At 35.5% G+C, this 72089-nt stretch overlaps 2 protein-coding genes and 2 long non-coding RNA genes across 4 annotated transcripts in view; 3 read left to right on the forward strand and 1 right to left on the reverse strand.

The window, feature by feature from the left end:
• Nucleotides 1-3343: 3343 nt before the first annotated feature.
• Nucleotides 3344-12263, forward strand: LOC129260383 (low-density lipoprotein receptor-related protein 6-like). Its single transcript, XM_064099449.1, has 8 exons — nt 3344-3383; nt 4002-4139; nt 6164-6265; nt 6766-6858; nt 10093-10335; nt 11185-11362; nt 11544-11668; nt 12253-12263. The coding sequence occupies exons 1-8, from the start codon at nt 3344-3346 to the stop codon at nt 12261-12263; spliced, it is 930 nt and encodes a 309-aa protein (XP_063955519.1).
• Nucleotides 12264-16177: 3914 nt separating this feature from the next.
• On the reverse strand, nt 16178-20121 carry LOC135154264 (uncharacterized). The gene is made up of 4 exons (XR_010293699.1): nt 19796-20121; nt 18444-18540; nt 17537-17696; nt 16178-16467 (listed from the first exon to the last, which is right to left on the reverse strand). It is a non-coding gene; the product is annotated as an uncharacterized LOC135154264 (long non-coding RNA).
• A 23575-nt stretch (nt 20122-43696) lies between these two features.
• Nucleotides 43697-49433, forward strand: LOC129261646 (uncharacterized). The gene is made up of 3 exons (XR_010293547.1): nt 43697-43922; nt 48365-48542; nt 49311-49433. It is a non-coding gene; the product is annotated as an uncharacterized LOC129261646 (long non-coding RNA).
• An 18670-nt stretch (nt 49434-68103) lies between these two features.
• The window catches only part of LOC129261645 (fibroblast growth factor receptor 2-like), a 19990-nt gene continuing 16004 nt past the window's right edge, over nt 68104-72089 (forward strand). Inside the window, exons 1-5 of the mRNA XM_054899698.2 lie at nt 68104-68396; nt 69195-69311; nt 69960-70051; nt 70406-70462; nt 71128-71197. Coding sequence (XP_054755673.2) covers nt 68300-68396; nt 69195-69311; nt 69960-70051; nt 70406-70462; nt 71128-71197 — 433 coding nt within the window. The 5' untranslated portion in view covers nt 68104-68299. The remainder of the gene's footprint in view (nt 68397-69194; nt 69312-69959; nt 70052-70405; nt 70463-71127; nt 71198-72089) is intronic.

Consider the following 72089-nt stretch of genomic DNA (forward strand, 5'->3'; position numbering starts at 1 on the left):
TTTCATTATTTAACAAATAATCTTTATTTATAAATAATGGAAAACTCGAACATTAAATAATGATTATTTATAAATAATGAGAATAATGGTGCACTCGAAAAAATTATTTATAAATAATGAAGTAGACGTTTTCATTATTTAACAAATAATCATTATTTATAAATAATGGAAAACTCAACAAATTATTTATAAATAATGAAAAACAAATAATCATTATTTATAAATAATGAAAAACAAATAATCATTATTTGTAAATAATGAAAAACAAATAATCATTATTTATAAATAATGAAAAACAAATAATCATTATATATAAATAATGAAAAACAAAAAATCATTATTTGTAAATAATGAAAAACAAATAATCATTATTTATAAATAATGAAAAACAAATAATCATTATTTATAAATAATGAAAAACAAATAATCATTATTTGTAAATAATGAATAACAAATAATCATTATTTATAAATAATGGAATGTCGAACTATTATTATTTACAAATAATGAAGTATTACTTGGAATTATATATAAATAATTAGAAATGATATTTTATATAATAGTAGTTATTTACAAATAAAATGTAAATTATATATAAATAATAGTTATTATTTAATAAATAATGATTATATAACAAATAATTGTTCTATATAATATTGGTACATTCGGCGCCTCATACTTTCCTTGATGATCACTAATTTTTTTATATGCAGTATTGAAACTCCTTACTTTTTTAAGTTGTGAAAAAAAATCTGGAAAATAAGACAAATCATATGGTTTCATAAAATGCAGAAAGGTTTGAAAAAGTAGAATCGCATTTCTTTAGAAAAAAAATATTTTGTGGAATTTCAAGTGACAGTTGTGACATTTTATGTATATATACATTTTATGAAAAATCATAACATTTTTGCCCCATAATTTACACAGACAGTTTCATTCATTCATTGTTTAAATAGTGTATTGGAAATCATCAATTGATTCACTAAAATATAATTTCACACAAAACCTCAAGTTTTTCAGCTCGTAAAAATGCTGTGAACCATACGGTACATTTCCCATCATGAGAAAAATGATAATATATTGCGCCCGATTGTATATATTGAGGTTACTTAATTATATTGTCCTGAATGACTACTTATTAAAAGGCTTTTCATTAAAAAGGAAGAATTTAGGGGCAATGCTCCCCTTCTAACATGTCTAATCGATAAGAAGTTCATTGTTTTATTCAGGCTGTCCAGTACAACATGCAAGTGCCTGTTCAACACACAAGTGTCCCGTACGACACACAGGTGTCCCGTACGACACACAAGCTTCCCGTACGACACACAAGTGTCCCGTACGACACATTATTTTATTTATGATATATTGACAGAAATATTCAGCCAAAAGCGGTTTCTAACATAATGAATGTCTTTAGTTTGATAAGATTATCATTATCATCAGCCAAATAAAGTGATTGAAGAAGTCAAAGAGACATAAAGTAGGAAAATTTGGCTTCAATTTAGAGATGTCCCATACGACACATTTTGAGTGTCCCGTACGCCACAATGTTCTCGAAAATTGTAATTTGCTTTATTTATTCATGAATGTTTATTTTGCTTTCTTTCATACATGCGTTTGTTCTTGGGTAATTGAATATCAATTTAAGTTCGGTTTCTATGAAAATTATCTGTTCAACTCACAGACTTCAGAGTACAAACTTGAGGTTTCTAAAAAAGCCACTTTCTGCGTCCGAACGACACATTACTATTTTAAATCTGTACTATTCAGGATGTGAATTCAAGTCATGTTAAGTCTTTGTTTTCCTAACACTCTGGTAGTACTTGATGATCACATTTAGTTACTGGAATATTTTTTGTTTTTCTTGTCAAAAAACTGTCAAATGTTCTCTAAATGTCCCGTACGACACGTATGGAATCACCGTGTAGGGAATGAAAGAGAGAGAGGGGGGAGGGAGGGGGAACATTTCTTTCAGCTTTTGTCTGTCATATTTTGGGAATGTGATGGACACGAATTACGACTCCGTCTTTAATTTAACCAGTGTTTTTGCTCACCACCTACTGGTAATACACTAAATTTTCTTCGAAAAATTTGTCTGTTGTTTGTATTTATATCCATGTAAAAACACACATATTAAAATAAAAAAAATATATGGTGGCTAACCCATTCCAACAGCATTAACATAATGTCATTGTTATTCCATGGAGTCCCTGGACATGTAGCTTTTTTTCAATTTCTCATCTTCTACATCAGTCATTTCTTCATTTTGTTCCATTTAATCTACCCTGTCATGGTAAACCATGCACTACGCCCCTAATTAAAAAAAAAAGATAATTATCTGAACATGCCTACGATATGCCTACCTGAACAATATCATGAATACAAATCAGTCTACCCGTCAAATATCAATTTATTTAATGACAAGAAGGTGAAATTGAATATCATCAATTTGATTAGTTTTTTGTGTTATATTTGATGAAGCTACGCTGGCAGTGCGTGACGAGGTATACTTGGTGTCCTTCTTGCCAATATAGAATTAAAATACAGACACATTTTCAAATCTAAAATACAGGGACCAATTTTCCTGAATATTGGGCGTTACTCTTCGTCAGTCGAGTCCTGCAGAACAACAATAATTCAATGATGATAGACTTAGCAGCCTGTGGCTGGACAAATAGCTGGACAAATATAGTAAGTATTCAAAGAAGAAAGAAAATACTCAAATAATTTAACTTTTTTTTCTTTTACCCGTTCTGTTTCATGTGATATTATGCATGGGAGGAATTGAGGGAAGGTCAAGGGGTCCCAAATTTTCTATTATACGGGGGCGTTGTGGTCTAGTCAGGTCGCAACTCTCGTCTTTTAATCTTAGGGACGTGGGTTCGATTCCCAACCATGTCGTGTTGTCCTTCAGCAAGATATCTACCTAAATTGTGCTGCACTCAAACCAGGTGAGGTGAATGGGTACCCGATAGGAAGAAATTACTCGAATGCTTGAGCGCATATGGCGGCTCGGCTACAGCCGAGGTAATAATATTTTGATACCAAATGTAAAGGGCAGTAGAGTAGGCCTATATTGATATAGTAGCTACGCTATATAGATGGTCCATATTATTATTACTTTCGCTTTTTTGCCTCTTATCTATCATCTATCTTTTCTTCAAGGCAAATATTGATTTTGTAAGGAAAGTTCTTTCTAACATTATGACGGAGGAACCCAAAACATTAATGATTATGATTTAATGTAAATGATATATCATGAACCGATCATTCATCTTTTTTTTCAACAATCATATTTTGTCACGCATAATAGGGACGTAGCAGACCGATGGTCACCAAAATAATGTTCGGTGTCATAACCTGCCTAGCGCTGTCATGTAAAGGTAAGTTAACTTCATTAAGAGGGGATGTTAGAAGTCTAAGAGTGGAGGTTAGAAGTCTAAGAGTGGAGGTTATAGAAATTAAGAGGGGAGGTTAGAATTCAAGGTTACTAGCTTGTCTAGCTTGGCTCCTAGCTGACCAGGCTCCCTATGGGGATGACAACCCTAGCTTGCATCCATACAGGCTGTGAAGGGGGACACCCTGTTTCAGTCCCAGGAACAAGTGGCTTCGGCCCCTGGCTACAATGATTTGGTTTGGGTTAACTGCCCATTCTATCTAATTACTATTGTCACATTGTCAATTATGGTTCGTTATGTGGCAGTCATGGACCACTTTTTATCATTTTATGATGGCATCATCAGGCCCGAAGAACTATGTAGAAAAAAAATGTTTAATTTGAGAATGATTATAGAGATAAGATGATACATAAAACATTTCTCTATATGTCTGTATACCTCCGTTTGAGCACCAGTCGTTCACCTTGATTGATTCACGCTTCCATTTTAGGAAATTTCTATCAAAGAGAAAAGTTTCTGTGAATTGACTTTCAGTGGTGTAATGACAACTGCTAACATTTTTATAAATTTTGAGAATTAGAAGAAATATATTTTTGCATACAGATCGTATTCTTTCGTCGGCAGGTCAACCCGCTACATTTGACACAAGTGAAAGTGCAAAAACATCATGTACTAATGGGATACGTCTGAACTACACCTTGCCCATGTTCACCGAGTGTGGGACTAGACAACACCCAACTGGTATGATGATACAAACTATCCCAAAACTCATCACTCATTCACATTCTGATCAGAGTGAATGCCGTGGATCAAAGAGAACAGAAGGTACCTCTTCTGGATTTCGTGTCTGCAGATTTCCAGGTAATTACTCATATTTCTTAACCCCACCATATCATTAGAATGAAGGTCATGGGTGACAAATCAAAGGGTTCATCGTTGGGTGATAAAGATACATAATAAGTTATTCATGTATCTCCAACAATACCACATCAACTGTTGCGTGATACCTGCATAACGCAGCAGTTGAATCGAATCCCACCCGGTCTGCCTATAATTTTTGTCACAGGCAGACATCAAGCAGCAGTTGTTGTGTGACCTTTGTGGTATTGTTGGATATAAGTGAATAACTTATCATACAAGATCATGGGTGTGACCAGTGTCATAACTACCAGGGGGGGGGGCATTGGGGGCACGTGCCCCCCCCCAATCGGCTGGCCAAAAAAAAAACGGGAAAAGGGAGAAACAGAGGGAGAAAGGGAGAGAAACGTGGGAAAGACGAAATAATTGTTCATTGTAATGTTATATTCTATTACTTATATTACATTAAAAAAACATAACTTTATGAAACATAATTTGCTCAGGGCCTATGTCGTCATTGTTCCTGGTGCTCGCATTGTCTGTTTAATGAGATATATAATCCTGTTGTACTAAAACCTCCCGTTTTCAAGTAAATATACACCAAATATATTTCCTCGCACTTCGAATTATTATTGTTTTATGTAGTGACATATGCTTCTTTTTAATGACTACTTAAAGTAATTGCCCCATTTTACGGTCTTCATACAAAACATTTCCTGTCCGTGCTTACGTTCGCATTAGTGGATTGGTGAGATATGTCTGCTCTTCATGAATTCCTATAATCAGTCCTTAAAATGTCCCTATTTCTGATCTGAATATCAAACATTTTCAGCTTGCACTTCGCGCTCGCATCATTTGGTTGGTGAAATACGCATGGTCTTCGTGAATTCCTACAAACAAGCCTTAGAAATCGCCTCTTCAGGTCTGAATTTCCTAAATTTTCAGCTCGCGCTTCGTACTCGCAATATATGATTAGTGAGATGCGTATGATAATCATGATTAAAATGACTACAAAAAATGCTTCATGTGTTTAGATGTATATAATTCTAAAAAAATCAGCAAGCGCTTGGCACTCACATTAGATGACTACGCTGAGATATGTATACTCCTAGTGGATTCCTAAAATATAGTCCTTAAAATGTCCCTCTTTGGGGTCAATATATACACAATTTTCAGCTCGCGCTTCGCGCTCGCATTGTTTGTTTAGCGAGACAAGTACGTATCATGATTACAAAAATCTTGCTTATAATGTCCCTTTTTAGGTCTGAATACCAAACAAATTCACCTCACGCTTCGCATTATTGTTATCAGTGAAATACATATCCGTTTAATGGCACTGTCCTTAAAATGTCTTTATTAGGTCAGTATACCTGGCAACTGAGCGCGCTTTGCGCGCTCACTAGGCGACTCAAAATTGTTGCTGGTGCCCCTCCAGTGCCGTGACCCGCGGTACGCCACTGGGTGTGACGGAAAACGTCTTTTAAAGTTGAAGTGCCTCAACCAAAAAGGCACCTTGTGAGAAATTTGGGCACAATTTTAAAGCAAAAAATGTCACCGAGGGACAGTAACATATTATCATGTATATTATTATTCATACACCGCTATCATGGATATGTAATTTTCTACCGCCTTGGTTATACAGATTTGAAATGAATAGGATTGAGATGAATAATGAGGGCAAGAGAGGGAGGAAGGTAGAGAGTGTGTGAGAGGGAGAGTGGGAGAGAGAGAGAGAGGGGGGGGGGGGAGCTGTTCAATTTGTGCAATCTGTAAATTTACTGCTTATATCACTATTGTAAAGAATAAACAATAAGTAGTTTTACTAAGCAACCGTAGTATATAGTAGGCTCGCCGTTAATTATGATTATCAATCAAAGTTATATTTGATACCCCACAACACTGTCCAGATTGTGACAAACAACCTTGTGAAAACGGCTGGTGTGAAGAGACTAAGAAAGGGTACAGATGTCACTGCCCGACGGGATTTCAAGGAAGGCAGTGTAATGAAGGTGAGAAAAAAAATCAAAAAGATTTTGTACTACTTAATAGAAGTCACTTTTCAGGATATCAATTGCTCGTCCGTATTCGAGATTTCGTGTTGTGTCGTCATCACCGTCACAACCATCTCGTTATCTGTTGCTTTTGCAGCTACTTGTAAAGATATAGGACACTAATGTGATTTTCCAAAGAATACAAAATGTGTAATAAAGTGTGGTTTCCAAGAAATGCTGTCAGTTCAATTAATTTTAATTCAATATTTATTCAATTCCAATAATAACAATTTAAAATACAATATTACAGTTGTCATAATAGACAATATTGCAAGAATGTAATATAAAAGTTAAAACTGCATTTCTATGTGAATTACTTTTAACGGATATCCGTTTTCTGACATGAATGCTCTCATACCAGTTCATTGGTTTACTTCAAAATAAGATTTAATCTATATAAGTTGATGTAAATTGATATTTATTTCCACATAAATTGTGTATATTGTTGATTTAATCAGGATCTGTTCATGGTTCGAATAATACAAAGACATTTTCGATAACGACTCCAACTTCAACATCGGAATCAGTGACTGGTGGTAGGCCCAAGCAAGGTAAGTGCCATTGAAACCTGCACAGTTTAATAAGAACAAAAAATAATTATATTCAATGATTTCTTTTAATGAATTGATAAGAGGTTGGCATTGACCTTGTAAGTAATTAAGTGTGTATTCTTTTGGTCTAGTAGCAGATTATCTATTTCTCAGACCATCTAACAAAGATCTTAGAGGGTTTTACAGATGCGTCGAAAGTGGAAAGAGGCCTGCTGAGTGTTGTTTGAAGCCGGCATGAAGATTCAACTTTGCACCTTTAACCCTAAACTGGCCGGGGGCGGGGGGTTGAATCAACCCCCCTCCTCAACATTTTCTGCGATCATTCCGCCGCGCAAAATTTTTTGACCGTGCCACTCGCAGAGTTTATACTTTTAAGTCTTGCGCATCTTTTTAGACCAAATTTACGACGCCCGAGTACGCGGTCCTGAAATTACGCAACATTTCGTAAGTGCATGTCAGACCAAAAATTGTTCCAAAACGTGATTTTGTGTACAAAGTCAATGCAAAATGAGTTTTCTCATCTTATTCATAAAGATATTATTATTTTTACTTTAAACAGCTAAAATCAATTGATTTTAGCATAATTATGCTTCAAAAAGGTTGTGCAATAAATCTGGTGAAAAAAAAAGAAAAACAAAAGGTTGAAAAACAAAGAAATACATAAGAAATTCATAAAACAATACAATACATAAGAAATTGATTTCCAAACCGAAGTTTTTTTCAATTGCGATTGTTAAGAATGCTACAAAGAATATTTTTACCAAAAATTAGCATTCTAGGAGCTTTATTTAGTGAATTAGAGCAAAAAGTATGATTTATGCATAAATTAGCATAATTAATTCATATAAAATAAAATCTTATTATTTTGGAAAACTTTACCATACAGCCTTGTAGATTACATCGCACATTACCAGCGTGCACATTTTTGCGGCGCTCGCGCGGTCGGCGGCTGAGATCTCAGGGGGGGGGGGGGGTTGAATCAACCCCCCGGCCACAGAACAGCCAAAAAAGCCCGGCCTAGTTAGGGTTAAAGGTGCAGACCTGATGTTAGACTGGGCGCACCTTTAACAACTTCGTACCTTTTTGGAAATGTGCAACTTTGCACCTCTCTGAAAGATGCAAATTAGGGAAAGGGTTTCATATGTACCCAACCAAAAATAAAAGATTGTCGAGACTACCGATTTGTTCACTTCAGATTGTTGCTTACCTTGCTTGGGACTCAACCTCGCCTCGTTGTAACAGCAGTCAAGACCTCTTCCCGATATGCTAGCGAGAAGCGCTGACACCGGAAAGCATTTTTAAGCGATTTTGTGCCGATAGTTAGACTAATCTAGACTTATAGACCCTTTACTGACTAAATAAACCGATGTCTATGGACAATTACTCGCACTCGATCCTGCTCGAAATTTGACGGAATAAAGCCATATTTAGGTATGTATTTCCACTCCCCCATCATATTATGATCTATATTAGGGCTAGATATAATTATTTTGAACCTATTCCATATTTTCATTTTCAATTTTAGTGGGGGGGGGGGGGTTACATATGGAACTCTTCCCCAAATTAGCACCTATAAGGTGCAGAATGTCACCCCACAGGTGCTTATCTGCATCAAATAGGAAAGAAATGGTGGATCGTGTGTAATGGGGTAAAGCCTTAAAACACACACTTATTGCAATTAAAATGATTATCTTTGCCAAATGACCTGATTCCCCCCTCAAAGACCACTTTTCTTACATTCCCCCCAAAAAAAGCATGACAAGCGTAACATGTTCATAAGATATGCGAACTATGCAATTATTTTGTTAAGTCACAGACCCCTCATATCAACACGTATGATTTATACACTGTAAAAATGAAGTGCTAATTTAGCACTTACAGTGCTTGTATAGTGACTGCACTACGAGTGCTGATTTTCTAGTTCAAATTTAAACTAGAAAATCAGCACTCGTAGTGCAGTCATTATACAAGCACTGTAAGTGCTAGATTAGCACTTCATTTTTTACAGTGTATATAGTTTGCTCACACACCCTATAAACTCTATAAACCACATTATTTAGGAGCAGTTTCGCAAGTAAAATATATTTTTATTGTCATTACACTTATACAAGACGCACACTCTTACACACACAAACAAGACAAAAAAATTCATTGTCGAGCAGGTTGAACTTTGCGAGCATTTTGATAAGGATGAAATATGACAGGAACAACTTGCACCCCAACCACCTGCTGTGGGCCTGCGCAGGCGCGGTGGTTGAGTGAAAGGTGCAACTAGGCTCGAATACTCGCTCTGCACCTTTTCCCGCAAAGTTGCACTTTCTTGCACCCCTATTTCTTAGCGTGTGTAGTTATAGATACGGAACAAACCATGAAAAACAATAATAATATAACAATAAGTGACTCGTCAGTGTAACAGAGGTGTCAAGATCTTGAGGCTGCCTCAACATTCCAGCGTGAAGGCGCGGCTTCAAAACCAGCGTGGACCGGCTTCAAATCCGACGCATATGTAACAAGAGCCAAACAACTCACTTGTGCTAAATGTCATTGAGGCAGTGTCTTGATCGGCCTTAGTGTGGAGGAAAATTTCGTGACGTTTGCCTTTCCATTGCCTCGGATGTCTAGTTGTTGGCCCTGTACTTGGTATACGAAGTTTGAAATCCTCGTCATTGCGCCCCTTTCCTATTGCTCGGGGTAACTTCGGACGAGGCTAGCTATAGGACATATTCCAGAAATAAGAGGGTAGATACCAGTTCTAGCTATTTTTGGTTTAATGGGAATTCATTAATTTTGAATGTTGTGATCCTCGCACTCGGACTTGCCCTCGAGAACATAGCTTTGGCCTTTTTCTATAATGTCCTTTGTCATATGGTCTCCAAGGTATCATGTCCTCGGTCGCAGAATGTCTGGCCTCGGTAGTCGTTATCAACGACCAGTACTGACCGCACAGAAACGTTGTTAGTGCTAACAATGCGCTTACAGAGGTCCTGTTACAACCGGTATGTGGCAGCGATGCCTATATAGTGTTACAACAATGCATTACTTACACATTAAAATAAATGTTTTGACTCTACAATCCGATAATGTGACTGGACTTACTGTCAGCACTCTTTTAAGCTAACAACGTTTCTGTGTGGCCGGCACTGGTCTCAACGAAACTTGTACTTTCGACTGAATAAAGAATAAGATTTAGAAGAGAGGACTGACTATCGTTATTATCACATTCTAACAATTTAGAATCAGGAGGTATGGTCTTCGTGACAGACCCAAAAGCGGAGAAAATCTTTGTTGCAGAGCTACAGGATGAATTACTGTTCACTCCCATCGCATCTACATTGCGACCACGTGGAATAACGTACGATCCGGTATCAAAGAAGATCTACTGGACTGAAGGGCAAGTGAGACGTATTGTTCGAGCAGACATTAATGGTTCCAACATCGAGATTGTCACGAAGTTTTCTTCCAGTCAATACCGTCCAGGTATTTACATAATAATGTCTGCCCTAATTATTCTGGTAATATTAATGGTGAAAATGTTGAAAACGTGAGGTTAAAAACAAATGTTAAATGAATACAACGATGTTGACGTGGTTTCTTTTACTGATATGTATTGACGATGATATAAAGATCTAAAAAAACTTCTAGTGGGCCCATATTTTAAAATCAGATTATGCACATTAGACAGTGTTAAAGAGAATAATCTTGTGTTAATGAATGTCTTGCGCATGCACATAACAGCACGGAGTATCTACATAAAAACTGCATGTCCACCTAACAACAATTTGATATTTTTTTTCATATTATTTTAACTTTTCAGGGCCCTCAAGGACAGCAGTTTGTTAACTGATGAGGGCACCCTGATTAAATAAAACTGAAAATAAAATAAATAAATAAATAAACTTTCTTCATAAACTAATATTGTTAACCTCTGTTTGCAAGCGTTTTATCCCTTTCCCACTTGACTGTATATACATTTTATTAAAAGGCATATTCATTACTCTGCACGAATTTACAACAACAGTTAAAAGAGCTGGAAGAGTCAAGGATCATAGAGATAGAAGGTGAACAAGGAGAGAAAACAATTCATGGAATTTTTTAATCTTGATTTATAAGGAATTTACAACGTTTCTAAAATTTTAATTTGAAATTTCTGTAATATGTTTTGGTTTACAGTAAAGTAAAAAAAAACACTACACAAAATGAAACATAGAAAGAAGAAGAAGAAGAAAAAGAAGAAGAAATAGAAGAAGAAGAAGAAAAAGAAGAAGAAGACGAGAAGGAAGGAAAAGAATTAATAATACCATTAATGTGCTATTTTTCCATCAACAGGACTGGACGACATTGTCGTTGCAGTAAATTCCAGAACCCTCTACGTTGCTTGTCGACGGGTGAATAGAATATCATCAGTATTGATCGCAGAGGGCAGTCCTTTACCATGGAATCAAACAAATTTCTTAACGGAAGGAATCGTCTGGCCCAGGGCTTTGGTTGTGGACGAAGAGCAGGGGTAAGAAGTGTTTTCAGATTAAGTTTTTAGTAAAACAATTGACAGCAATATAATGATTAAGACATTTAATAATCTTTAAACAATAAAAGGCATCTGGTATACTGGAAGATCGTGTAGAAATCACTGTCAGCATTTGTCATAACCATTTTAAGGATCTAACTAATATCGATCCATATCCTAGGTACTTATACTGGTCGATGGAAAATACAATAGCACGGAAATTTCTGAATGGATCAGGACAGATTGAAGTGATCTATATGAATGACGAGCTGCAGAATTTCACTGGGCTAACCATTGACATCAGAAGTAAGAATCTGAGGGATAAGAAGGGGAGGGGTTGAGCCACAACAGTTAAGTGTGATTTGGAGGCCCTCTATACGTGTGGTATGCATATTCATGATAATGACACTAAGTCACAATTCACAGTGGCCCGAATTCACAAAGGTCGACTAAAGTTATACCGGGGTTAAATTTAGTCGGGGGTTAACTAATACCGGGGTATAAAGTTAGTCCACCGCGCTATTCACAAACAGTGGACTAACTAATCCATGGACTAACTTTAGCACCCGGTGCTAAAGTTAGTCCACTTCTGAGTTATACCCCGGTGATAACTTTAGTCCATGGATTAAATCATGGACTGAAGCTAGCATACTATTATAACACTGCACTGAGCATGCTCAGTGTAATAAAGCAGTACTGAGCATGCTCAGTGCCGTATTTGAGAGTTTCGTCTGCTAGGGCATATGAAATGTCGCCATTGCATCACATGAGTTAGGAAGCAGAACTCAACCCCAAAATCATGTATCAGCAGCATGAACTTGAATTTCTTAGCAATGAGGTGTTGGCAACGAACATTGTCATTACTTATTTGTTAATATTTACCAACTTAGGTTCGGACTAACGTTAGCGCTGCCTGCGTGCGAGCTAGCTCGACTGCGCCTGCTGCATCGTACCGTATCGAGAAGTTCAAACTCCGTCAATGTACGGTACCGTGCGGTATGTGCACTGCAACGTGAAGACAGCTGCAGCAGCCGGCTTTTTCGAGGGGGTTTTACACATTTTTTTTCAATTTCTTATTTCTCAATTGGTTAGTGGAGGCAACGGACTCCAGCGGAACAATGACAGAGACCAAAGTTTTTTTTTTTTTTGCCTTTTTGGTCTAAAATGAAGTCCAGATCGATCGCCATCGTATTACAGTGCAGTTAGACGTGGATCTAGGCCTATAATAGCGTGCCGTAACTGCGTTTTAGGCCTGAGGAAGTTACTTAGATCTACGGAAAAATAAATCTAACGTTACACGCCAATTACATCTAGATCAAGTGCACATTTGTTTGAATTAAATCATAACCAATCTGATTGTATAATCCTACCTACCTTATCGAAGTCCGGTGGAACTTTGCCCGGAGCTAGCTTTGATAGAAAATGGAAATATGGAATTGAATCTTTGTTTGGGTTATGTACTTGGTAAATGGTGGGGGCCAGCGTCGCGTGGGGTGAAGCGACATGACCTTGATCTGATCTCGCGTCCACAAGCGTGCCTCTTTTCCTTTCCCTCAGAATTGACTTTCCCATTCGAAGTATAGTAATATTTTCAATTCATTTATTTATTCTTTCTTTTTATATGGTGTATCTCGATAAATTGATTTAAAAAAAAAAATTAAGCGAGCAAAATTTTTTTTAAATTGACATTAAAATCCTAGTTTGTGTTAGATTTTCACATAATATCAAAAAATATTTTATTTCACCCTCATTTCTTTTATCTTTTTTTTTTTTTTTTTTTTTTGGGGGGGGGGCAAGAGCCCCAAGCCCCCCCTCCCTATTCTATACGCCAGTTCTACCAACATCTCTAAAAGGAGCTGAGATACTCATTAGTAGCTCCTCCACACTCACTGGTCACTCTTGCAATCGCATTATTCCCAACCTTAACCTATATACTCCAGTTTGCTTTGGAGGGGGGGGGGGGGGGGGGGGTCAAGCTATTCACCATGCTTGCAGTATTTTTTTCCTTAAAGGAAACACAATTTCCTTATCAGAAAAATAAAGACTTATCAATCCTGGATAAGTGTAAAGGGTATTCCACCCAATCATAATAATATATTTGAAATTGGGGAAATATCAGTGGGCTAAATATGGCATATCAGGTAAAATAAAAACTTGCGAGCAAGGAATAATATTCAAAATTTTAATATCAAATATCCAATTTTGTGATAGATTTGACATAATATTCAGAAAATAATGTGTTTCACCTTTCTTTCTTTTCTTGGTAATATATATATATTTTTTTTTGGGGGGGGGGACTTTTTTCCATGGTCAGTGGTCCATGGTCCGCCCTCTATACTTTCAAACTGAAGGGACTAAATTTCCTAAAATAAAATAACTTTTAAACAAAGATTTATGCTATAAATATAACACCACAGGCAATTCTCTCAGTGACACATGTAGCTACCTTTACTCCTTTCATTTCTCATTTGCTTCAATCACATGTACATTATTGTGCATCTTAACGTGCCAAATACTTTTCTCTCAATTAAGTTCTATTATAAATAATTTTGCATTATGCCTTACAACAAGTTTCTTGAAGTATATCCTCCTGCACAAGCAAGCAATCACTTGACTAGCCAACATACCATTACCACCACCCCTGTCTTACACATAACCTTAATCTCTCCTTAGCACAATTTTTATCTGAAAGTAAATAAAATAAGACTTTCTTATATAAATTTATTTTTTGCCTCCTGCAAGAACGATGAACCATGCAGCATATGGACAGAATTGATAAAAGAATTTCATTTTTGTTTTCTCCTGACACAATTACTTGTAAACGATATAAAAGGACAAGTCCACCCCCACAAAGTTGATTTGAATAAAAAGAGAAAAACACAACGAGCGTAACACTGAAAATTTCATCAAAATCTGATGTAAAGATATTAAGTTATGACATTTTTAAAGTTTTGCTTGACTACAAACTTATATGTACATCCCAGTCGGCATGCAAACTATTTCTTTTAATTCTACGAGATGAAATATTCAAATTTTCCCTTCATTGTCAAGTGAAACCAAGATTAGTCCCCCCCCCCCGAACATGTGGACATCATTGACTGTCTCATTTGCATGTCACTGATCTGTGCATATAACTGTGTTGTGAAAAATAAGCCAAACTTGAAAATTTCATAACGTTCCTATTTTACAAACGACGCGGATTTTGATGAAATTCTCAGCATTATGCTCGGTTGATTTTTTTTCTATTAATTCAAATCGAATTTTTTTCTGGGGAGGACTTGACCTTTAAATTCAAAACTTATATGTACATGTGTAGGAGACAGAGCAGTTTATTTAGTGCATTACTTTTAAAGGTAGATTGAAATTCTTTACATAATGATACAAATGATATGTTTACGTTTTCAGAAACTCTGAATGAAAATAGATAAACAACAGATTAAATAAAGTTTAATGAATATTTTAAACTCTACAGCTAAAGCATGGATATCACAAGTAATTTGTCAAATATCTTTCTGAAAGAAATTAAAAGATGATTCTATAAAATAGTAATATCAAACAAATGATAATAGCTTGCAATGTATTTATAGTGCTTACTACAGAAATGTATCTTAGGGCCTATGAAAATAGGTGAAAAAAAGGATATTCAGCAAAAATGATATCTTATAATTTAAATTTGATAAATTAAGAAGATGCAAATGCTAAGGAAAAATGAATATTTAATTAACAAAGAGGTTTTGAAATTGAAATCATGAGACTTAAAACATTGATTGTTGATTAAAACAAAATTGGTATAAAATAGACTTGAATCATAAGAAAGACCAAGTCCATCTCATGCCAAACTTAATTAAGCATGAAAAAAATGTTGCTTATACCTCTCATGTCCCTGCTTATACATTAGCCCATCATATGTGTCATTTATATCCTGGAATTCACGTCCCAAACCTTTTATCAAACAAGAAAAATGTTGTGAACTTGGGTTTTTAAAAAGCAAGATGGTCATTTGATCACTAATGATAAATCGGAATGCATGAATACATCCTATCAACCAAGCACTAGCGTACCTACGGGGGGGGGGGCACTCTGCCCCCCCCCCCCTGACGAGCCACAACCCATGCAAAGGACGTATACCTGCCCCCCTGACGAGCTTGAACAGCTTTTTTTTTTGCTTGTCAATTTTTTTTCTGGTACGAAATCCTTTATTTGTGATTGAAGACCTTTTTTTTTTTTACTTGTAAAATTTTTCGGCCGAACGGTTTTGCCCTCCCTGTGGAAAATCCTAGGTACGCCACTACAACCAAGCTACCATTTTTTATCACAAGTGTCCACTTTCATGCACAGATAATCCAATGGAATGCTTATACCCGTAGCACACCGTCCTTTTCTATTGACAACAGAATGCAGGCAGGAATTCATCAAAGAGGGGGAGCAACGGATACCTGCAATAAGGATCAAAACAAAATGAATATTAGAAAATTTGCTCTTCGGTATTCTTTCTGCAAATATATCTTCATTGATCAAGCAATTAATACCTCCTTTACCTGAATAAGCAAAATGCATTTTTTTTCTTCTATTTTTCATTTCTCCTGCAATAGGAAAGTTAGCAGATTATCTATATTTTTTTCTTCAGTGAAATCTTTAAAATTGTCTTATTTCACATATAAGAGTATAAAATTACAAGAAAATTTGACCAACAACAAGATTGAAACTCGATAAAAGACAGTATGTAGTAGGGGCCAATATATTTTTTCTTCATTATCACATACCTCTAGTAGGTGTTGAATACAGAGAATATCACATTAAAAACTGAGTGAGTATACCAACCTATACATTTACAGAAGACCTGTTCTTCCTGCTAAGTACAGGGCTTGTTCCCCATCAGGACTCCTGATGCAGACATGGCGTGGATTGGCCCCAATCGATAGCACCTATGACTCTTGGAAACCTGTAGCAATCATCAAATTGTCGCTGGGTGGTTTGAATTTCTCGTCATCGGAAACTTCATTGACTGTTACTCCTTGCTATTGCCTCAGAAAAATCTTTGATGATTCTGCACACGGATGACTGTGATATAGTTGCTTCGTCTGCTTGCATCTTCTAAAAGGTACCTTTAATTATCGAATGATAAGTGATGTTATGTAATTGGTTTATTGATATGAAAGCCAATTGATACTTTACCATTTACGTTTGCAAACATTGTGCTTCTGTTATGACCTGATGTTTATGATGCACTGGAACTGCTTAAAGAGATTTTTCTTCGATTCATTAAAAAAAAACTCTACTGCAATAACAATCCATGCAAAATGGAGAATATCTCTGTTATGCTGAAATGACATACCAATATTTCTTTTTGGGTGGTTATAAATCATCCTTCATGATAATTTCCCACTTGAATATGACATATTTGTATTAAAAAATGTTGCTACATTGTAAAAAATGAGAGAAAAATAAAATCCCCACCTATTTCCAACCCAAAGGGTTACATGTTTCATTCCGACAAAAACCTTTCTGTGAAATACCCCCAACACTCCCCCTCCCCTGTAAGGGGTTACTAGTACTCCTGGCTGAAAGCAGAAACAAAAATCATACAATTTGGATGATTAATAATGAATATTAGGTTTTGCATTAATTATTTCTGTGAAACATGTGCATGTTTTCATGAATATGCAAGAAATAGCCTGATGATGTCACATCCACACATTTTCCACACATGAATGTACAAGGGTTCCATGATATTTGCTCTGGCGACAATTACTCAATGGAAAATCTGCATGCTAAGCAAAACATAAAACTTAATTTTCATGACTAGATACTTCCAATCCTTGATCCTTACATTATTCTGAACTCGCAATAACTATCTTAAATATATAATCAGCAGTCAACCCCATTTTTACATTTCTGGAGGAAAAAAAATAATGATTATGATTTCAGATCACTAGAGAACAAGTGGGGATATGAATATTGCATATGAGATACACAGAACTGTTTCCCCCAAGTTATGTAAAACTTTAAAACTGAATCAATTCATAATTCTCCATCCAATATTGATGGTTTTTGCTAGTCGAATTGTTCTTTATCAAAATCTCATCATTTTTGGCCTGGAAAATCACTTTCATAGAACATAATTTGACCCCCCCCAATTACCCTCTGCTTTATAGTTCGCACATGAAAACTCACCAATGACATAAAACAAAGTCCTGTCAAAACCTGTAACATGACAGGCAATGTGTGGTTCTCTCTGTTGGTACCCCACTCTGAGAGGTTCATCCTCGTAGTATTCAAATGGATTCTTCCTGTCTCTTAATCCATGCTGTGGTCTTTCTATGTGTTGCTGAATCTGCATGGAAGTTAAAAGATTATGTTTAAGAGTCACCATGAATGGGCAATTTACTCTTTGAATTTCATTTAATTCAAAAGTGTTTAAAATGAGGAACAGAATGTGAAAGATTATACAGAAATCCTTAAAAAAAGATAGGATAAAAATTCTAATTGACATGAGTAGCTTTTCTATTTACCTACTTGTAAAAGTGAAGAAAAAAAACCTGCCAATTGTTGCTGATCATCATCATTGATCAAACCACGCACGTCATAGAGATGCTTCTATGAAAACTGATTTACTGAATCACTTTCAATTGGCTTTAATAATGAAGGCAAGGCACTAATTTTATGGAACTTTGTTTACACAAATAGAGGTTATTGCTTGCGAGTGACTTTCGAATAACATATTTTCATGAATCTTCATCAAAGTCTCATTAAACCTTTTTTTCTACCCCCCCCGGCATTCATCAGACTGACAATGCTTTCTTTCTCTCTTTTAAATAAATATTCAACAAAATGTCAGGATTAATTGGAGATCAACAAGCCTAGTGACCAGTAGACAAATATATATGTTAATAACACACAAGCAAGGTCCCCCCCTCTTCTTTTTTGTCAATTACTATGACAAGAATGAAAAAGTAACATACATGTCACATGATACATTTACAATTACATGATGAATTCAAATCCCAGAAATAATATTTTATTAAAAAAGGCCATTTTAATGACATTTAATTTTTTTTAAATATGAATTGATAAGGCATACCTCACTCTCTTGCAAGACGGCACAGCAGTTCAAAATTGTGAGCCATGTTTGCTTTGTCTTGATTGAGCACAATCTGCCGAGTATGTATGGTCTGTTGCTGATATGGAAGAAAAAAAATAATGAAAAAAATATTTATTCATCAATCATACTGCAATGTCAAGGTAAATCAAAGAAAAAAATAATAAAGCAGCTACAAATGTAGATTGATAAAATCCGCTGTTTCAGAGGAGTCGTTCAACATTTTCTGATTTTTTTTTGGTGGGACGGGATGCTGCGGAGCCACATGAAATCTCAGGGGAGCATATCCCTGACAGAAATAAACCTATTTATCGGTCTACTACAAATGTAGAGGACTGAAGATCAAATGCACTTGTCTGTGGTCTCATGTGAATATAACATTGGGACTCCTTGTGAAAAAAAAAATTGAAACAAAGAGGGTGGGGTAGAGTTTATTATAACCCCCAAAAGAGAGAATTTTCAAAGTTAGACCTCAGTTAGATCTACTCAAATAATCAATTAGGCCTAGGATTTCCATTATTTTTTAATGTTTTGACGACACCGTAAATCTATAAGTGATCGCAAATGCAATGCCGAAGGTCAGTAAAACTTAGTTTTAGTAAAAGTAAAATCAGCTCATTTATAGCTGTTGGAGTAAACAGCGGTGAGTGGAACCCAATCTTTATTAAATATTTTTTCAAAAAATAATTTAATCAGGGCTTAGCCTTAAGTTAGAGTTGACCCTTATTAAAATATTTTTTTTACTCCAACGATGTTGTAGGACTAACTCTAACATGGCTACCAGGTAAGCTTCATAGCTTGACCATCTATCCAAGCCAAGACAAAGCCAGCCCAGAGTAGAATGTCTGAGTTAGACCGGCTCTGTATTGTAGTGTTTAAAAAAAACTTATTTGTATTGCTGCTCTCCTGGACTTGCCTTGGCCTTGCTTCAGTCTCAGACAAAATTAGATGCACAGTAGCTGTGTTGCATGTTGGCAGGGCCAGGAGGAGTGGCAGGGGTATCGTAGACAACAAAAATTCCATGAAAATCACACGAAATCGAAAATCACTGCCTGACATAACTAGCAAATAGTATCGACCTTTCAATCACGCCTACCTGGCCTGTGTAGTGTACGCTAATTGCGTCTCGCACTGCAATGCTCATAGATATGAACGCACACAAAAGTACATGGCTGGGACTGAGCAGCTTAGAGACGCGACGATAACAATGATTCAGATACCATTTCAAGTTTTCGAGTATACCTTTTGGAAAGTTAAAGCTATCAATAATAGTTACAGATGGAACTGAAGGCTCCGTCATGATTTAAGCTCCAAAAATTATGTAATTTACTTACAATCTCGGTCGAAGTCGTGAAATATGAAGCTTTAGATATGCCGATCACACCGAATCTCGTCTCTGTCCAAAAAACTTTTTTCTTGTAGCAAACTTTTCCGCAATCGAAATGCTGCTCTCTGATTGGTTAAAACAGTGGACTAACTTTAACCCACCGATTTAGTCCACCCCAAAGAGCTGACTAAGTCGTGACGTCAAATGACGCGTTTTATACCCCGGTATAACTTTAGTCGACCTTTGTGAATCGCAAAAGTTAGCCCCTAGGTGCTAACTTTAGTCCATGGATTAAAATGACGTCAAATGACGCGTTTTATACCCCGGGTATAACTTTAGTCCACCTTTGTGAATTCGGGCCTATATGTAAGCCCTTCCCCCTCCCTGCATACAGGCACGAATGCGCAAACCAGCAGAAGTCGTTGTATCAAGTTATAAGCAAGTTTTTAATCTGGACTCCCACCACAATATCGGGAATTTTAGAAAAAAAGTAGCCTGTTGATATTCAGTGCATTGCAATGCATTTTGACTGTTTTTTTTTGTAAGTAACAAATTGTTCACTTTGTGAATTTCTAACGATAAATTGATGTGTTAATCAGTATTGAATGCAAAGTGTTGCATTTTGAAAAGTCAACAATTCAAAGTCATTTTTAAATAAAAAACAACGAAATTTCTTAAATACACCCCTCGGCAAAGAGTTTCTTGATAGGTTTGGGGAATATTGTAATACAAATCACGAATCAGACAAGTTGAGTATAGAAGCAGCAAAAGAAATCGACAGAATATTGAATTAAAGATTTAAAAAAATATCCAAAGTAATTTTAACGGGGGCAGCTACATGTGTGTCAAACGTCTTTCATTGGCAACTTCTAGTTTAATTTCTATAATATTAACGAAATAGCTTGCAAATACTAAAATGATCAATATCTATAGTATTAAAGGAGAAATATATTGATTATAAACACATGGCCTTATTATATATCAATGGAAAGGTAATGATGTGGGGATTATCATTAGGTCATTTGAAAATAACGAAAATAATACGCAAGGTGAAAATCACCAATTAAAAAGCGCTAAAATGCCTCTCCGAAATATGCCTCGCATCGGTCTCTGAATTGATGCAAGTGGAGCTTGACATGTGAGAGCCAATCACGTCTCTCGTACAGACAAACACGTCATCAAATTCGAGTCAATTCAGAGACCGATGCGAGGCATATTTCGGGGAGGCATTTTAGCGCTTTTTAATTGGCGATTTCCACCTTGTGTATTATTTCGTTATTTTCAAATGACTTAATGATAATCCCCACATCATTACATTTCCATTGATATATAATAAGGCCATATGTTTGAATCAATATATTTCTCCTTTAATGAAGATAAAAACAATGATGTTACAGGAATAAAAGTAATGATATGAACTAATGATGGTAAAGTTAATGATAACAGCACAATTACAACCAGGATAGTAATTGTAAGAAACAGTAGTATAGCAGTAGAAATCACGATAATAATAATGTTGATAATGAAATTAACAAGAATAATGACCATGATAATGATAATGATAATTTAATAATAGTAGTAATAATAAAAGTAATAATAATAGTAATAATAATAATAATGATAATAATAATAATAAAATGTATCAAGTCAAAAGAGATACGTATATAAACAATGATAAGGACAGGTAACAATGTATGTGATAGTGTGAAAAATAACAATCAACACTTACCTAATTCATGTAATATATTTTCGCAACGTTTGTGATTTCCAGGACAAGTACGCCGGATTTTCTTCTACGACTCCACCAAAAAGATAATCTGGTATAAAGATGCTATCCCATCTACGACTCCAAAGGACCTATCATCTGCCTCGGAATACCTTTCTGATGAGAATAGGAGGATTGTTAAGAGAGTTAGGCACATTTCATTCTTTAATAATGTGTTATTCTGGCTGCATGATGGGGACGAATCGACTGGTATTGGTTTGATGACCGAGTACGATCAAGATAATCGATCCTATATCAGTCAAGATATAGATATCTTTGAAAACCCATATCGAATGCATATTGCCTACACAGGAGATTGACCTTTGAAATATTTTTTTAAAAACTTGTTTCCTTGCCCGAAACTCTTCGAAGAGTGCCATTAATTGCGCCACACCCCACTCACCTACACACCGAGGCCATCGTGATGATGCTTTACACTGAGATGTGATTTACATGAAATTGCTTAGGCTTGATTTTCATTTTGTTAGTCATTGTTAAGCTTGAGAAAAGTGTGGAGAAACAAGTATTAGATGAAAAATGAAATGTAAACCCAATTTAAATGATAAAAACTTAGTGAAAAAATGCTGGAGATGTCTGATATAAGCTTTTGTTTATATTCAGTTATGTCCTCAGATCCAGCTGGCACAAAAAGGGTAAAGTTTGTGCTTACTAATCGTTGAAACTTTTATTTGGGTGGCAAAGTTTTTACCAAAAGCCTGAATATATCCGTTCTATTTCAATTGACCTAAAGTGCAAGGGAAATGTACGAGAACTGTTTCGCAGGGTAAGTTTGATTTCGCCTTTTCCCCTTGACACAGCTTGAAAACGAGCATTTCTGCGCAAACAGATTTCTGCGAGCTTTACAAAAAATGGACAGTGCTCACTCCAGTGTAACATTCTGTCAAAACTTTTACTTTCATTGGATAGATGAGACTCAAACCCAAGAAGAATATATGTGAAAACAAATTACCTACATGTTGTATATTTTTTAAGCCCCAGGGCTTTTTCAAAGTGTAAACTTTTTTATTTTTAAACTGTATATTTCTAAACTTTTTTATTTTTAAACTGTATATATATATATATATATATAATTACTTATCTCCGTTATGTATTGCATTGTATTGTATTTACCATTGTTATTAGTAGGCCTATATTTTGTATTTTATATATTGGTTTAGATCCTGATGAAGGGCATGTGCCCGAAAGCTTGATGAAGACTGGTATTGACCTTGCTACGGCCATCTCCATACACTTGATCTCGAATATAATTATGAAGGAGACCCGTACACGTACATCGCCAAGATTGATCACACTTATATATATATATATATATACAGTGCGTCCCACAAAAAACAAAACCGAGATTTATCGATGATTTATCATAACTTAATCACAAATACAATAGACAAATGACCTACCATTGTAAAGCTTAGAATCTCCTCTTTCATCCGAAATTACTTAGATTATTTCTCATTCACGCATGAGTGAGCAAAAACAATTTGAAGAGGCGATACCAAAAAGTAATTTGGTGGGCTGTATCTGGGTTTCAAAAAGAAAACCACATAAAAAAAAATTCAATATCTGCTCTTTAATTTGATACCTCAATTACAGAAAATGGTCAAGAAATAACAAAGTTCTGGTTGTTTGAAATAAGGCTTGAATTTCAATAATTTCATAAAATTAAGAGGTTCTGCAGGCTAGCGTTCAAACTCACTTGACACTCCGTTTTGTTGACGATCAGCCATGCATGAAGTCTTTTGTTAACCATGCGATAGCTTCTGTGGGAAACCGGTGAAAACACGTTTATTTAATGAAATTATGGAAATACAAGCATTGTTTCGAGGGAACATAACTTTTTTACTTCTTGACCACTTTTTGTGATTAAGGTATCAAATAAAAGAGCAGATATTGAACTTTTTAGGCATGTGATTTTCTTTTTGAAATTCAGATACCCCCCGCCAAATGAGTTTTTGGTATCCTTTCTTCAAATTGTTTTTGCTCAGTCATGCGTGAATGGGGAATAATCTAAGTAATATCAGATGAAAGAGGATATTCTAAGCTTTACATTGGTAGGTCATTTGTCTATTGTATTCATGGGCGGAAATCCCAGGGGGGACAGGGGGGACGCGTCCCCCCTACCATTTTGGAAAGGGGGGACATAATATCAAATGTCCCCCTACTATTTGTGGTCTTTTATTATGGAAAAAATACATAATTCAAATCGAAATTATACACATGGGCATTTTCACGGTAACTGACATTACAAGGCACAATTTTACACACTTTTCATTGTGTGTATGATTATCTCTTAAACAACAAATGATGGGAGTTTTGCTTTAAAGCAAACCATATTTCGAAATATATTTAAACAGATAACTTTTGTTAAGAACTTGGATAGGGAAAAAAGGCATACCGGCCCGACTATTCTCGAACTCGCATCTAGCCCTATATGCCAGCCAAAGAGCGATGACATTGATGGCCATTGTCAATTTCATAACTAATAAAAATGACGAAAAAAGAAAATCACCTCTGGATACTTATAAGTAAATTTAGTGCATAGATAGTAGACGAGAATGTTCCATACCCCGTAAGAACATACCTTTGTTAAACCAATTCATTTTCCCTTTATTCCACATTTACTTGGAATATAAGAATATTTTCATTGTTCGCGTACTCAGTAAAACGAATAGTTTTAATGAGTTATGATGAATCCTTCGCTATGAGTTTGAACTATATTTAATCCCCCAAATTTGTTTTTAAAAATACTCTATTAACGAGACTTTTATATTCCATTTATACACGAAATTCCTGCAGTGGGATGGGTCATCATAGGCAGGCGCGGATGCGGGGGGGGGGGGGGGCACTGGAGGCACGTGCCCCCCCCCTTTGAGAAGCAAAATTTGTAATGTAAAAATGCCTTTAAAACAAAATACCTTTTTTTTTTTGCTGGTCAAAATTTTTCGGGTATGAAATGTCCTTAATTTGTGATTTTTGGGGCTTGTCAAAAACTTCCTCCGAAAAATTTGCCCCCCCTTTTGGAAAATCGTGGATCTGCCCCGGATCATAGGTAGGTCAAGGGGGCGAGCGGTGGCCCGCCCCCTATTGGCGGCACAAAATATGAAGGTGAGGAGAAAAATAAGAAGAAAGATAGGACGAGGTAGAAAATTAAATAATGGAAGGGGAGGGTAATAATTGGAAAAACAAACTTTCAGGTCATGATATAAAAATAAAAAAATCGCCCGCGCTTTGCATTAATACACAGCCATCTCTTTATTTCAAAACGTGCCTATTTTTTTCACTTTTTAGATCGAAATATATAAAATGAGATCATTAATCTAGGAAGATATCCATCTTTTTCCTTATTTGTAGGTTTAAATCTTTAAAAAAAGAATAGCTCGCGCTTTGCTTATTGAAATAAACTCCTTGTTCTTTATTTCAAAAGGGCTTGATCAGATCTGAATATTCATTTCGCGCTTCACGCTCGCATCAGTAATTATGGTTGAGTCAGATACTATTCTGTTTATTGCTATAAGGTGAAAAGAAGATGACGTTTTTGGTTGGAAAATAAAAAAGAATCAGGATACGCTTTGCGCTCACATTAATCAAAATTTAGTGAGATAGCTACCCTAACATTGATTTTAAAATATGCTAATAATACAAATTTTTAGGCCGGAAATGACATATCTTCAGCACCCACTTCGCGTTCGAATCTAATATTGTTTAGTAAAATTTCTATCCTGTTCATGATTTGAAAAAGTGTTACGATTGTCCAGTTTTTAGGTTGGAAATACAAACTTTCAGCTCGCGCTTCGCGCCCTCTTTAATTGTTTAGATTCCTATCCTGTTCGTTTTTTAGGTGCCAGGTAAAAATGGCAGGGGTAAAAATGGGAGAGGTAAAAGTGGCAGAAGTAAAAATTGCAGAGGTAATAATGGCAGAGGTAAAAACGGCAGAGGTAAAAAGAGCAGAGGCATAAATGACAAGAGGTAAAAATGGAATATGTGATAATGGCAGGGGTAAAAGTGGCCGAGGTACACTATTAGAAAAACAATAGATTCTACAGAAAAATTAAAAACAGGTTTTACAGAAAAAACCCAATAATTTTCCACAATTTTTCTACGATTTTACAGAACAGATGTTTTAAAAAGGGGAAAACAGTTTTATTACAATAAATTTGTAAGGGTACGCACACAAAATACAAATTTTCTGTTATTTTACATAAATGCATGTAAGATTACACAGTGCAGTAAGAATACAAGTGTTCTCCAGACTCTGTTGCAGGAATTTTGTTTTAAGTATAAAATTTCTAACAGTGTAAAAAATGGCGGAGTTGAAAATGGCGAAGGTAAAGATGGCAGAGGCAAAAATGAAAGAGATATGGGGTGCTGGTTTGTTAAAAAGCCGAGAAAAAAAGTTTTCACTCCAAAATGAAAGGGGATTTGGTTAAGGGGGGAAATGACACAAAAAATGAAGTTCTATTAGGTCCGAAAAAGAATTACATCAAAAATTATAACAATTAGATAATAAACAATGTTTTTTCTTCTGTTTGAAAAATAACAGAGATTTGTATCAAATCTGTACATTTTAGCATACCAAGCTAATTACCAAGAGGGTGCTGCTTATGGTGTACAAAATACCCAACAGCACTTCCGCTTCCAAGGGTTATGACCATCAAGCCGTTTATATCATATTGGATGCAGGGGTAAAGGTTCAGGGTCTTCTTTTATGCAAAGAATCTGAACCAGACAGTCCCCCTCGATCGACCCCAAATTGGTTTACCAGTCAAAACAAGATTATTATTGATTTTCATAATCAGTTACATATTCAATTCCAAGCCTGGGAACGCATGCTTAATATTGTCATTCAAATATTCAAAAAGAATAGTACAGACGACATTACAAATAAGGACATAATATTCAACCACAATCTTTCGTGACAATTTCAACGTCTAAGCTTTCCCCGCTATGTTCTCTATGTTTTTCCCCGCCCCCTAACCCCCGGGGGGGGGGGGCACTCAGTATATAATGCATAGTGGGTATGTGCCGCGGAGGGGACCCCCATTTTTACACTCAAATTTCCGTTCCAAGGCATAGCATTTTTGTCTTATTGAGAAAAAGAACAAAGAAAGCCGCTCCAAAGCATAGCATTTTCTTCTTATCGAGAAAAAAGAAGAAAGAAATTCGCTCCAAAGCTTTGCATATTTTTCGTTAAGCCGTTCCGGTCGCATTGATCTGCTACAAGGAGCTGCAATTTTGGTGAAAAGCGCCCGCAGAGCGATGTCCGACCATCGCCTCTGCGCGAGCGCACCCGGCGGAGGCCGCGCTAGCTGCCTCATGCACGCATGCCCGTTCCATAGGGATGCATACGGATGCATACGCACTCATCATACGCTGGCGATCCGTTCCAAGGACCCCCGTTTTCACAAACATTTGAAGTTCCGAAGCCCGTTCCGAGGACCCTCCTTTTTACAATTAGCCCGCTCCAAGGCCCCCGTTATTTGTCTCGCCCGCGGCACACCCCTACCACTTTTTTTGGTCGAGTGCCCCCCCGGGCCCCTAACCCCTCTCTGTCTCTCCACCTCTCTTATGTCAACTCTTCCTCCTTTTTGCGTCTGTAAACCTGGAAAAACTTTAGAAATAAAAAAACCAGCCAGACAAAAAGGAATGTTATAAAATGATGAATGAGAATAGTGCAGTTTCATTTTGTTCCTGATAAATTGAATGAAAAAATATCTGTCGTTTGATTTCTTTTTAAAAAGCGTTCACGGTACACCTCCAACGAATTCGTAAATAGCATTGTTAGGCCGATTAAGATATAATGATATAATGAAATGTCTAACCGTGACATGCACTTCTAATTTAATCTATGTACATGCGGGGGCTTTTTGACAATTCATTGCATAGGGGCTTAAGACTGGCCATATGTTACCTAGAGCTGTCAGCTATCATTTAGTTGAATTCATATTATGTTCATGATTCGAAAAAGTATTACGAATGTCCAGTCTTTGGGTAATTCCTATCCTGTTCATGATTTGAAAGTGTCACGAATGTCTAGTTTTTAGGTTGGAAAATCAAAAACTTTCAGCTCGCGCTTCGCGCTCGTATTAATGGTTTAGGTAGGTTCGAATCTAGTTCATGATCTCAAAAAATGTTCAGAATGTTCAATTTCCAGGTCACAATTTCTGAAATATCAACATACTTGGGCTAGCGCTTCGCGCTCGCATTATTTATTGAGGCCTTTCATCTTTAGTTAGGAATACCTCCCCTCTTCGAAATATGTACTGTATATATATATATATATATATATATATATAGTGTGATGATAAGTTTACTTCTACCAATCGCTGTTGAGTTGTGAATATTAAACATAATGAGATGAGGCGAGGCCAACTCAACAGATGAATAATGGTGTCCTGCGTCATCTGTTGAGTTGGCCTCGCCTCATCTCATTATATATATATATATATATATATGTATACATACTATATATATATGTATGTATATACACACACACACACACACACACCGCCCATGATTGTATTTGTGATTAAGTTATGATAAATCATCGCATAATCTCGGTTTCGTTTTTTCTGGGACGCACTGTATATATACAAAGTTCTGGTTATTTGAAATAAGGCTTGAATTTCAATAATTTTATAAAATAACGAGGTTTTACAGGCTAGCGTCCAGACTCACTCGACACTCCCTTTGTTGACGATCAGCCATGCATTAAGTCCTTTGTTAACCGTGCGATAGCTTCTGTGGGAAATCGGTGAAAACCTCTAAGTTTAATGATATTATGGAAATACAAGCATTGTTTCGAGGGAACATAATTTGTTTACTTCTTGGCAATTTTCGGTGATTAAGGTATCAAATAAAAGAGCAGATATTGAACTTTTTAGGCATGTGATTATCTTTTTGAAATTCAGATACCCCCGCCAAATGAGTTTTTTGTATCCTTTCTTCATATTGTTTATGCTCACTCATGCGTGAATGAGGAATAATCTAAGTAATTTCAGATAAAAGAGGAGATCCTAAGCTGTACATTGGTAGGTTATTTGTCTATTTTATTTATGATTAAGTTATGATAAATCATCGCTAAATCTCGGTTTCGTTTTTTGGGGGACGCACTGTATATATATATATATATATATATATATATATATATATATATATATATATATATATATATATATATATAAACTCCTCAATTTTTTTTTGGAAATCTGAGTTTGGCCATTAATTTCTCCCAACTCCCAATTTTACACAATACATATTTGATATGCATATTTGAAAATGATACCCTACATTAGCTTTTTGGAGCTGCAAGAGGAATTATCGCATGAAGTATCAAGTATGATATGATTATGGTTTACATGGAGGTGCAGTGCCTTGAAATGTGGGGCAAGGTCAAAATTCAAAAGTTGCGAAATGACACAATATTGAAAGTCATTGTTCTTTTATTTCCGTGGTGATGAGCGAGTTTCTCAGCGGTTTGTCTAGTTTTCATGCACCTTAACATCGTCATTAACATTAACACACCTCTGCACAAGCAAACACATAACAAACAAACAAACAAGCAAGCATGTGTATTACAAACCACGACTCAAATCATGTTATCTCGCAGATCTCCATGTTAATGGTGATATGTTAACGTGCATGAAAACTAAGGAAACCGCTGAGAAACTCACTTATCACCACGGAAAAAAAGAACAGTGACTTTCAATATTGTGTCATTTTGCAACTTGTTGAATTTGATCTTGCCCCACAATTTAAGGCACCGCACCTCCATATGAACCATAATCATATCATGTAGGGTATAATTTTAAAGCAAATTAAATGTTCTATTTAGTGGTATCAATCATACATTAATATTGAATAAAACCGAGGAGGGACTATCGATCAAATTCAGATTTCCAAACTTTTTTTTTGAGGGGTTTATATATATATATATATATATATATATTACAAGAGCTGCACGAGTAGTAAAGTTTTCTGCACCTGGCCTTCCACAGTGATTATTTGCTAAATCAAACAAATTTGTGACCATTTATTACCCTTCACATACACTGTTAAAATAATTTAAACAACGCTGTTTACTATGTGAATCGCACAATAGTTGTTTAAACAATTTAAACATAGAGCTATAGCTCTATGGTTTAAACAGGTTTTTTAAAATCTTAAACGACCATGCTTAGATTATTGAAATTAAATTTTTGAATTTAAACTTTGTTTAAGATTTTAAACTTTTGTTTGAAAAATGTTGTTTAAAACTATTTTTAACAGTGTACACACATACTTTTTTCACATGTTTTTATCAAGGATTTCATTCAAATGATTTATATAAACTCAAGATGAATACAAAAAACATTACAAATTTTCATTTTATATCAACAAAAATATTTCCCCAAAACTGAAGCAAATAATGATGGAATGAAATATCTTTAAAAAATATACTTTTATGGACCTCTATACCTATGAAAAATAAACTGAGCCCCGAACATCTATGTAATAAGAAAATCAACATACTGTCATTGCATCCCTAATTCCATTTTACATCTAGCTTTAGCATACATTTGCATAATTATACCATGGAGGTAAAAATATTTATACACACAAACCCACAACCAAATTCCCTTACACACAAACACACATATACAAATATCTTCATGAACATTTGATTTTTTCACACACACACACGCACCCTCACACCATCACACACACATAGTACGCACGCTCACCATCATCACTTTCACACCCTCGCACATTCCATACTCGTAAACAGCAACAACAACCAAACGCCCACCTACCTTTGCCTCAGCTGTTGGTTCAGAAGGTGTAAGAACCCAAACAGGAAGGGTATAAATATGATTTTCTATCAGTTACCATTGAAAACGATTAAAAAATGCCTTTGGCCAGCCATCGCAAGGCATATTTCAGGCAATTCGGTATAGGTGTGAGGGGGCCTTAACGGGTTCATTTCCCGCGGATCCTGACTGATTCGAAGGTTGCCAAATTGTAGCAAAATCGGCATAGTGGGACAGGGCATTAAATTCTACTACGGTTTATTTCAAAATCGGGCCACAGGCCTTCACACGATAGGGCCTATATAACATCGTTAATCTGGCCTATCAAATTATACCCGTCTGCAAATCCGGGATTTCGTGTTGTCAAAGCTGAGTTTAGTAGGGCCATCTTGCCATTTCTAAATCACCTTTCGGAGAAGATTTCTTTTCCTATATATATTTATATAATTATTTGGAAATACATAGGTACAAAGCAATGCGTCAGGAACTATTATATCTTCTTAAATACTCATAACATTGCTAACATATCCAGCATTATTATACTCCAGATTATATTTCAAAAGGTGGGCGAGAGTGCATAACCTCAACAAGGAGCATATTGCCAGATATTTATTTTATGGAGACTCTGTTTGACAAATTACCCCCAATCATGCTACGCTTAGTAACTGGGATTATTGTAAATTACGAATGCATTGATAGACAGGCCTATCGTAATGATTACTTCTAATCACCTAATGGCAATAGCGATTATGCTGCTTGCTGCATGTTCTGAAAGAAAAACACAAAAACGGAAGGGGAAAAAAGCACGTGATCGATTAGACATGGTCTAGTGCCCGTTTCCTTCTGAGCTACGTTAATTATGAAAATCATTATGGGCTTTTCGATTAGCAGGCGGATTCTATTGTGTTTTGATATTTAACTTTACTTTTTTCTGGTAATCTCTTTTTTATTGAAAGACGATTGCAATTTGCTTCGACAAATTAAAGGTAGCATGATGATGATGATAATAATAATAAAAACAACATCAACAATAACACTAATAGTAATAATAACATTCATATTGCGCCCTTTGATAGAAAGGTACAAACCATAATTATTACATAGAGATGAAAAGGTATTTATAATAAAACACAATATAAACAGAGTAAATTCCAATGAAAATTAAAGAACAATGAAAGATCAATACTTGCAATATACGATGTACAACACAACCAGGTACAACAAGATAAAAATCATGCAACATTTCCCTTCATTTCTAAAATAGAGAGCATTATGCCCAGTGGAATATGATTGGTAATCTTATGAATCTGTCATACATTTGATTTCTGATTATTTTTTCTTGAAAACTGTGCAGAGATTAATATTTTATTTAATTTTAGGTTCATTGATGAAACTTTACAATAAACATTACATTGATAGAAGGTAAAACATGATTGAACGGTAATAAAAAAAAATCCAATATTTTTCTAACCTTGCCTCCAAGTCTGCCCTTGTTAAGTACACGTGTTATCCTATAACACCCCGTATCCATGGAAATGATGGGTATATTCTCTTTATAACCCCGAATAGCGAATACATGTGCTCATACGCAGCCTTTATGTAGTGTGGGCATTTGTACCTGTAGTTCTGACGGAACACGACTCACTTTGTACCAACTGAAGACAGCGGATCAAAATGGTAAACATCTACTGTAAATTATTTATTTCGATTTTAAACTATCACAAGAATAAGTTTTGATGTGTTAAAAAAAAAATATTTCGGCCGTAAAATATTGATATTTTCGTATTTTTATATTGTTTTTCTGGTCTGGAAACCTGATGTATTAAAAAGCCCCCTGCCCCCCCCCCCCCCTCCCCCAAAAAGAAATTTTAAGTGAATCTCCATGTTATGAACCACAATATAGATTTTAATTATTAGGGTTGTTTTTACATACATCCAGGTTTATAATACCAGAGAACATTAAAGGTGTATAAACCACATTAATTTGCGCTTCATCAATAATATTTTAAAGAATGTCACCGTAAAATAAATGCTTAACTTTCTCAGAGGGAGATGCATTGGACTTATTCGGACGTTGTTTTTTCCATCGTTTCCTGCTTATTGTTGGGTAAATATTATTTTGCTATATCATTTAATTTCACTACAATTATTTAAATCTGATTTCATATTATTCTTTTCAGCTATATTAAATTCAATTCATCTTCTAATCACCTATATAAATGCATATAACCTGGAAATATCCATAAATTAATGACAATTCTACCGTAGTTAATAAGGGAATAGGATTCCGATTCTCTGCATTTTGCCATAATAAGCAATATATTCAATATGTCCACTTACTTTTCTCATCATGAAGCTCAATTTACCTTCCTTATTCTTCATATGATATACTCGTCTTCTATGCATTGTTCCCATGGTAGGCCAATTGCACACAACACTGCAGCGTACTATCCTCGTTTGCATATGACAATTTGTCTTTCATTTTCTTCAGAAAATGGATATAGTGCAATTGTCAACGCCATGAATTTATTTTATCATATACATATGTGTTATATTCTTTGTGTTTCTTTGAATGTATACATTATTATGAATATTCTATGACGGAAATAAACAAACACACAGATTACCAGGAGAGTTTCGAATCTTAAAAGTCAAAATCAAATGAGCGCATTAAAATGGTGAGGATATGTTCATGCTCAGAACTAAATGAAAGGATCTCTCAATAGCTTTTAAAAAATATCCATGCGTTAAAATCTGAGAAGAAATACTGATTCTTTTGCAATCAGCACTTAAATAGTCATAAATGCAAGTGTGTTTGAGAGTTTATGAGATGAAGAAAACAATCAAAACTGTAAAATTATTGTTTATTCTTTTTTTTAAACAACGCTGTTTACTATATGAACATTAAAGTAGTTGATGATACAAACTTTTACTGTTTGGAATCTTAAAGAACAAAGTTTAATTTTTAATACTTAATTCTCAATGATTTAAGCACGGTTGTTTTAAATGTTAAACACCAACTGTAAGGTTCCTATAGTAAGTAGCGTTGTATAAAATTTTAAGCAGCGTTTTTACTGTGAAACTGATCTTGATCTACCTCGTTTCGAAGAAGCATGTTATACACGAATAATCAATCTTTCTGTATTTTTTTTAGATTTAGATTTAGATTTTATACATTTTCCGTTCACAAAGCACAACAAAATCAAAGTAACAATACATAGTTAAATTTAAAGTACAATATCAATCGGAATAATGTATAAGAATTAGAAGGTATAAACAAAGAACTAATGCGAACTAAAGTAACTTTGACTAATAACTATATAAAACAGAACGGAAGGGCCTGCCAAGAAAAGCAAAGCTTGTATGGGAGGCAAGCCCCTGTAACTTAGTTTCAATACATAGAGGAAACATTACAAAACTATAGTATAAAAGAGAGACGGAAGACAGTTTAAAAGGAGGCTATACAAAATATCGAAGGTAACAACGAAAGAGTGACACAAATTAGAAGAAATGATAATAGTAATTAAAAAAAAAATAATAATATGGTTACAAAAATTGTGATAATGAGGGAGAAACAGAGAGGCAAATGAAGGGAAAGAGGAGGGGCGCAGGTGCAGTTGGAGGTGCAAAGAGGAGCATGGCAGGTGCGGGAACAGGTCGGCAGGCAAGTTGTATCCTGGGAGGTAAAAAAAAAAAATAGTAGTTTTTGTTGTAGTTTTAGTTATATGGTAGATTGACTTGTTTGTGTAAAGTATTGGCAAATAAGCATATTATTAAGGTTAATTTTAAAAATAGTGATGCTTGGGGATTCCATAAAGTCGTTGGGCAAGGAATTCCAATGTACGGGACCAGAAAAGACAAAATAATTTTTTGCAAGTAAAGTTCGGGTTGGAGGTAGGTGATAACAGTTTCCTTGTCTTGTAGGATAATCGTGTACAGAGGAGTTTTTGCAGAACATAATTGAAAAAATTGCGGGGAGATCATATTTATTTAGTTTATACATAAATTTGCCGAGTTGGAACAGATATATATCATGAACTTAAAGGATTTTATTTTCAAAAAATAATTTATCTGTGTGACATCTGAAATGTCTGAAGGGCCTATCCACAACAAGCTTTTGCTTTACTTTAGGTCCATCCATTTTGAATCTGCATCTTTATTGTAATTATGCATACTATTTCGGAATGAGTTATATGTTTTTTTGTATTTTGATTGATTTGAGGAAAATAAAATGAAATGAAATGAAAAAAAATGTGTATGAAATATTATCCTAAGTGCTTTTTTCTGTAACAAAAGTATCCTATGTAATTGTGTTTGAATTGCACAACCCCATGCCAAAATTCCGTAATTAATATATGGTAATATTAAGGTGTGATATAGTGTAAGTAGTGTACGAGATGGAAGAAAAAATTTGAGCTTGTTGATAATTCCAATATTTCTTGAAATTGTTTTGCATATATTGTCGATGTGTGGTTTCCATGATAATTTATTATCAATAAGTACACCCACAACTTTTGTTACAGAAACATTTTTAAGGACAGTGTTATCAAAATGAGATTGTCGGGCAAACTATTTATTCTATTACTAAATAACATGTAATTGGTCTTTTGTAGGTTAAGTGATAGTTTATTTGCTTTGATCCATTCAGTCACATGCATGAGTTCAGAGTTAACAATCCTAATAAGTTGGTTTACGTTATCATGAGAAAATTTTTTTTTGGAATCATCAGCAAAGAGTATGAATGAAAGTAAATTTGAAGTTTTGTGGATGTCATTGATGTAAGTGATAAAAAGAAGAGAGCCGAGTAAGCTACCCTGTGGTACCCCGCATGTAATTGGAAGGTTGGATGAATTGTGATTATTTATTGATACAAACTGAGTCCTTTCTGTAAGGTAGCTCCTGAACCACTCCAAGGCCTTCCCCCTAATACCGTAATGAGATAGTTTATGCAAGAGAATTTCGTGGTTAATGGTGTCGAAAGCCTTGGAGAAGTCCAGGAAAATACCGACAGTTTGACAACCTTTATCAGTGGAAGTAGTGATTTTATTAATGAAAGATAACATTTCATTTTCGCGAAACCCAAATTGAAAGTCCGAAAAGATATTGCTTTTTTTTAAACGTACTAGTTCGTGTATGGACAAGTTTTTCAAGAACTTTTGATAACGAGGTGAGCAATGATATGGGACGGTAGTTAGAGACGAGCTGATAATCTCCTCTTTAAAAAAGAGGGACTACTTTTGCGATTTTCATAAGATTGGGTATCCTTCCTGTGTTCAAAGAAATATTAAAAATATGCACCAAAGGATCGGCGATAGCCAAGATAATTTTCTTAAGTAGGAATTTGGAAATACCGTCAAACCCCGGGCACTTTTTGGACAGCAGACTGTTGACAATATTTAAAATTTCTCTTGAGCTTGTGGGATTAAAAAATATGGAGTTTGGGTTTGGGTTGTCGAGAAAATTGTTGTAAGACTTATTAGTTTGAGGGATTTTGCATGCTAAATTGTTGCCAACTTGTGAAAAATATGAATTAAACTCTCTTGCTATTATGTTGTTGTCATCAGTGATGGCATTGTTTTATTTTATTTTTGTAATTGTAGAACTCTTCTTCCTATTGTTTAATGCACCATTGATGATTTTCCATGCGTTCTTCATATCATTTTTGTATAAATCGAGTTGAGAAGTGTAATATTCTTTTTTTCGCAATACGAAGTAAAGATGTAAGAGTGTTTTATATGAAGTGTTCTTGTAGCGAGATGTATCACTTGGTTTAGTTATGTATTTATAATATATGTTGTTCTTGCGGTTGATACATCTTAAAAGTGATTTAGTAATCCAAGGATGGATAGGGATCCTTTTATAATTAGTTCTTCTGTTAGTAGTAAGGGGAACATGGGTATCTAGAGAAGAGGTAGTAAAACAGTTGTATGCGTCGTCAGCGTCCGAGGAGTCATATACAGTAGACCAGTCTGTTATCTCTAAATTATTAATCAAATTGGTTTTGTTGTCGTCTGTTATCTTTCGAAATGTAGGATTAAATGTTTCTTTATTGACACTTTTATTCGTATATAGTTTAGCAAAAATTGGAAAGTGATCAGAGATGTCACTAAGAATAATACCAGCTTTATGATTTTGTCGAGTTATATTACTGAAAATGTTGTCTATTATAGTGGCTAAGTTGTTCGTCCCTCTTGTCGGCTTAGTAATAAGGGGTAAAAAAGAATGTGATAGAAAAATTCAAGAAACTCTTGCGAGTTGGAATTTACTAAATTAATATTGAAGTCACCCATAAAAAACAATCTTTATTTTTCAAAAGAGGATTTAGAAGAATTTCATTCAGAGTTTCTAAAAAAAGCAGTGGCATTTGACTGTGGAGGTCTATAAAATACACCTAGCGTAAAGTTTTTACCCCTTGGATTTCTGATTTCAACAAAAAGTGTTTCTAAAACATCGTTAGATATGGTCATGTTAGCTATAAGAGTATAATCGTATTGTTGCGGTATGTAAAGTGCGACACCACCCCTGGTCTTCTTGTTCTATTATTAACAATCAAATTAAAATTGGGGAGTGAGAAGAGGGAACATGGATTATCCGAGAACCATGTTTCAGTTAAACCAATGAATGACGATTGCGGAAACTGGTTATTATCTAGGAATAACTTAAGTTTATCAAAATTTCTACTTGCACTGCGAATATTTAAATGGAGAAGAAAGGGGTTTTCCTACGCTTTGTCTGACGTAACGAAAAATCTGAAATGTTGTTCTGTGAAATAATGTGACGTAACGAGCTGCCCGCATTGATCATTGGAATCGAAATTGTAATTAAGATCAGCGGTATTGTTGTCAATAAAATTTCGTATGTGTGTATCGTAATTGGAATTTTCATGATTATCTAATGTATGAGTAGTGCCATGTTGCGCCGAGAGAAACAAGTCATCATTGTTCAAGGAGCTAAATGGAAACTTAGTTAAGTCAGTCATTAAAGGGGAGGGATTAAACAATAGTACCTAACGAATAGAATACACTATGGTATGTACTTAACTACCTTTTAATAATAAAAAAAAAATATTAAAAAAAAAGGAAGCAAAACGTAAGTGCATAAAATAAGAAAATAATATAGACGACAAATGTTCATCCTGTATCCGTCTCTCCTGTAAAGTTAAGACATAATTAAATCAAGTGACCGTACATAAGTACAAATGAGAACAACCGTAGCAAATACAGGATTTAAGCCTAGATGATGGATAGAAAGCAAAATATATCGATCAACCATCAAGCGGACCGAGACTACATATATCATGGTCTCCATACTGTAGATTTAGAAGAAAAAAAATGCAGAAGATATTCGATTGGAAACAAGTTAAACATGTTGTACTGTAAAGACACTGCGCATGACTGGAGTCACGTTACAATAAAAAAAGATATACAGTCAATTCAAGCGAATAGAAAAAAAACGAGGGACCAAAAGTCGTATGCACCGCCATATTGACCAAAATCATGTATCACTGCATGAAATATTGTATCACATTATTAAGTTAATGCAAACACGATATATTCATAGATTGACTGCCCCTTTTTTTAATTTTTTTTATAATAGTAAAGTCATCTTTTTTCATATGTCGAAATATCAAATTTCAATGTCTCCTTAATTCAACGAAAGTTTGTCTGATAGACTAATGGTAATAACGTGCAAAATAAATAACAAGATATATGCCCGTATTCTGAAGTCGGGTTTAACTTAAACTCAGGTTTAAAGTTGTGGTTTAAGTATGAATAGCCAGTTGTTACATAAATCACTAACAGTAGAGATATCATATTTCAGCTCATTTGGCTCTCAAATCATTCATAAATGTCTAGGAAGTATAAAAAAGATGATTGTCTTCACCATGGATAAATCAGGAAAGAGCACAGTAAACCTAAGAAACATACAACTTAATAGAAATGTTGACACTTTTGGCTTCCCATAAGTTTAGCACAGAGTTTATAGACCATGGTCTAAGTTAAACCTGACTTCAGAATACGGGCCATGAAGTTTAATCTAAATGACAAAAAAGTGAATAGAAAACATTTATTCTGCCTATGAACATATTCTTTCTTAATTGACCACAGCCAAAAATGTAGTCGGTGAAACGAGTGAGACAAATTGTACGGACGGCTTAGGCCTAAATTACACCTTGCCAATGTTCACTGATTGTAAGCAGATACTGAATCCCGCTGGAATAATGGTTAAAACAATCCCGAAGATCATCCATGCGTTTTCTTACAATGAAAGATGTCGTAACGGAAGGGAAGCATTGGATATGCCGTTTGGAAACAGAGTCTGCAGATTTCCAGGTATTGATACTATGATAACATACTTTTTTCGGACCTTTGCTAGTTTTAAAAAAAAATATGGAAATGGGATTTTGCATGGTTCTGAGGTCTACATTTTGAACCAATGAAGGAGAAGTCCCCCCAAATGATTCCGAAAAGAAGAAAACAGCAATATCATCGAAACGGAAGTAGAATCAGAAAGTAATAATATAAAAAGAACTCACCCTATTTTCACAAAACTGTTATATGAACAGCATTGATGATAGAGAGCTGATGATGTCAGGGTGTCAATATTATATTTGTACTTTTTCATGTGAATACTTAAATTTTCTGTTTGCAGAATCAACGAAAGGAGAATCTTGATTTAACGACGATAAGGTTACAACAATTAATTTCCACATGTGCAGAGATGAATAAGCCTTTTTCGTATTTTTTAGATCTTTGTTTATTTGCAGTTCCTATGTATAACAACGTATCCTTTTATCGGAATCCCGTATGAACAAGGAGATATCACCTCTAATATCCTTGGTATAAAGCACGCTAAAGCGGCGTTTTCCTGCATCACGCCTTGCCTTATTTTTATAAGGAAGTTTGAGGATTAGCAATTAAAAGATGGATTCCCATAGAATGACATGGCACCGATTTCGGAAGATGCAGTAATTGTCATGTGTATCCATGTAAGCGTGTCTATGCAATGGTTCGCGTGTGTGTGGGTGATGATGGACGTGTGTGGGAGTGTTGGCGCTCGTGTGATTCTCATTGATAAACGTATACATGTTTGCATTCACGTTGGCGTTTAGTAAAAAAAAACATGTAATATAGGCTCTAGCTGCGAATGAATTTTGTAATAAACTATTGATAAAACCACTTTTTGCTATTACTAGAAACATCCTGCACACTTTGATTTTTCATTTTAGAGTAACATAAAGACGTCGCAATTTGATAAATTTATCCTTTTCCCGGAATGTTATACATCAAACACTCCCTACCCCCCAAAAAAGTAAAAATGAGAAAGAAACCCTAATTATTGTTTGACCTTATTTTGTTGATCATTAACAGATTGTGACCAACACCCTTGTGAAAACGGCTGGTGCGAGGAGACTATAACAGGTTACGCGTGCCACTGTTCAACAGGATATACAGGAATACATTGTGAACAAGGTGAGAAAAATTAACATTATATACATAACAGAGCGGATAGAGTAAAATAGGTCCAAAAAACAATTTAAAACAATATAGGCCTACGGAATCAATACTAAGTAATATTATCGAAAAGTTCTTATTACCATGTTCATGGTTTTATGACATCAAACATATAAATTTAACTTCGTTCGCATTTACCCACAAACGTGGACCCTAATCTGAAACACTACAATGGAATTGAGGGCCCCCTCGAACCGTGGACTGCCTACGACTGTGCATACTCTAAACACACTGAGTAAACTTTTACCCAATATTGGGTAAAAAGGGAACATGCAGGTTTGCTGCGTACTTTTTTTACCCCATATTGGGCAATTTCACCGCAACATTGCGTAAAAACTATTTACCCAATCAACATGCAGGTTCCCATTTTATCCAATATTGGGTAAACATTTTTAGAGTGTGGCAAAAAGCGAACCAAGCAATGTAGAAGCGGTAGGTCCGCGGTTAGCAGTGACTTTTCACACACCGAAGCAAAGGAGGTGCGTACATTTTGCAGGTAGAATTTTTACTTACACAGGTCCACATTTGGCGTTAGAATTTCGGACCAATTTTTAAGTCCACGGTGGACGGCATTTGTAAGTATGTGTGGGTCTCCAGAACGTGGTGAAACCCATTTAAAGTGTATATGAATGTTTATAAACACAGCAGCAAATTTTTAAGACCTGTTTTGTAAACTCTTTGTCCAGACCGAATAAGAATTGACAAGATCTTGAACACCAAGACATTGGATCTTTTTCTTCAGAGAGGTTCTAGCTTTAGAAAATGCGTTTAGAGGTTTCCTTTAAACTTCTCCAGACATCAAATAATTCGGAGTTACAACGAGTTGTATTCGTAACCCCCCAGATATGGTTTATCTCTAACATTTTGTTCTATTTTGTATGTGGTGAATGTACACATGTTTCGCAACAGATTCAAATTTAAATTCAAACAAACCACTCCCGACGACCACCGCCACATCCACCACCACCACCAGCACCATCACCACCATCAGCACTGCAGCCGCCATCCCCACCACCACTACTTCCAAGACACCTCCCCAGATCGGTAGGTATGTTTATAGAATCTGGTTGGTGAAAAATCTTCTTTTTTGCCAGTTATTTCTTTATTATTGCTTTCGTAGCTTTTTTGTATTTTGGGTACGATAATAACTCAAAATTTATTCAGTCAATTATCATGTATGTTCCATCAACTTTAAATTTTAACAGGTGTAAAACTGAGGACAAAATCTAATCAAGTTTTTAATATCTGGTCATTGCCTAGGTTAGTATATATTTAGTAAAATCAGTAAAACTCTAGGGAAATTCCAATTTGCATGAACCAGATGAAATTTGGCCAATAGCCTATCAAATATGTAAACAATGTAAAAAAAATGTATCACCGAGTAGGTTGCTTAATACGGAGTCCCATAAGGTGACATGTTTTCTCCCGCCGTATACTCGTTCCCTCCACTTATAACTTGTTCCATCAACTCATAGTTAGGTTTTTTGACCCATAACTCTTTCCCACGACATATCAATCGTCAGTTCGACTAATACATTACTTGTTCCATCGATTTACAACAAATTTTCTCGCAGGTTGTGCTCCCTCTTGGAAAAGTGATTGCAAAAATACGAAAATTTTTACTGTTTAGATGTCGACCGTTTTTGAAGTTGAAAATATTTTTTTGTAAGCTTGTCAAATTATCCATGACTTAAAATCCATGTCCACTCATACCATCTCCCTGGTCAGATACGAAATCCGATACCAAGCAAATCCGCTCCCTCCTCTCTCTCCATGAATATATAAATACATGTAGATAATAATTTCAAATGGTGCATCAGGCCCTACGTTAACATTTCACTGCGGAATAAGAAATATCTTGCACAGATTGTGTCACAGAGTCGATTGTATAGTTATGTTCGTTTCACTTTGAGTAATTTGATTAAGTTTCCTTGCAGCTGACAATAATTTTAAGCTTCACAATTCATGTGATGTCCGTGTTATATTGGTCTAAAACGTTCTGCTTTTAGATTCGCCTGAAATTGAACTTACATCAGTATTATTATTGCTATCTGTTTATGATTGATATTCTTATCATAGTTCGCAATTTGTTGTTATCTTCATCATCATCATCATCATTATCATCAACACCATTTAGTTATTAGCGGATCAAATATGCTAATTTCTTTTAGCAAATATCTTATTATTGATAATTCGTATCAAATTTTCTGTTTTCATTATCCTTTACCCGCTCCACGTGTTTCCAGGGAAGCGGGGTTGCTGAAGCCCCCCTACGATTTCTCGGTTCCCTGATGGTGCTGCGTCTATTACTTTCCAAAGGCATCACCCCCTGGAATTTTTGAAGCTGTAAAAATATGGATAAATATAACCAAAGTGACCTTAGTTTTGTAGTGAAATTTACATCAGCACCACACCAAAAGAATCTTTCCCAGGGCCCTGCTTTAATGGTATTTTCGTGAAATCTTCAGGTATTTTCACCATAAACTTGGGTCTATCGTAAACATGAAAACATTAGCGATCATAATTACTGTCCCCAAAAAGAAGAATAATTTTTTTTACAATGAAATCGAACGCGAATTAATATCAATGACGATACGATCATTGATATTAATACGATTTCATTCACTGCGAAGCTACAGTATTTTGATAAGGGTGTGTGGGGGCGTAGAAGAAGATTTAAGATTAACGTAATTTTCCCCTGATTTATACATGTATAATTGATGCAAAATTAGACTGGAAAACCTAAATCCACCCTTTGTCTTTTTTCTTCCTTTTAATTTATTCTGTTCTCTTATTCCCCCATTACTTTAAGGATCATAAATTGCATTTGAAGACATCATTAGCATTAATAGTTTTATAATCTTATCTAAATTTAGCAAATTGGACTGTAGGTCAGTAAATGTTTTTTAAACCAATATTCGATAAGCTGATGTAGCTTTGAAAATAAACTTGTATTCTTTATAGGCACGATGGTCATAATATGATTTTTTCATCGTTGTCCGAGCCTATAATGAACATCTCTTATATGATAATGATGATAACAATAATAATGGTATTGGTCATATTGATCATATAGATACTATCATTAAAGGAGAATGAAACCCTTGAAACCAGCTGAATCCATATCAAAGAGAAAAATCAAAGAAACATATTGTTGAAAGTTTGAGGAAGATTGAATGAATAATAAGAAAGTTATGAGCATTCGAATATTGAGATCACTAGTGCCATGTAGATCCTCCCAACGGCAATGCGACCAAGATCTGTGATATCACACACGTACAACTCCCTCATTACTTTAGTACTTATTTCACTTATATTCTCACTTTTATAGAGTCTATCACAAGGTGAGGTGTTCTCTTTATGAGATGACAAGTACAGAGGTTTCACAACATTATATCATTGATGAATCGTTTGTCATATGATTAGAATGAGCAAAAAGAGATGTTTTGGGGTATATTTTCAGTGTCCAAATGGGAGAGTTGTACGTGTGTGACATCACAGATCTTGGTCGCATTGCCAATGGGAGGATCTCCATAGCATTAGTGATCTCGACATTCAAATGCTCATAACTCTTTTATTGCTAGTCCTATTTTACTCAAAGTTTTGTTGATCTTATTCTTTGATTTTTCTGCTTTCACAAAAGCTAACTTGCTCCAAGAGTTTCATTCTCCTTTAAGTTATCTGCCGAATAACCAATTCGTCCTAATGACAAATCAAATTTTGACCGATGATCTGCATTTCTCAAATTATCCAGGTTTACGATCATAAAGAATATGAATGAGCATATAAAGCAATTACATCTGTACTTTCTTACAGTGCCATCGGTGAAAATGTTTTTTTCTAACCTAACCTCGAGCATCATTACTGGGGACCTTACGGATGAATTAGTATTATCTTCCTTCATGTCCTTCGGAGCTTCTGGTCAGCCATCGGATTTAGAGTACGACTACGTTTCTCGAAAGATATACTGGTTAATTCGGCCGGGGACGCTTTATAGATCTGATATAAATGGATCATCCAGCGAGATGGTCTTACAATCAAACAATTCAAGTAAGACATTTACATAATATTTCGACCGACTAAGGTCCCATAACACAAAGGTCAACGATTGATCGTATGATTGATTTTCACTATTGTACACTGTAGTCAATGCAATCAATTGAAAAAAAAAAAAATCTACGATCATTTCTAAGCTTCGTGTTACAGCAATACCGTAATGAGCCAACCAATTTGAGGGAGGTAGGGGGCAAAATTTCTATATAAAGGCTAAAGCCGCCACCTAGCGAGCAAAAAGAATAACATTTTAATATAAAAATCGAATTTTGTGATATATTTCGACTTAATATTCAGAAGAAAAATATTAACCTAACTCTCATCCTTTTTCGTTTTTTTCCTTTTCTTAATCGTCGAAGAGCCGTGGTGTAGTGGTACTGACTCTCGCCTTATAAACAGAGGGTCGTGTGTTCAAATCCCACCGCGGTCTAGCGTCCTTTGGCAAGGCGTTTATCCACACTTTGCCACTCTCGACCCAGGTGCTAAATGGTTACCCGGTAGGATGCGAAAGATATTGTATGTTTGATTTTGCCAGTGCCATAATGAGGCTGCAGTGAACGCAAGGAATGCTCCCCAGGGAGTGGAAATTGTGCACTTTTCGTGCGGGATTGAAATGGATCAAATGACCGGGGTAATAATGCTGTAACACGCTTTGAGCCATTCTGGGAAAAGCGCTTTATAAAAATTGGATATTATTATTATTATTATCGTGAAACCTTAGGGGGGAGGGGTCCATGGCATCAAGCCTTCACACATCTGTACGACAGTGGAACAGGTGATCAAAATGGCTTGCATGTATAGTATGGCGCTTTACAGAATTAATGTTCATATTTATATTATATTTAAGTGTAGGATAGCCATTCGGAATGTAATCTGGCTATATTGCTTAACTGAGCTCGAACGGCAAGTTAAATTGAGGTGATTCATACATGTAGGTTTATACTGCCGAGCTGTTTACAAAATAATCGAGTAGGCATGTATACGTTCTTGATCACCAAATTTGCGCGCGACCGAGTTGACAGTTTGAAATTGGGAATCTGTATGATACACTTTGAGAATACTGGAGTCATCAGTGGCGTAATCGGGGGGGGGGGGTGGGGCACGGCCCCCCCATCGGCTGGCAAAAAAGGGGGGAAGTAGAAAAAGAGGGCGAAAGGAAGAGAAACGTAGTGGGAATGAAGAAATTATTGTACATTAAAATATGTTATATTATAATATGTTTTACGTTATGTTACATAAGAAATATTTTTCATAACCTTATGAAACATCATTGCTCTGGGTCTATCATCGTTCCTGGTGCTCTCATTGTCTGTTTAATGTTTTCAAGTCAATATACACCAAATATACATTATTTCCTCGCACTTCGAGTTATTATTGTTTCATGCAGTAACAATTAATCCAATTATAATTAATATGTATCTGAGTAATATTTCACCCTATAATGTTATATTTTCTGTATAAACTTACCCTTTTTTTGTATTATCGCCTGGTAATAATTACGATTATTATGTTTTATGTATTATTCATGTATACTAAGATTGGGTGCCTTTTAATTTGTACATTTTATTCATGGCATGGCCCCAATGCAAATCAGACTCTGTATCTGTTTGGGTTTTTTACCGTGTGAAAATGAAATGTATCCATCTCTTTTTCATGACTACTTAAAGTGATTGCCCCTTTTAAGGTCTGAATATAAAACATTTCCAGTCCGTGCTTAAGTTCGCACTAGTAAATTGCTGAGATATGTGTGCTCTTCATGAACTCCTAAAATCAATCCTTAAAATGTCCCTTTTTTGTCCTTAATATCAACATTTTTCAGCTCGCGCTTCGCGCTCGCATCATTTGGTTAGTGAAATGCGTAAGGTCTTTGTGAATTCCTACAAACAAGCCTTAAAATGCCCCTCTTTATGTCTGAATTTCCTAAATTTGGCAGCTCGCGCTTCAGTCGGGCTCGCAATATTTGATAAGTAAGATGCGCATGTTAATCATGATTACAATGACTACAAAAAGTGCTTCATATGTTTAGATGTAATTCTAACAAAATCAGTAAGTGCATGGCACTCGCATTAGATGAATATGTTGAGATATGTATATTCTAAATGGATTCCTAAAAAATAGTTCTTAAAATGTCCCTGTTTGGGGTCAATATACACAACAATTTCAGCTCGCTCTTCGCGCTCGGATTGTTTGTTAAGCGAGACAGGTACGCATCAGGATATCAATTTGATTATAATGTCCCTTTTTAGGTCTTTAATTAAAAAAGATTTTCAGCTTACGCTTCGCGCTCGCATTATTTGATCAGTGAGATACGTACCCGTTTAATGGCACAGTCCTTAAAATGTCTCTATTAGGTCAGTATACCTGGCAATTGAACGCGCTTCACGCGCCCACTAAGTGACTAAAAACTTTTTCTGGTGCCCCCCAATGCCGTGACCCATGGTACGCCACTGCTAGTCATATGACCTAGAATCTGTTGGAGCAACATCTAAGAGATGATATGAATTATGGTCTGATGTGATCATTTTGGGGGCAGATTTTACCCTTTTTGTAATTATTCTTAAATTAGTAATTTATTCAATGACCTTGCTTTGCATAAAAGTTGTGCTTCCGTTGTCACGATCGGGGAGGAGATACGGTAGTCGTTTATTATTTTTTGAGCTATGTTTGTAAAAAGAGGGCGAAAGGAAGAGAAACGTAGTGGGAATGAAGAAATTATTGTACATTAAAATATGTTATATTATAATATGTTTTACGTTATGTTACATAAGAAATATTTTTCATAACTTTATGAAACATCATTTGTTCAGGGTCTATCATCGTTCCTGGTGCTCTCATTGTCTGTTTAATGTTTTCAAGTCAATATACACCAAATATACATTATTTCCTCGCACTTCGAGTTATTATTGTTTCATGCAGTAACAATTAATCCAATTATAATTATGTATCTGAGTAATATTTCACCCTATAATGTTATATTTTCTGTATAAACTTACCTTTTTTTTGTATTATCACCTGGTAATAATTACAATTATTATGTTTTATGTATTATTCATGTATACTAAGATTGGATGCCTTTTACTTTGTACATTTTATTCATGGCATGGCCCCAATGCAAATCAGACTCTGTATCTGTTTGGGTCTTTTACCGTGTGAAAATAAAATGTATCTATCTCTTTTTCATGACTACTTAAAGTGATTGCCCCTTTTAAGGTCTGAATATAAAACATTTCCAGTCCGTGCTTAAGTTCGCACTAGTAAATTGCTGAGATATGTGTGCTCTTCATGAACTCCTAAAATCAATCCTTAAAATGTCCCTTTTCTGTCCTGAATATCAACATTTTTCAGCTCGCGCTTCGCGCTCGCATCATTTGGTTAGTGAAATGCGTAAGGTCTTTGTGAATTCCTACAAACAAGCCTTAAAATGCCCCTCTTTATGTCTGAATTTCCTAAATTTGGCAGCTCGCGCTTCAGTCGGGCTCGCAATATTTGATTAGTAAGATGCGCATGTTAATCATGATTACAATGACTACAAAAAGTGCTTCATATGTTTAGATGTAATTCTAACAAAATCAGTAAGTGCATGGCACTCGCATTAGATGAATATGTTGAGATATGTATATTCTTAATGGATTCCTAAAAAATAGTTCTTAAAATGTCCCTGTTTGGGGTCAATATACACAACAATTTCAGCTCGCTCTTCGCGCTCGGATTGTTTGTTAAGCGAGACAGGTACGCATCAGGATATCAATTTGATTATAATGTCCCTTTTTAGGTCTTTAATTAAAAAGATTTTCAGCTAACGCTTCGCGCTCGCATTATTTGATCAGTGAGATACGTACCCGTTTAATGGCACAGTCCTTAAAATGTCTCTATTAGGTCAGTATACCTGGCAATTGAACGCGCTTCACGCGCCCACTAAGTGACTAAAAACTTTTTCTGGTGCCCCCCAATGCCGTGACCCATGGTACGCCACTGCTAGTCATATGACCTAGAATCTGTTGGAGCAACATCTAAGAGATGATATGAATTATGGTCTGATGTGATCATTTTGGGGGCAGATTTTACCCTTTTTGTAATTATTCTTAAATTAGTAATTTATTCAATGACCTTGCTTTGCATAAAAGTTGTGCTTCCGTTGTCACGATCGGGGAGGAGATACGGTAGTCGTTTATTATTTTTTGAGCTATGTTTGTAATGCTATTAATAATGACTTGCTAAATAAATGAAGTAATTTCCAAAGGAAAAATGTAAATCCAGTCGAAACATCACTGGAAATGTATTATGGATACTTGGATTTAAATTTGAACATTCTCCAGTGAAAAAAATATGTATCATGTTCTAAGTATGGGACTTAGATTGGGATGGATAATACATTTCTAACATAGTAATCATGGTAACGCGACATTCTGTAAACGCTTTTATCTCTTTGCTGATTACAGAAGTGTGGAACTTCTCAATTGCTAGGAAAATGAGGATTCTGTTTCTGTACTTCTCGGAATCTAGGAACATAACATCAATGTCCATTGAAAATGGGACCGTTGATCCTACCACCAAGAGGGATGTTGTTATTAATCTCATTGAACAACCAGGCGTCATGATGTTTGACGATGAACAAGGGTATGAACTTCAAATCAAGTAACTGTTTGCATGGTTTGCTTATTACTAAATTTACATTTTGCACCAATCATGCCTATGTAATTTTAAAACATATATGTCATTTTATTGATGAATTACAGTTAATTACTTGTTTAAGTAAGTTTCCATATTTCCTTTAATGAAACAAATAATGGACTGTATTCTCCAATCTGCAATCTTGGCTACGATTGATCGAGCATATAGTCCGATTTACGCAGCACAGAGATCGTGTATGTGGATGGTTTATATAGAACCCACTAGTTTGGCCGAATTATATTTGGTTGTTTGATTAGATTCTTACATAGGATGTTGCTGTGCATTGCATAAAATAATCATTATTAAAAAGATTGCTGCCCGGCAAAAAAAAAATCGCCAGTCATTCGGACTCTTCATATTCTTCGCCTACCATGATGCCCACAAAACATCAAGATGATTTTTTTTAATGACAAAATCCATATTTCATTGTTCGAAATACTATGATATCTGAAAAAAGAAAAATACTCCGAAAATTGATTTCGCCCAAATGATTGTTAGCCCATCAGCAACTTTGCGTTGTGGCGTACGCCTGTAATACAAGCTATGTGGGGAAGGCTGATACAGAGGTGAGAAGTTCGAGCTCTGATCACGTCACTCTGATGGTGACGTTGAAGTACGATCCCAGACGTAAATAATCATATCTGACTGATGCACATCTGACATAATTCAATTATACGCACACACTAAATCTAACAAATGATTTTCACGTTTTAGTTATTTGTATGCTACACTGAGAGCGTTCATTGTGCGTATTCATATACCTTCATCTGGTGAGGTCGAGGTAGTCTATGAAAACTCCGAAGCAATAGCCATCAAGAGAATGAGAATCGATTTTACTAGTAAGTCATCATTTCATTTTGCTTTTCACTTGGATATTTCAAAATGAATACATAGGCCTCTCCTATACCCTCTTTAGCCTCTTATCAGAGGAAGTACACACGAAAAACTGTAGTAAAATGGGGAAGTTGATCTAATGAGTTCCATGAATGGAGAAGGGTGTTGTAGCCGACTGGGTCATCATTCGTTCCACGGATAAAATGACATCCATGTAATTTTTCGCCAAATTAAAAAAAAAATTACTTTTGCACCTGAATATTTCAAATATGCAAAAAAATAACATGGGTTCATGTGCTAAAATTTTCTTGTTATTGAGCTTTGAAGTTCCCGCATTAGAAGTTCTCGAGTATTGCGCATTAAAAATAATTGGGAATTTTTAGACTCCACGAGATCACTACGATGAGGTTAAATCTCTATTACTGAGTCAAAATCCATGTAAATTTCTTCAAATTTTGCAGTATAGTTCAGAATTGTATACTAAAGATAAGAAACAAATACATATTGCTATTCGTTTGCCTTTTTTAAAGACTAGCAGCACCTTCAGATGACAAAAACATAATCTCCAAAACTTTAAATTTCTGTAAGAAAGTACAATAAATGCTGCATTTTATTTAAAATCCATGTAATTTTCACGAAATTTACAAGATCGTAGAAGAAGGTGTACTTAAAAATAAATTCCAGTTGTGGGGACAATTTAAAAATGACTTTTTACAGAATTTAACATAATGATCACCAAAGTGTCTGTTTGTATGAATAAAAAATATGTGCCAAAGGATTCTGGAAGAAATTGTGTAATTGCTGAGAAATAAGCAAAATAAGCGCGGATTCTGACCCTTCAGTCGGGTCTTTATTCCAGCAATAATTATACACTGCCCCAGGTGTGCCTATCTGTGTTGGCGATCTTCAGTGTGATCGTTTTTTAGCTTAGATATTATGATTTCACAAAGTTCAGTTTATGTAACTGTACCAGATCTAGATCCACGATGATATAGTAATACTTAACCTTGGTTTTACAGACTTTCTCACGAAGTCAGTATTTTACTGCAACTACTGTCATTTAGCTTTTAGCAGTGTAAATATTAACAAATAGGGGTTCATGTGCTTGTTTTCAAACTATCAGCACTTTTGTTGGAGCAAGTGTGCCATTAAAAACACCCAAAAACGCGTCAAAGGCTTTAATCTATATGAGGAAAACTTCCAAGCCACTCTACCATTTATTCGAACTCGATATATTATTCATCATACTTTGCAGTACATTTTGAATTATGCATTGTTTGCCATTTATGAAACTTTTATTGGAAGTGAATCTAAGAGAAAGATAACAATTAAAAGACTAATTCATATTTTGTTTTACCTGTTAAGTTATCGTTTTGAAATAGAAGAGAATGTAAAATCTAGAAAACCGTGTATCTCCCTCCAGAAATAGAGGCAAATGTTAAAGAATGATGTTAATGTATTTTAAAGACGACTCGGCGATTTAAAATGATTTATAGGTCGGCGAACAAAGCCAGGTCATGAAGGTGTTTGTAATTTGGAATGGCGCGGTTGACGAGGTGATACGTCACAATGGTGCGCCAGACGGTATTGTTTCTGCGCACAATGACAATAATTTATACTGGGCGCAAGGAGCGCCCATATTTTGGCGCGCGCGCCTAGGCGAAGGCGCGAAAAATCCTTCATTTTAGTCTTGGCTTTCAACGGAGATGAACGTCCAAAATATTCGCTTGTAATTTTTCTACAAAGTACAACGAGATCTACAATAATTTTTGTTGAAACCATCATCGATCGGGAATCATCTTAATTTTGCTTAATGCAGCTGTAAATGCTGTCCGAATTACTTGAGGATTCTCTATTTATTGCCTGGCCTAACGATTAACCGTCTGCTTTGAACCGAGTTTTATACGACGGTACCGTACGAGGAGCTACGCTACGTGTTGTCGCTATAACTTAAGTAGGCCTATAACACTAGCACTTAGCAGTAGCAGTAGCAGATCGGCTGGGTCCTAGAACTTTTTGGTTTCAGCAACGATGAGAAATTGACTCGAGATGGAATTCCGTTCAACGACGTACGGTCGACTGGGATTCATCATGATTATGAGTATTGAATGTTACGGTAGTCAGAGCCCGAGTCAGAGGTCCTACTACTAGTACTACTACTACTAGCTCCCGAGACCGAGTATGATGCGAAGCCTGTGGCTGAGCCGAGGCAACGGTCTGGATTAGCAGACGGAAAGGGGTCGGTACCAGACAATTTACAAGTTCCAGTCTCTGCAAGACCTAGCCTATCCGGTGAGTACGGAAGCAGGAATAGATCTAGGCTAGACTCAGTCTCAGTCTGGATTAGTGTTAGTAAAATTAGTACTAGGCCTACTAAAGTACTAGGTTAGTAGTAGTAGGCCTAGGCCTAACTTAATTAAGCCTATTGTTAATGTTAGTTAGGCTTGTTGAATGATCGAGGCCTGCTAGTGCTACAGAGTACAGTGCTAGTACAAGTAGTACTAGTAGTATCGGGGTGATTTGTAACTTGTGGAGTTTTCTTAGTTTAGACTAGCGCAGGTAGGCCTGCCTAGGCCTTAGTCTGAGATTTAAAAAAAAAAAAAAAAAAAAAAAAAAAAAAAAAAAAAAAAATCAGGTTCTTATTGGTCAGAAGTCGATTAGTTACGCTCTGAGTCTGACACAAAGCTCTTCCATAGTTTCATGGCCCTTCAATACCCCCCCCCCCCCCGGTTTTTACGTTAGCACGCGAAGATCCCATTCCCATGTGCTAGGCAAATCAAATGCCTAACTTTAGGCCCTAGTAAATTTAGTCAGGCAAACAGGGGGGGGGGGGGTCTATTTGCCATGATTTGGCTTGCTAACGCAATTGGGGATTTACATGTAGGCCTAGCCTAGGACCAAATGTCAAGCCATAGATCCTAGACATAACTTGGACTTGGCCTGGAATTAATTTTAAACTTGGTCCAAGACCAAGTGTTTTAATTACGAATACGATCATGATGGAAAAGGGAGGGGTTAGCTTCAAAATTTAAGCACAAGCCTAGCCTGGCCTAGACCTGGTCCTACTTGACTACTTTGTTTTGGTGTCTGAACCAGGTGTGTAATGATGGAGATTGGAGGTTTTGAGAATGAGTTCAACAATTATAACGTTGGTTACCGTATAGCGTATATATAGGCGTAGGCCCTAGTGCATCTGCATGACTAGATCTAGGCCTATGGACGGGTATGATATAGCCTAGGCCCTACGGTTGTAATATATAATTTCGAAGCCGGTGGTTTGGATTTGGCCCAGTGAATGCCAACATTGCGGTTCTAAAAATTCGGCTAGTATCGATAATATGTATATACGATGGAAAATCAAAAGGAAATTGTAGTCTATATTGGCGCTAACACTAACAGCTTATTTTAAGGCCTAGTAATGGTCTAGGCTAAGATCTATTTTTAGGACCATGATTAATTTTAAGCCACCGTATTTGAAAAATGGTGAGAATAATAGAGGGTCTACTAGTGATTGGCGAAAAGTTTAAACTTTTCGGTATTATTGATAAATAATTGAGTGAGAAATGTCACTTTGTTATAAATTTACAAGTAGTCTACTGCACTGCAGCAGTGCATGGTGACACCACAGAGTGAAAGTTGAAACTAGGCTCGGCCTAACGTTAGATCTACTTACAGTAGACGCGGTTTTACATGTATGTTTGAGGATAGACCCTATTATCAGATGGTTCAGTTAGGCCTATATTAAAGTAGTATTTGACCTCTATGACGTTTTCTGGATTATGGGCCAGCGAGAGCTGTGTTCTTGGTCGCAAAATTATGTGGATAGACCGGTAGTGGTAATAATTATAGATTCTACTCAGCTTTCAAATGTTATTGTTGAATCAGTCATTATTTCGGAAAGTAGCAGATGATGCTTATCATTATGATTATGCGATTAGCATTTTGTAATAATACATTATAAATATAAATACCTCCACTTGCACCAAGCAGTTCTGTTTAAACATGTACGCCTTGAAAGGAGGTTGGTTTTGGGAATTCACTTTGCATGAATTAAATGCCGATGCTTGGTAGAACTGTGAGCTCGAAGTTTCGAGGAAACATGGCACATGTAAAAGTAAACTTACCATGCACATGATAAAATGAGGATGTAATTTCGAATTAGCTTGGAATCCTCAATTTAGTTTAGATTGAAGTCAAGGGGTTCAACGAGCAGTTGTTATAATAGTATGGGCCTCCTAACAAGGAACCTTGATTTTTTTTAAAAATGATTTTGTATGGTTTATATCTTGTGGAAATGAAAGAATATAAATGCTTAGGCCCTATTGGAATTGAATTACTTGTTTTTATATAGCGCTTTATCAACCTCTAACCGCTCAAAGCGCTTCAGAATTGAACCTTACACCTCATGGTTCAAGATATATATCAAATTATAGGCCTATTTGGCTGATCAATGATTTGAACTGAGATAATTTCGATAGTATCATTTAAAATAATGATAATATATTATAGATTTGGTATACATGATCAAGGCGGCAAATAAAATAATAAATAATGATGATGAGCTTATAATTATGAGCTAATTTCTTGAAGGCATTCAGTAGAAATTGATGTAGTCGATTGACATGGGCCTGTGTTGGAAAGTGTCTGAAATCTTGTACCATACTGTAATTTCCCCTTTGTTGCTTCGGGGGACACAATATACGGATGCCTTAATAATGCAATAAGCCATATAGGTATACTGGCCAATCAAACGAAATTTACCGATTGCTCAATCAGAAACCAGGTTCCAAAAAGTATATCTTCTTCTTGGAATTGGACAGCGTGTGAAATATTCGTGCTGGTGGCCCGTTGATTATGAAAATGTATCTAATGGGCTGGATGCAGTAATTTGGCTTGATTATTTCTGCAGTGGTGTAGAGGTAAAACCGAATACTGAAATAAGAATAATAAATAATAAAAATGATAAGAGAAGTTATAGTCTAAAATGGAACAGATTATTTGAAGCTTATTGAATCTGGTTTTGAAATATTGTCGAAGTTGCAACACGCACATATATGCAGATGATATTGCATCGCTGGTTGGGGTTATACTGTAAGGAATTTGAAAATAGCAGTTATAAATGAAACATAAGGAGCAGGACTAATGATTACTCTGTGAAGGCGGTTTCAGATGTTTCGGGAAGCTGCTCGTTTCGTATAAAGCTAAAAATTTAAGTACGCGTATATTGGAAGCTATGATAAAGAGGGCGAAGGATATACATGTATATATTTTATTTGTTATTTCTGAATAAATGGTACAACTCCATAGGCATTTAGGGGGTTCAATTGAGCCCCCCCCCCCCAATACTGGTGAGGATTGTAATCTTCCAAATTGTTTAATATGCTTTTCACTAGTGCTTGTGTGTTTGCAGTAGATGAAGAAATGTTCATAACCTCTGTTATATACGTCCTTCGGTTTTCGGGCCTACAAGAGTGATAAATCGAAAAGGATAGCAGAGGGACAGACCCGTTTTGGTACTAGATATAGAGTTTGGTGTTCTGCCCAGGCTTTTTTCTTCTTTTCTTTTGCAGTGCCGGATCTTTGGATGAAAGGGATTCAAGTGGGCTACTGCGAGGCAAGGTAGGCTGGCAGGAAAGTCTGATGACAATTAGACGGTAGACCTACTATAGTATGATCTAGAACGCTCCAAGTCTGGCTGCCAAAGAGTTCCCCTTTGGTTGGATCTATTTCCTGACCAGTTAGCTTAGAGTCCATAGTAAAGGATGTCATTTTGGGGCGTTAATACGCTCTTATAATAAATAGAACTGAACTGGGTATTGTTGCCAGCAATGACTCTAATTGGAGCAGTGGTCAACGTCTTCATCTTCATAGAACTAATTTACCGACAAGGTGGTTTTGATACGTATTCCAAGGAATAGAGGTTTTTCTTCAGTCAAAAAACTGGTGAACAAACATTTTAGCCTTCAAGCAACAGGGAAAGATCATATTTGAAACATCATGATACAGTGGGCTGTCTTGAAGGATAAGTTCATATAATATGATGATGAATTCGTCATGATTTCAGTTTCAGACTTTTTATGAGGTCCCCCATATTGTTCCAACTTGAACATGTTGAACATATGAAGAAAGCCCTTTGTACGTATGCTTTTGCCAACAAGAATGGAACATATTGTTCAGGATAAGCATATATGAATGTATCAATGTATAAGCCACTTCAAATTTTATTCATTATCGTTTGAAGGACTACTTGTTCGGATGTTATTTAATTTTTGAAATAAATAATTATTTCATGGATGTGGTGAGGATGATAAAACAATAAAAAGGCAGTCATGCTTTACGTTGATATGTGAAAACATTATCAAAATGATTCATCCCGGGTAAAGTTCCAGTTTATGTTAACTGGTTCTTAGTTTAACAGCATATTTAATTGAGGAGTGTTGCTCTAACCGAGTAGTCCTGATCGGGAAGGTTTCATATTCAAATTAGTTTTAGTGCCTTCAATTATCATGATTATACTCCATGTTTTATATGGGGTTATTCTGTGGATGTTACGCAAGCTTTCAGTTTTTATTTTATCTCATTTCAACAGAACAATTTACAAAATCCATTATAACTCAGGAATGGTATAATTATGTATTTGTTGGAATTAAGTGTGAGGTGACTAACTAAATGCTGTGGTTGGATTTTAATTGATCGATTGTCTACAATTGAATTATATTTGTGCATAGGGTTAAATCATGCACTGTTATAAATGGCAAATGGGGCAACAAGAAAATGGCAGTACCTCAGTGCGGCATGCATTGCCGGTTTAGCAATGTTGGGATGCTTCTATGTGTTAACTATATGGTCAAACTGATGGCGGTCGGCCATCAAATTAGTTTTAGTGCCTTCAGTTATCATGGTTATACCCCATTATCCAATGGGGTTATTTTGTGGATGTTACTCAAGTTTTCAGTTTCAGATTTTATTTTATCTCATTTCCAACAGAACAGTATACAAAATCCATAAAAATACAATTATAACTCAGGAATGGTATGATATGTATTTGTTGGAATTAAGTGTGAGGTGACTACGATAGCTAAATGCTACCTAAATGCTAAATGCTAAATGTTGGATTTTATTGATCGATTGCCCACAATTGAATTATTTGTGTGCATAGGGTTAAATCATGCACTGTTATAAATGTATGGCAAATTGGGAAACAAGAAAGAGGCAGTACCTCAGTGCGGCATGCATTGCTAGTTTAGCAATGTTGGGATGCTAGTATTTGTTAATTATATTAAGGTCAAACCGATGGCGTTCAGCCACCATTGATAACTTATCAAAATTAGTGATGCAATGAATTTCAATTTTGAAGCTTGCAATATGTTTGTATCAAAACCATGATACTTAAAATTGCATATTATCTTGTCTTCCTTCATATGTTTTGTTTAGTTTTGTGCATGGTAATCAGATCTTAATTGTGAAGGAAGTTCTGACACGGTTTATGTTTAATGTATTTCTATTGGGAGATTGTTTCCAACAATTGAATACATAGAAGTGTTTTCCATGCTCTCATTAAACTTGAGATGGATATTTGTTCATATACTTGTATTAAATATTTCTATCTGGTTTTTAAATGTCATTTCATGCTGGTTTAAAAGGGGGCTGGTATGTTGGTCAAGGATAGAAAGCAGGTATTCTAAAAAAAAAAAATAATAATAATAATAATAATATCTAGAGGCAAAGAATGCAAGCCTTCAGGTAATTGTGTCATGAAAGACAGCGACGTCAAAGGTTGTACAAAGATGTATATTTTTGATTCATTTAAATTTATTGATGGAGGGCTTGGAGGCCTTCTTGATTATGCATGATAACTGATTTAGCTTGGCCAGCTAACACAAAACTGGAGTAAATTATGAACGAAGGCTTAAAAATGAATGAAGTGTTTTGGCGGCCGATCATATATATAAAAAATATTCTCGTTTGGCGGTAATTTGTCAAATTATGCCGCCTAAACACTGTTGTCATAAGATATATTGGCATGGAATATGTTCTTTAATCCACAATGGTCACTTTTGCAAGGTGTGTAAAGCAGTGAATGATATTTTAGCCTCTAGTTATTAGATTTTCCACTTTGATGCCATGTACGTTGATTAATATTTCATATTGAATCGGGTCCTCATTCGGTACCTAGACGAAGGGGATTTATTTATAACTTTACATAGTACTTTAGGAACGCAATTGTAATTTGAATGTAAGGGTGTCACGCTCGAACTTTCAGTTTAGGCCTCACCTGATCTCATAGGCGGGGAGGCTGGTATTCTGTATACATTTATATTTTTCGTGAAATTTTGGCCTCACCCAAGTTCTCATGCGGGAAGGCTGGTATATATATGTATATTATATGATATAAGTATGCCATCTGTAATCCACCGATTTGCCGATAGCTCATACATGTAGTTAATAGCTGTGCTGGTATTCCTGTCCGGCTAGCAGAGAACCAGTGGGAAAGCAGCCGTGAAATTTAACGTTGAATTTTCTGGGAGGGGGGCCTTCTAGCCGGGGGTTTAACCCCCCTTCGGGGAGCTAAACAAAGGCTATCGGTTGGTTCCAGACATACATGAATGTAAGTCTATAATCAGAGGTATTCATATCCATGTTTTATACTTATGTGATTGTGACACCAGATTCGGAAAAGTGTTCATCTCTATTGAATAAAGCCACGACATAATCGCATATTATTTTGTTTTGTCATTTTGTTTGCCGAGTATAATGTATTATTTTGAGATGAAATGAATAAAGAAGGCGAGTAATGGTTGTTTTCCAAAAAAATAAAATACTTAGCAGCACTTCAGAGTAAAGTACGTTGAAATTTTAGAGGAATTAAAAAACATTGGTCCATGTAGTGTTTTCAGGTATTTTTTAACTTTATGAAATAACACATCGGATCTGCATTTAGAATGAAGATCAGGACTGGAAAATCAGCTAATACCTATAGCTGATTAATCACTTGTCATGCTTTTTCATTCATTGTGACGACAATGCGCATAGCATAAAATATGCGCAGATCATGATGCGCACAAACACAGCTGAAACGGTCTAAAATGCAACCAAAATGGGCAAAAGTCTAATTCCTTCGAAAATGTCTAAAATAAGAATTAGTTCTACTCCCAAACATTCAAAATCCATGTCATTTTCACCACACCTCTAGATTTGTAGTGGAATATATTTCAAAGAAGTTAAAACATTTAAAATGAGGGGTCCATGTGCTCGTTTTCAAATTATCAGTGTCCAAAGTAACGCGAGATGGCATGTAACAGCCCAAAACAAACAAAAGTCTGATAATACCGTCTAAAATGCGAATGGTTCTGTGGTCTTGCTCTCAAACATTGAAAATTAATGCAATTTTTCATCATACTTGCACGTAGATACTCTAGCACCCGAATATTCCAAATGTGCAAAAATTAACATGGGTCCATGTGCTTGATCTTTTGCTATAGATTTTCAAAGTTCACCCAAAATGGATGTTCTTAAGAATTGCGCATTCAAAAGATTTTGGCATTTTTAGACCTAACGAGATCACAACAATGAGTTTAAAGCTCTATTACCCAGTCAAAATCCATGAAAATTTCATCAAATTTCAAAATATAACTAATAATTGTATCCTTTATTTGGATAATATACTTATATTGCTATTAATTGTTTGCTCTTAATTGTTTGCTCTTCTAAGTCTAACAGCACTCTCAGTTCTTAGATTTGCGCGAAAGATAACAAAAAATCAACCTCAATAATGTGAAATCTCAATAACAAACTGAAAAAAGTACAAGAAATGCTGCACTTTATTCAAAACCAATGTCATTATAACCAAACTTTGCAAAGTTATAGAGGAAGGTATAATTAAAAGGTGCAAATCTTTAGAAAATATGGGTTTATGTGCTTTTTAAAACACACAAAAAACGCGCCAAAAGCTTTGTATCTATGGGAGGAAAAATTCCAAACAACTCTACCATCTATTCAAACTCGGGGTCATATTCGTCATACTTTGCAGCACTACAAGAATGGAAAAATGATGTAAATGTATTATTTTGAAATGAAATGAATAAAGAAGACCAGGGGCCCGTTGCAGAAAGAGTTGCAATCAATCGCAACTCTAAAAATTATTCGCAACTTGATTGTCAACCAATCAACAGCGCGCATTTGGGACTTGCGATTGACTTTCTGACTTGCGTTTAAACGCAACTCTTTCTGCAACGGACCGCAGTAATGGTTGTTTTACAAAAAAACAAGCAAATAGAATACTTAGCAGCACTTCAAAGTAAAGTACGCAGAAATTGTAGAGGAATTTAAAAAAAACTGTCCATGGAATAATCCATTTTATTAGCTTCATAAAATAACACCTCGGATTTGCAGTTAGTGCAGAAAAGGGGGAAATCAGCTCATACCTACAGCTGATAAATCACCTGTCCATCCATTGTGACGTCAGCGCGCAGAGTGTAAAATATGCGCAGATCATAACTGTGGAACGTCCTAAAGATGCGATGTTCGAAGTTCGCTGCTTAATTGTACTTATTATTATGCTTATGATGAAAAGTAAGTACATACACATTAAATACTTGAATGCTCTTCTCTTTATATGAAAAAAGTTGGGGCGATAACATATCCCTGGGGGACTACCCAATGTATGTTGCACCCATCTATGCGGATTAAGATCTGCCTACTACAATGGACTATTGCTATTGGACAATGTGACGTATTGAAAAATTCAGCTACCCAAAATCTTGCAAAGCTTTATGAATATGTAATACCATTTAAATTAATTGTCCTTAGTTGGTTGAGTATCGTCTGTATTCTGTTTATTTCATTTTGTGGACAAAATTTCTCTGATTGACAGGAAATGTCCGACGGATCTTCTTCGTAGACCTCCGCCGGAAGAAGACCTTCTACAAGGACATTGACCCGTCGGATACATCATGCGCCACTGAATTAACGGAATACATACCCTATCCTCAGAACAGGACCGTGAAAGACATTGGCTTTTTCAATGGCGTGATCTACTTGGCACACGGAACACCATTAGCAGGCGTCAGTACGATGAGAGATTACGACCAACCAAATCGATCATATCAGTTCCAGGAAATGCATCACTATAGTCCTCTTCGTTTAGAAATTGCTGTCATTGAAGGTTGATTTAATCAACTTGTATCGTTTGATGATGTTGAACACGATAGTGTGATGACGATGCTTTTTATTATAGTAAAAACACACGTGTTTAACACTCTGTTAATGAAAATCACAGTAGGCCTGCCGAATAGATCCCAAATTCTGCATATCAAGATAAATGATTTACAAACTATTATATACAATGAAACAAAACTACTGGAAGATGGATCCAGGTCGAAGTGGTGAGGAAATTATATGATAATTTTGACAACTATAATGGCAACAGATCTTGACAGCCATTACATAAAAAATTCCCGCGGTATTTGTAAGCCTTTATGAAGATCCCTGGAATATATTTTCAAACATAATACATGTACATGCCCGTCAGACTGGAAATTGCTGAAAATGTGAATTGGTGTACATATTTAATGGACATTGTGTTTCAATACTTTACTCATATCTATATCACGATGATATTATTTTCAAATCAGTTTTACTGATGAAATTTAATTCAATTTAGCTTTATTTGAAAAACAAGTTTGTGATTAATTTTGCTAAAATTAACAAACGAGAGTTCTAACACACACAAAAAAATAATCATAGATAAATTGATCAAACGTTCTTGAAAGACTCTAACTATTTTTATTTAGAAGTCTGTATATTAATCCCCTTCTGGTGTCTGGCTGTTGAAAATATCCTTGCTTAACACCTTCCTATTTTATTTTGAACCTCAACAGCTCATGTATTGGTCGAGGTAAAAAACTGCACATTTGACCCGTCTTTGATACTACTTCAGTTTCCTTGTAAAAATATTTATACATAAAAACTGATAATTCTCTTTTCCTTTATCCAAACTAAAGCATCGTGTATGGATGGATATTAAAAAAATATTGGTATGATTAACAAGCCCACACGTAAGAAGGGCGCGTGATGTTATTCGAAGTTTTTACTACACTCTAAGAAATATTGGGTAAAAATGCTCCATGAGGGTAATTATGTGTCCAACCAACATTGGGCATTTCTTTTGGGCATTTTTATTTATCCAGTGTGATGAAAATTTTGCTCATTCTTAAGTAATTGCAGCTTTTTTTTAAACCTTACTGGACAATATGCTTCCCACATTGGGTAAAATACTGCCCCAAATTGGTTGGACTCATAATTACCCCGTGCTGGGTAAATTTTACCCAATATTTTTTTTACAGTGTAGCAGAGTATCGAATTATCTCCGAAAGCGAAATTACACATTAAACTAGAACATCAGAGTTACAATGCAGTATGATGCCCTTTCAAATATTGATTTGAGTGAATTTTATTCAGAGTAATATTTACTTTATTATGTAATTGATTCATTGTTCCCCCCACACACAGACCCTATATAAACCCCTCAAAAAAGTTTGGAAATCTGAGTTTGACCATTAATTTCTCCCAACATCCAATTTTACACAATGCATATTTGACATCATTTAAAAGATCATTTATTTCTCTTTACAATGATACCATGCTTGTTATGATCATGCCATCACGAAAAGAGCAGGATTCAAAAGTTACTGATGAGGTCTGAATTGAAAAGCTGCAAAACGAGCAGAAATAGTCACGAAGGGTCAATACAGAACATGATTCTTTTGTCTGTTTCAAAAGAGATGAAAATCCATTCAAATCAAGCCCCTGCATCTTCATTTTTTATGTTTTGTTGTGATTTATGTAGTGATGGTTTGTTTGTTTGTTATATGTTTGCTTGTGCAGAGGTGTGTTTCATTCCATGTTAATGTTGATGTTAAGGTGCATGAAAACAATTAAAAGAAACCACTAAGAGACTCATCACCACGGAAAAAAAGAACAGTGGCTTTCAATATTGTGTCATTTTGCAACTTTTGAATTTTGACCTTGCCCCACATTTCAAGGCACTGCACCCCATGTGAACCATAATCATATCATTTAGGGTATCATTTTAAAGAAAATAAAATGATCTATTCATTGATATTAATTTCACATTGATATTGACTAAAACCGAGGAGGGATTAACGATCAAAGGCAGATTTCCAAACTTTTTTTGATGATTTTAGATATACATGTGTATATTTAAATAAAAGGTTGTTTTTAGTAACGCTTTATCGAGTAATGCAATTATGCAATTATTGAATTGTTTTTAATATTACCTCTTGATTATAAAGACCGTTGCAAACAGTTCTTCCGGCCAATCACATTTTTCATTAATATATCCGGGCCATGTAAATATTTCAAAATATCAACCTTTCCAACATTTACATGTAGGTCTGTTGGCATCATACAATTTCCCTTTATTTCACTATTTTTAAACAATAAAAAAAACATCACAAGTAAAAAATGAAGAAAACATAAAATCAAAGAGTTTCAAACATCGGAAATTTATGCCTATCATCCTGATTATTTTTATTACGTTTCAAATTCTATTTTCAAGTTTATAAAAAAAACAGTTTAGATAATGAAAACATTCAAATTTTCTGGAATATACCTTAATGTCTATGAGAGTGTTGTATAATATGTCACGTTATTATTTATAGAGAGAAAGTAATGATTCACAAAGCTTTTATACGATGATCAGTTGTTATACTTTAAGTTAAAAAAATGTTAAATTTACGACAATAAATGAATTAGTTCACTGCAATGTTCCCTCTTTGTAGTGTGATTTAAATTACTTATTTATATCTTATTCAAAGGAAACTAACAGCCTTATGAGTGTTGAAAAAAAAACGATGGGAAGAATGTTTCAAAGTGAATTGTTGACGCGAACAGTAATTGGACATTTTACATAACTTAAGATGGGCCAGAAGAAACCAACACAGATAGCGGTCCTTGTTTAAGTAAACATAAAACTGTATTGTGAAAAGAGAAGGAGAGAGAGAGGGGGGGGGGGAGATAGAAGGAGAGATGGGGAGGTGGAGGAAGACCCACCTTCAAAAAAATTCACCGAACTCAATGGCCATTGTTTCTTTTTTTAAGATTTGAATGTTATATGGTACTACACTACAATTTACATTATTGACCCTTCATCAAAGCCCCAAAACAGGTTATAATGATATCAGAAACCACACTGCGTCTCATGTTTGATTTACCCGAAGAGTAAGTTGTTCGAAAGGAGCGATTAGCGAGTTTTCACACCGCCACGCATAACGCATTAAAAAACATAGTAAATGTATTGAAAGTCCAAAACCAATCACAATGAACAGCTCAGAGGTATTTGTCGAAAATTGGTGAACCTGAACTGCATATCGTCCTAAGTTTCGGAGCTGACAAATAATTTAGAATCTGTCGTTTGTCCAGAATCCAGGACGAAACTGCTGTTTTTATTAACCGATTTCAACAAAGGCTTCTCGGTTGCTTATGGTCATGAAGGGCGCCTGACAATACATGTTCTATATTTTTGAAACTGTTCTGCGTGGCGGTTCAAAAACTCGCTATTTAAGCAATTGCCCCGGAAGCCAGTGTCCCGATCAAGGGAAAAGGCTGGCACAAAATAGTGGGAAGAAACACACGATTAGCCCCCTATAGTGACGATATATAAAAACTAAATTACGAAAAATGGGTAAGAGCTCACCGATATACAAAACCTTTTTAAAATGGTTTATTACAAAAGGATATGCAAATGTTAAATACAAGTCATCAATATGTCCCTTTTAATTGCAGTAAGTTGAATAAAAATGCCACATCAAACCAGATTAAAAAAAATCTTTCTAGTTTATGTCAATGAGCTGATTTCTTGTAAAGTAGGCATATACTTTCAGTCTATGAATGCAAGAAAATAAAATGCATGTGGGATCATGCAAAAATTATTGTCTATAGTTATTATGAAGTCACTCACATAAATATTAATTAAAAAAACAATGAAGTAACTGTACTTTTCATGCATGTTTCAATACAGGTCAACAATTCATTCCCATCAATAAACAAAAAATCAAGTAGGACCTCATGTTGTGTGTTACAGCTAATAACATTAGACATCTGATTGGATATGAGTCTATAATGATCAAATGTTTCCAGAATGAGGTTATGAAGCGATATAGGTATATTAGAAATTTTACACACTCTTCAGATGCTAAATTTCAGTATGAACAGGAGAAAACTATAGATAACTGATACATTGTCCCTATTTGATATAGAAATGAATTCTTATTTTTTTTAGCATTTCATTCTGCACTTAAATAGTCTTGTCAACAGGAAACATCGCTCTTTTTAGCAAAGGCGAATAAACATGTGCATATGGTAATAAAATTACAATGTTATCCACGCCAGTTGAGATACTTATCAGTGGCTCTACCGATATCCGGGCACAATCATTAGTATCGGGTCATAGCTGATCTTCGATGGTCGTAAGCATTTAAATTTTACCACAGTATTGCAAACAAATAATCGTTATTATGATAGTATCGTCACGCAGACTGTTTTTGTGTACCGGTAAACTCTCTCTGCGCGATAGAGAATGATGATTATAACAACAATCAAAATAGTAGATCGCTTTTAAGCATAAATCTCCTAATTAATCTTAAAGAAGTCCGACTATTTTAATTTTACAGGGTACAGGTTTTCGTAAGGGTTCAAAAATTATATTAAAAATATTATACCATGGAGGTAAAAGTTATGCCTCCATTAAACAAGCAATAATCTCCTGAAAAGTTGATGTTTTTACCAATAGCCCCCTATTTTATAACAAAAATCCATGGTGGTTTACTATAGGATGTAATGAAACATAATGATATTTAGGCAACATTATTTATGACCCCGAATAATAGGACAAGGGGATTTTATTTAAATCGGGAGTTTGTCTGTGACCGCTTCCTAGAACCACTTCCTGGTATCAGAATTAGCTTCACCTATTCGTCACTCCATGATTAATTAATATCAAGGATAGAATAATGACTAGACGAATGCAGATATTGTTCTACTTTGAATATAATATGAATAACAATAGAAATTACCGAACCAACTTTTTCTCGGAAAAAAATAACAATTTCAATACTAGACATGCTAGAGGCCATGGAATAGACACCGCTATATTTCCATAATTTTATCTGTATTCTCTGGCGATTGACGAATGTATTTGTTTCAAATAATGACAAAAGTACAACAAATGCAATCAACATCTCATTGTGTTTATGAATCCCTACTTTTTATGTTTTCTTTTCGGGATAAAAACCTTTGGATCCAATGTTTGCGATCTGGGATGCAGCTCAGTGCAGGCATACGGTTGTGTATCACTCATATTCAGGCTTCTACTCAACATATTCTCATCAATCATGGCGTATTCTGTTTGCTCGGATGATCGACGTGGAGGGTGTCCTCGAGGAAGGGGAGGACGCATCATAGCATTGGCTGTCATACTCCGCTTCCGACCTGGCATCTCTGGCATTGGTCTATCAAGAACGGATGCATCAATCGATAATCCCGGAAGCGCCCAAGCACTCTGCGATTTAGGCAATTCCTTGAGGGATATAGCTTCCGCCATCTGTGCTAGACGGCTGTCTGATCTGCTTCGTAGCAACATCGTTGTTCGACCGGACCTTCCACCCTGCAACATCTGGTCATTCACGTATTCACTGAGTTCACTGTGCTGGCTGATGCCGTCTGTCGCACATTGGCAACTCTGAAGATACTCGTGCTCGAGGGCAGTGTCGTCATCCGCATACTCATACATATTTTCATTGATGGCAGGGGCACGCCGAGGCTCTGCTGAAACTTTCTTTTTTCGTCGGTGTCGCACCATAATGATAATCATACAAATTCCAAATACGATTAAAAAGGGAGCCAAGACGATCACAACAATGAAATAAATATTTCCAAATAAGAGCTCCTTGGTGGTAGGTTTTGGGATGAGCGAGGTTGTCTTAGCCGAACTTGGTTTGAAGGTACTGCTCACTCTTTCTGTACTTGGTTGTATCGTATCAGATGATGAAGTGAAAGTGGTACTTCCCGTGCTTGTGGTTATTAAAATCGATGTAGGATTAGTAGAAATGGGTACCGGTGTTGTAGCTGTACCAATTCTTATCTGAGAAAGCCCATAATTTTTAGTTGTTGAGTTACCTTCAACATTGCACCTTATGGTTGTAAGATTATCACCGGCCCGTACATTTATCAGCCTAACCGCTGTTCCATCTCTTGTAATACTTCGCCTTGAACTATTTGTCAAAGTGAAAAATTTGTCTTGGTTAATTCTCTTGCTTGTCCATACACGTTGCTGATAAGTATTCTCAAAATCATTGCGGCTGCGGCAGGAGACTTTGGCAGAGCCACCAAGTGCTGCTTCTTCAATCAAGGGGTCAGTACGAACCTCCGCCCTTGTGATAGAACATGGTGAACGTTCATCTATCGGTCCACAAAGAGGATGTAGAAACGAGAATTCACAGAAGAATCCCACCACACTTAAATCTTGTTCACTTGCAAGAAAGGACTTCCTTGTAATGGTTATCATTTCTTTTGTAAGTTCCAACTGTGGTTCGATGCTGTCAAAACCGTGCTTGAACCTGATCTCCTGGACTGGGTACTGGTGTGACCATGAGCACATAAGTTCAACCTCCACCTCCTGCCCATCATCGTTCCCTGTCAGACTTGGCAGGTATGCTGCTTGGCAGGACAGAGGTTCGGGTAATAAATTATCACCACAAGCCCCAGCAACAGACAGGCCCCCAGAAGGTCTCATGGTAGAAGTTGGCATAGAAGAACACCTACATATCCCGATGAGTAGGTTTGCAACAGTGAGTGCGTAAACCTTTAGAATTTGCATTAATCCCATAATGGATTTTACTCAACAGGCATCGACGATATGAACTTCACAGCAAAAATAGCGCTTTGTGAATGACCTACTGGCACATATACCAAACTTCATCACAGAACATCACATCTAACACAAGTGTATATCACAGCAGTAGTTGTTAACCTATGATCTATATCCCAATTAATCTCTGTGTTAAAAACTTCCTCAGGAAACATGAAGTCATTGTTGATTCAAACTTCCATAAGCTTTAGTGGTAGGTGGTATTGAAATCAGGAACAAACATCGGAAACGTGATTCCTTCATTAGGCGGATATGTGACAGGGATGACCAGCTTCTCAAATGTTACCAGTCGAGGGTCTGGGTATATTCTTGGACAAGTGGATCATGTATTTGAAATGGAGGATCATTCTATCCCATCCGGAAATGATCTTAATGTGATTATTACGTATCACACTTTTGTATATTGAAAATACACAAGTTTAAAACGGAAAAGTCTGGTATGAAGAAAATGCGTGATAGTCATTGCTCAATGACAATTCAAGTGAAGGAAACTTTGAACCAAATAAACAAATTCCCTATAATCCCTCTATTTATAAATTGAACTGGAGTAAATCTGCTTTAAATGACCAGTTTATTGTATAAACCATCAGGAAAGTGTTTAGAATGTAATTCATTAACACGGATGGGATAATATATCATGAAATACTCATACGTCATGAGATACAAAAAAAAATCACTTTCAAATACAACCAACAAATCAATCAAATGATGGGGAGAAGTTGCGGCGCGTCGATCGATTTTAAGATTTACAGCAGGAAAATTTTGTTTGCATTTGGATATGATGAAGGTTCAGAAACGCAATCGTCGTGATTCAGATTTCGAAGAGCGATTTTAAAACACGTCCTTCCTAGTACCCCTTGTACGTAACCAAAACATGTCTTTATGGCCATTTGGATTTTTTTCGAGATAAATTTGAAATGCTATGGCGATTTTATTGTGTACATGGGCATATTTATTCATCCTTCTTCTAAGTCCAGTGCGCATCGATTGTCAGAAATGCAATACCATCGTTCCATTTGGTGAGTTTGCTTATAACCTATTCCTAATCTTTGATTGTTTGTGATATGAAGACAAAACAGAGAGCTTTTGATACAGGCGTAATTACACGCGAGGGGGGGGGGGGTGGTTTACGGGGGTAAACCCCATTTATCAAAAATGTAACTGATACTATTGTCGAAGTCATTTATATTTTTTTGTATTCCATTCAAGTTGGCTAAACTTTCCTAATTTCAAATTCTAAGAACGAGATAACCCACGCTCAGTCGCATCGCTCTTAACAATTGAAAATTATTTTGACCCCGATAAATTCTACGTTGAGTCTTTCTGAAAAAAAATGAACCCACTGCATCCAGAGTAAAATTACATTTAATTGTGGAATTTCGCCGACCTTTGTAATTTGTTTTTGTTACGCAAGGTAGATGGGTGATGGCTTGTACAAAAGTAAATATTTATGCTTCAAAGAAAATGGCAATTATGACTTTGTGACACTGATGCCTCTGACATTCTAAGGAAAGTAATATTTGCCATTTACTATTGTATTATTTTATACAACAATATACAATATTAATTAACGCTTTAATTAAATAAGTTTTTTTTAAGGACTTTAGTGTTCAATTGAAATCATTTTGCGAGTTATTATTATTGTTTTTTAATTAATCATTTATTTTTTTTTCATTTTATTTATTTATCTATTTTTTTTTTTTTTTTTTTTTTTTGGGGGGGGGGGGGGTTGATGACGAAATCACGGGCATTTCTTAAATACTCACTAAATGTGCTAACATTTTCATGGACTTGTAATGTATTCTATTTCTTTATAGCGGAAATTTCCGAAAGCTCTTTGAAGGTGCACTTTGAGACCGTGACCGTAGATACAAATAACAAAATTTCTTACAATCTTAGAGCCAACTTTAGTTGGGACCATCCACAGGGATCTGGTAAGATATTTTTTTCTGTAAATGACTTTTAAATACAAAATAAGATATGGGCTGAATAATAACAAAAAACAACGAGGAAGCCAGGTTAGAATGGGAAAATATATAATCCAAAAAAATAATTAGTTACTCTTTATCAGAATCAATTTCTATTCATAGTCATATTTATTTATATATAAACCTGTTTACCATGCTCTCAAAACGATTCGAATGTATGCATTTTCTGTGCTGCAAATAAATTTTCGATGTATTCGTTAATTATAATACTTTGAATGTAGTTTCCATACACGTTTGCTCCTTCGTTTTGCAAGCCTTTAACAGGTATATAAACTAATGTACACAATAGTCTCAAGCTTCGATTTCAAGTACGTGTATAAACACCATGTTCAAACATTTCGAGAATATTGAATTTCAAGAAAATTAAATTCTACGTTTCCTCTAGTTACATCTTAATCATTTTATGACGGTTCTTATCATTTTATTCCACATTTTTTTCCTATATACGTAACTTTCATCAAATTTTAATGAGGGAATTTATTATGTACCTATATTTTCGATGGAAGCTGATTTCTCCTTTCCTTTCTGTTTAATTACTGTATATGAAATCGTTGAAAAGACTCATTGAAAATATTTTGTTTTATCATTTACTAGGATATGACAAATTTATGGTAAGAAGGGTCAAGGTAGATGGGGAATTCTATTCTTCCAGATTAGATTGTGATGACGATTCCTACCAATATGTGGTAAGTATGAATACGGAGGTTGGTGGGGGATGGAAGGGATACGTGCCCAACCCCCCTGAAACTAGTGTAACAGAGAATACAAAATTTGATGCGCCGTATCTTACAAAAAAAACAGTTGCTTTTCAGCTGTGTCTTTTATGAATAAGAATGTAGCTTACCTGTATAAGAAGCATCATTTTTTTACAACAGCATGTGTGTATCATATTAACACACATGACCTATACTTCCTTTTAGACGTTACGGTGAAAGTGCTAATATTTGAAAACAAAAAACCCCCAATACAAACAGAATTATGAGCCTATCTTGAAGAGATGATTGTCTAATAATTATCATTTTCTATGCATGTGGATATAGATAGACACGTTTGCAGTGTTCAATGATCTTCAACATGGCTCAACATATGTATTCCAGGTAAGTTTCTTTCTTATGAAACGACGTAATTGTTAAATATTTTGTTTAGTTGGCTTTTAATACAAATAAATATTGAAATTAACACGAACATATAGGATTATTCTGTAACCTCCAGAATCCTAAATTGTGTCTGGTTATATGAAGAGTCTTATGTTTTAAATGTTTTCATAAAAATTTTGAAGACCACACAAGCCACGCAAGATCGGCGCGCTCCATATTCTCTTAAAATCGTGATCTAGTGATGAAAAAATCACCGAATTTCCAACTAATTAAAATCCCGAACGATGTCACCATCTACTTATTACAATTTACTGGCTTCAAACATAATTTGCGTAATGGTTGGGGGAAGGGCCGGCTCCCCTGAATATCCCTCAATACTAAATTATTATATATAAAGTAAGATATATCAGTATCTCACAATTAGTGACGTTTGCTCTTATTTTCCTTCTAGTTTATTGCCTACCGTATATTGCAATAATCTTGCCCCTTCCTACTAGTTCCTTTTTTAAGTTGTTGCACCCTCTTAAGAATGGAGAAAACATCCCCAAAATTATTTACACCTTCATATTAAGGGCCGATGTCTCCTTTTTCCAACAATATTTGTCTCCCTTAAATAACCAAAATCTTAGAGCCAGCATGACAATATTTTTTTTGGATCGATTTAGATTGGTCTGTACGATTCGACCTCTCATGGCGTTTCTCAGCCCGCGGAGGAATTATCATCAGCAGCACCGGGTATGTAAGAACATCAGTCACAGATAAACATCCTGCTTTTTAATCGATCTTAACCAATCAATAATAAAAGTCCTTCCTCAAATCATAAGCCTCTCAACCCAAGTAACGACTGATAATCGTCACTTTTCTGTGTTTAAAGAACGATTTCACCCCAGTTGGTTGGAATAAAAAGAGAAAAAATCAAAGAAGCATAACAGTGAACTGAAAATTTCATCAAAATCGGATTGAAATAAGAAAGTTACGGCACTTTAAAGTTTCACTTAATTTCACAAAACAGTTATATTGACATCCAGATCAGTATGCAAAACAGGAAACTGATAAAATCATCCACTCACTGTTTCTCTTGTATTGCATTACATGGAATATGAAATATTCAGATTTTCCCTTCATCATGCTCATTATCATGTGAAACAAAGTTATTTTCCTTCCTGAACATGTGTATGTATTATTTCGTGGTTCAAACAAGAGGGTCCTCATTGTTAAATCTTTAAAATGTGACTTGACCTTTAAGCTCCACAGAGCATTATGTGCGTGATAGCGACGGCTTGGTGGGATGTGGTTGGCTAGTGGTGGTGAGTGGTCTTGAATGTGTGTGCTATGGGGTGGGATGGTGCGTGTGTGCGTATGTGTGCCTGTGTGTTTTGTAAGTTGGGGGATTCGAATTCGTGATATAGTTTTTTTTATGCTAATGGCAATTCTTGTAATCTAGTTTTCATTAATATATTTCATTACCATAATGAATATATATATACATACATACACACGTACACACACACACACACACACACATATATATATATATTTATATATATATATATATATATATATATATATATATATATATATATATATACATACATAGACATACATAGACACATGACAAGATGTATAT

This window comes from Lytechinus pictus, chromosome 5 (assembly GCF_037042905.1).
Source record: "Lytechinus pictus isolate F3 Inbred chromosome 5, Lp3.0, whole genome shotgun sequence".
Taxonomy (NCBI): Eukaryota; Metazoa; Echinodermata; class Echinoidea; order Temnopleuroida; family Toxopneustidae; genus Lytechinus; species Lytechinus pictus.

Coding starts and splice junctions, on each gene's coding strand:
- LOC129260383 (XM_064099449.1), top strand. CDS start 3,344: ATGTTCGGTGTCATAACCTGCCTAGCGCTGTCATGTAAAG. Junction 6,266..6,765: donor AGGAAGGCAGTGTAATGAAG/GTGAGAAAAAAA, acceptor TGATTTAATCAG/GATCTGTTCATGGTTCGAAT. Junction 6,859..10,092: donor TGGTGGTAGGCCCAAGCAAG/GTAAGTGCCATT, acceptor CTAACAATTTAG/AATCAGGAGGTATGGTCTTC.